The sequence below is a fragment of the Plecotus auritus genome, assembly GCF_963455305.1.
Source record: "Plecotus auritus genome assembly, chromosome: 6".
Taxonomy (NCBI): Eukaryota; Metazoa; Chordata; class Mammalia; order Chiroptera; family Vespertilionidae; genus Plecotus; species Plecotus auritus.
The window spans coordinates 15131697-15203785 of NC_137773.1; the positions used below are offsets into that span (position 1 = coordinate 15131697).

At 42.7% G+C, this 72089-nt stretch overlaps 1 protein-coding gene across 2 annotated transcripts; it reads left to right on the forward strand.

Moving 5' to 3' along the window:
- Nucleotides 1-24574: 24574 nt before the first annotated feature.
- LOC308252300 (calponin-2-like) lies at nt 24575-25504 on the forward strand (the record flags this gene model as incomplete). Of its 2 annotated transcripts, XM_080676680.1 has the most annotated exons (2): nt 24575-24964; nt 25082-25504. In XM_080676680.1, 2 exons carry the CDS (start codon nt 24575-24577, stop codon nt 25502-25504), a joined length of 813 nt encoding a protein of 270 aa, XP_080532806.1. The 2 variants fall into 2 exon arrangements, with proteins under 2 accessions (XP_080532806.1, XP_080532805.1); XM_080676679.1 differs by having other exon boundaries at nt 24575-25504.
- Nucleotides 25505-72089: the final 46585 nt, after the last annotated feature.

Sequence of the window (72089 nt, forward strand, 5' to 3'; positions counted from 1 at the left end):
GGCTCCCATTCTTAATCCCTAAATTATGCTGCTCCCACAATTTAGTGACTGAGCTTCAGAAGTCAGGCCAGGCTTGATGCTTTTAGTATGCAGTATATTGAAGGTACATCAATTAAAGATGTTCAGTTCACCTGTCTTGGCCTGTTCTCAGTACCAGAGATTGCTATATGCTACAAGCAAATAGCCTGAGGAGCTGGAAACCCCAACCTAATCTGTGTCTTCTTTTTTTAATTCTAATTCTCTTTATAACTACTATTTCAGGCTTGAGCCATTATCATCCAAAAGCCATGGCAGAAGAGAATTATGGGAAAATGAAAGAGAAGACAAGAAAAGGGCACCTGCTGGTTGCCACGGTGAACTGTTCAAAGAAAGCAAGAGACAGCCATTAGCATTCAGTTTAATGGTGTGTTTAGCCCCATCCATAACTGGAAGTGTGTTTACTGTTTCATATTTCCTTTGTGAGAAGAAGTCACAAATCTCATTCTCTGTATTGAGAGCCAGTTAATGGTTCTAATTATACATCGGCTCACAGTTTCTCAACCAAAAGGTGGGGCAATCAGAGCTCCTCGGTTACCCCAGGCTGTGCTAGCAGATACCCTGGCCCCATGGCACTGACCACTTGCTTCCCAGTGGTTGTGGATAACCCAGGATTGCTAGGAATGTGGCCTAGAGCACCTCCAGAATGAAAATGAAATGAGGTCATTTCAAAGCCCCAGGAACTCTTCGTCCCAATGCTTCCCATTTAAATGACACTTTACGAGAAGAAACCAAGATGGCAGCATAGGTAAACACCTGAACTGCTGCTTCGAACAACCATTTCAAAACTACAACTAAAAGACAAAACGGAAATCATCCAGAACCACAGGAAGGCTGGCTGAGTGAAAATTCTACAACTAAAAGGAAAGAGAAAAGCACACTGAGACTCACAGGAGCTGCGGAAGTGCAGAGATACAGAGGCGCACACGTGGAGAGGGCTAACAACTGAGCACACGGCTGGCTTTTTCAAGCCGGAGGGAGACAAAAGCTCCAGACTGCTCTGAACTCCAGTTCCTGGCAAGACTCTGGGGACCCAGACTCATACAGGGAGAAACTGGAATGTCTAGCAGCAGGCGAACATCAAGGGCGGATTTCTATCAGAGGTGCTTGCAGCAATTACCGGGGGACACCTAGACCTAGGGGCCTCTTAGGGCAGGGCTGACGGAAAGCCATTGCTGTTTGCTCTGCCATGAGATCCTGCCCCATCCAAGCTGAATGTGGAGGCTTTTGCATATGAATGGCCTGGTCCTTTGAATTCTAAACTTACCTAACAAACTGCAGCTGAGTCAGTGCGACCCAGAATATCCAAAGAAGGCCCAAGGCCCCACAGCAGCTTGCATTACTTCACAGCTGGGCCTCATCTGGGCACCTCCAAAACCCAAACAAAGAAGAGGAATCTGCAGATCTCTCTGTAGCTCCTGCTGGGTGGCCTCAGGCAGAGGCTAAATAGGCACCTCCTTGGAGATCCAAGAGCCAGTGTACCCAGGGGTCAGAGTGGGACCATCCAGATTACAACTCCTCAGATCCATAAGGGACACACTCAGAGGGCAGAATCAGTGAGCACCAAAGCCCCACTGAAGCAAGTCTTGCTTCATAAGGGTGTCTCCAGCACAGAAGTTCTCCCATCGTAGACACAGCTAACCCTCACAGGCAATTGGTGTGGAGGTCAATTCCTCCCAGTGATACCAACAACAATCAAGACTTAACTACAACAAGGCTGTGCACACAGCCCACAAAGGGGTGCACCAAGAGTGTCCACCTCAGGTAACTGGGGAGGCTGAGCCACTGGGCCCTATAGGACACCTAGCACACAAAGCCACTCTATCAACACAGGGAAGCAGAGAAAATGCGGAGACAAAGAAACAGGTCACAAATGAAAGAAATGGAGGAAAGCAAATGACTGGATATAGAGTTCAAAACCATGGTTATAAGGTTTTTCAAGAATTTTCTAGAAACCGCCGATAAATTTAGCGAGACCCTCAAGGATATGCAAAAGGACCAACTAGAAATTAAGCATACACTTGACTGAAATAAAAGTTAATATACAGAGATCCAACAGCAGACTAGAGGACTGCAAGAATCAAGTCAAAGATTTGAAATACAAAGAAGCAAAAAACACCCAACCAGAAAAGAAAAAAGCAAAAAGAATCAAAAAATTTGAAGGTAGTGTAAAGAGCCTCTGGGACAACCTCAAGCATATCAACATCCGAATTATGGGGGTGCCAGAAGAAGAGAAAGAGCAAGATACTGAAAACCTATTTGAAGAAATAATGACAGAAAACTTCCCCCACCTGGTGAAAGAAATAGACTTACAAGTCCAGGAAGCACAGAGAACCCCAAACAAAAGGAACCCAAAGAGGATCACACCAAGACACATCATAATTAAAATGCCAAGAGCAAAAGACAAAGAGAGAATATTAAAAGCAGCAAGAGAAAAACAGTTAGTTACCTACAAGGGAGCACCCATACGATTGTCAGCTGATTTCTCAACAGAAACTATGCAGGCCAGACGGGAGTGGCAATAAATATTCAAAGTGATGAATAGCAAGAACCTACAACCAAGATTACCCAGCAAAGCTATCATTCAGAATTGAAGGTCAGATAAAGAGCTTCACAGATAAGAAAAAGCTAAACGAGTTCATCACCACCAAACCAGTACTATATGAAATGCTGAAAGGTATTCTTTAAGAAGAGGAAGAAGAAGAAAGAGGTAAAGATAAAAATTATGAACAACAAATACATATCTATCAACAAGTGAATCTAAAAATCAAGTGAATAAAAAATGTGATGAACAGAATAAACAGATGAATATAATAGAATCAGGGCATAGAAAGGGAGAGGACTGACAATTCTCGGGGGGAAAGGGGTGTGAGGGGTGCGGGAAGAGACTGGACAAAAATCGTACACCTACGGATGAGGAAAGTGGGGTGGAGGTGAGGGTAGAGGGTGGGGTGGGAACCAGGTGGAGGGGAGCTATGGGGGGGGGGGGAAGAGGAACAATTGTAATAATCTGAACAATAAAGATTTATTATTTAAAAATAAATAAATAAATAAATAAATAAATAAATAACACTTACAAGCTATTTATCCACCCAACACCCTGCCATGTTTTCAAGCTCCATTGTCCACACACTGCAAAGGGGATACTGAGATAAAGGTACACCACATAGAATGCAAATCAGCCACTTCTGAGGAGGGGATGGAAATGTTCCCAAACACAGGAGGGATTTGCTAAATCCCTCCTGACCTTCTACTGCTCCACAGTGGTCCTCAAGCCTGGAAGCCTGTCAGAATCACCTGGAAGCTCTGGCTCCATCCTAACTCAAGAGCATCAAAATCTCTGGGATGGGGGAGGAGGGACGGGGGAGCAGGCATCTCTAACTCATGAATGCTCTTCAGGTGACTGAGCTGTGCAGCAGAGAGTGAGAACCACAGCTCTGAGCCCTCCACACTCTCTCACAGCACCTGACTTATGCATCTGGCATTTCACTCATTCTGCCAAACAGACTTCCTCATTAAACCAGAGTTTCCAGTAGACAGTATGCCTCAATGGTAAGCATGGGGATGCTCAAGTCCTGCTGACCTGGGTTTGAATCCAAGCTCTGCCACTTTCTGGATATGGACAACTTAAACATACTGGGCTACAATCTCCTCATCTGCAAAGCAAAATGGGAATAGTAGTGCTTTATAGGGTTGTTGAGAGCATAAAATTCCTGGCACACTGTTAGTGCTCAATAAAGAGTAGCCACTACTACGGGTAAGTATGATCTGAGCTGTTTCTTTTTTAAAAATATATTTTATTGATTTCAGAGAGGAAGGAGAGGGATGAGAGAGAATCATTGGTCGGCTGCCTCGTGCATGTCCCCTACTGGGGATCGAGCCTACAACCCAGGCATGTGCCCTTGACTGGAATTGAACCCAGGACCCCTCTATCCACTGAGCCAAACCAGCTATGGGCTGAGCTGTTTCTTACAGAAGACAAGGGGGAGGGGAGCTGTCCTGGACCAGTGAGTTTCCATTATAGGCAAGTGGAACAATGCCCAGCTTTATATTCTCAACAGTTTTCCGTACACAGTGGGAGGATGGATTTTCCCCCTTGTTTAGTTAGAGAGAAACCTAACAGCAGCAACAAGGACCATAGACTGCCCTTTTCTTTTCTGTTTCTGAAAACTGAGGCTGGATATTCAAAATATTCACATATAAACTGGGGGGTGGAGGGGAGACAAAAATGAAAGAGCACCAAAAATGTGGTTTAGGGAAACATAGATAGATTCAGATAATTGCCCCGATTTTCCAGTTTCTACACATGCATATAGGATTGTTTTAAAAAAATAGTAAATAAAAACTCATTTGAAATGAAATAGGGACTAATCATTATGCTGTACACTAGAAACTAATATGCAATAATATTGAATAAATAAAAGCAATCTTTACTAAGAAAAATTAAGCTATTGTTAAAAAATAAAATGAAGTAGGGAAATCAGAAGGGAGAGCTCTCACACCCTACAGTTGGTGACAGCCCTCCAGATGGCCTCTTCCCCTCTACTAAAGAGTTTCCTCTCCTTTGTTCTGGAAGACTTGCATGTAGACTGCCATGGCTGCATGTTCCATATTGCAATTCTTTATTGTTCCTGAATACACCCATTTTGCTGGAGAAATATTTGCCTGACTTGTTGTTTAAGGTCAACAGGTTCCTCATAGATAATAACTCAAATTGTATGTAATGTTTATTGTATATCAAAGCCAAATTGTTTCCTTTCAAACAGAAGCTATTTTAAGTAAGCAACTAAGGCTCAAAGAAGTAAAAGAGCCTCTCCAAGATTACACACACAATAAGTTGCAAAATTGGAACCTAACCTCTACAAGAGCTGATCTTACCAATATATTGTACCACCTCCCAGGTTCCACTGGGCAGAGTGAATGCATGGTGATTATCCCATGGCCAGTGGGTTGCAAAGGCTTACCTGCAATGAGGTGCCAATGCCCAAAATCCACACTCCCTGTCTTTTCCTTGAAGGGCCTTTTGGAAATAATAGCAGTAACTTTGCACAAAAGCATTGGATTCCCACAGAAATATCAGGTAACCTGAAGACACACAATACACACACACACTGCCCACCATCATGAAGTCAGCTCAAGAAGCAGCAGCTCAACCTTTGCTAATTCCTACCTCTGATTGCATTCTATCAGCCAAACAAGTCTGTAGTGGATATGTTCCCATGGCAAAGAAGACACAAGTGCATCAAGAAGGGAAATCTAAGCAACTTTGGTCTATTCTGTGTGTGTGTGTGTGTGTGTGTGTGTGTGTGTGTGTGTGTGTGTTTCTCTATCTCTTCTTCATCTATACTACACATCATTAGGGAGGAAATATATATATTACAAGAATGCCAAATAGTACCATTTGACATCCTACCTTATGCTTTGTATGCATTACTAATTTATCTCAGCACTCTTTCCTCTAAGTCAAGAGATTGCCTCAATATTTTTCTACCTACGGGATTCCTGCCAACCAATTAATGCCGGCACTGCAGATAAAGCATATTTTATCCCTGGTATAGTGATTAAGAGCATATACTTTGGAATCTGTCAAACCTAGATTAGAATCCAAGCTCTGACTGTGTGACTGACCATGAATATGTTGCTTAACTAATCTGAGCTTAGAATTTTCTTATGAGTAAAATAACATTATCATATTCCCTTCACAGAATTCTCATGAAGACTAGAAATGCCTGTGTAACTTGGGGCTCCTCGCCGGACACACAGAGGGTCCTTGGTAAATGGTATGCATCCATCCCATTTCTTTTTTTTTTTAATTTAATAAATCTTTATTGTTCAGATTATTACAATTGTTCCTCTTTTCCCCCCCATAACTCCCCTCCACCCAGTTCCCACCCCACCCTCTGCCCTTACCACCCCCACTGTCGTCATCCATAGGTGTACTATTTTTGTCCAGTCTCTTCCCGCACCCCCCACACCCCTTTCCCCCCAAGAATTGTCATTCCACTCCCTTTCTATGCCCCTGATTCTATTATATTCACCAGTTTATTCTGTTCATCACATTTTTTATTCACTTGATTTTTAGATTCACTTGTTGATAGATATGTATTTGTTGTTCATAATTTTTATCTTTACCTTTTTCTTCTTCTTCCTCTTCTTAAAGAATACCTTTCAGCATTTCATATAGTACTGGTTTGGTGGTGATGAACTCGTTTAGCTTTTTCTTATCTGTGAAGCTCTTTATCTGACCTTCAATTCTGAATGATAGCTTTGCTGGGTAATCTTGGTTGTAGGTTCTTGCTATTCATCACTTTGAATATTTATTGCCACTCCCGTCTGGCCTGCATAGTTTCTGTTGAGAAATCAGCTGACAATCGTATGGGTGCTCCCTTGTAGGTAACTAACTGTTTTTCTCTTGCTGCTTTTAATATTCTCTCTTTGTCTTTTGCTCTTGGCATTTTAATTATGATGTGTCTTGGTGTGATCCTCTTTGGGTTCCTTTTGTTTGGGGTTCTCTGTGCTTCCTGGACTTGTAAGTCTATTTCTTTCACCAGGTGGGGGAAGTTTTCTGTCATTATTTCTTCAAATAGGTTTTCAGTATCTTGCTCTTTCTCTTCTTCTGGCACCCCCATAATTCGGATGTTGGTATGCTTGAGGTTGTCCCAGAGGATCCTTACACTATCTTCAAATTTTTGAAATCTTTTTGCTTTTCCGGTTGGGTGTTTTTTGCTTCTTTGTATTTCAAATCTTTGACTTGAATCTTGCGGTCCTCTAGTCTGCTGTTAGGTCTCTGTATAATATTTTTTATTTCAGTCAGTGTATGTTTAATTTCTAGTTGGTCCTTTTGCATATCCTCGAGGGTCTCACTAAATTTATTGGCCTTTTCTAGGAAATTCTTGAAAAACCTTATAACCGTGGTTTTGAACTCTATATCCAGTCATTTGCTTTCCTCCATTTCTTTCATTTGTGATCTGTTTCTTTGTCTCCGCATTTTCTTTGCTTCCCTGAGTTGGTAGAGTAGCTTTGTGTGCTAGGTGTCCTATAGGGCCCAGTGGCTCAGCCTCCCCAGTTACCTGAGGTGGACACTCTTGGTGCACCCCTTTGTGGACTGTGGGCACAGCCTTGTTGTAGTTAAGTCTTGATTGTTGTTGGTATCACTGGGAGGAATTGACCTCCAGGCCAATTGGCTGTGAGGTTCAGCTGTGTCTATGCTGGGAGAACTTCTGTGCTGGAGATACCTTTATGAGACAAGACTTGCAAAAATGCAAAAGCCTCTGTGCTCAGCTTGGATGGGGCGGAGTCTCAGGGCGGAGCAGACAGCCTTGGCTTCCTGTCAGCCCTGCCCTATGAGGCCCCTGGGTCTCAGTGTCCCACGGTAATAGCTGCAAGCACCTCTGAGAGAAAGCCACCCTCGAGTTTCCCCCACTGCCAGACAGTCCAGATTCTCCCCGAATGAGTGTGGGTTCCCAGAGTCTCGCCCGGAACTGGAGTTCAGCGCAGTCGGGGGCTTCCATCTCCCTTCCACTTGAGAAAGCCAGCCACGCACTCAGCAGTCCTCTCTGTGCACATGCCTCTGGACCTCTGCCTTCCACAGCTCCCGAGTATCAGTGTGCTTTTCTCTTTTCCTGACAGTCCAGATTCCCCCTGAATGAGTCTGGGTTCCCAGAGTCTCGCCCAGAACTGGAGTTCAGCACAGTCAGGGGCTTCTGTCTCCCTCCCGCTTGAGAAAGCCAGCCACGCACTCAGCCACCAGTCCTCTCCACACTCGCGTCTCCCTACCTCAGCCTTTTGCAGCTCCTCTGAGTCTCAATATGCTTTTTCTCTTTCCTTCTAGTTGTAGAATTTCCACTCATCCAGCTTTCCTGTGGTTCTGGATGATGTCCGTTTTGTCTTTTAGTTGTAGTTTTGAAATTGTTGTGCAAGGCAGCAGTTTAGGTGTTCACCTATGCCGCCATCTTGGTTTCTCCTTCCATCCCATTTCTTGATGAATGTTTTGTGAGCATCACCATGAACTGCTTCTCAGGGAGCTGGGACTATAAGAATGAGCAAGTGAGATAAGGTTCCTGATCTTATGGTGCATTCCAGTGGAGATGGCGTTATTTTGTAAGTAATTATTTGTCAAATAATTTCAGCGTGTGATAAATGGTATGAAAGAAAAGGACTGAGTGATGAGACAAAGAACACTAGGATGGGGTAGGTAGCAACATGGGGAGTCTTGGACACTACAGAAAGCTTCATCCCTGTCAAGTGTCAGCCCCTGAGTCCCTGGCAGAAGAAAAAACAAGTGGAAATGGGACCAGATGGTATTTAGAACCACTGCGATGATAAAGAAGGCAGGTTATTCATAGTGCTTCCCCCCTGGCCCTCTCCTGTTTGATTAACTCTGTCCCCAGGATGGAAGGGACTGAACACTCAGTGCTACAATGACAAGGCCCCTTTTAGGTCCCAGCTAATCTGCCGCAATCAGTCTGCAATCTATAGCACAGGCTCAGGTATCCCAGCCAATCAGCCCTGGACCCCTGGGGACCCATCCCGGCACACAGCTCCCTTCCTCTCTCATCTTCCTCCCCCATCCCTGTTCCCACCTGCACAAGTTCATCCCTCACTTTCTCTTACCCTCCTCCTCTATTTCCCCATGCCTGTAGGTACAGAGGCCTGATGCAGGGCTCTTCAGCCCTTTGACAACTGCTCCCTGCAGAATTGGATTTCACTCGCTGTGCATGGGCTCCATAGCCAGAGACAGACAAGAATCAATGACCAGGAAAGGGACATCTCTAGAGAAGTGCAGGTCTAGGGGCCACCAAAGGGCAACTCTAAGGACATGTGTGCATTCAAAGGAAGACAGACCCATATAATAATCACTTCCATGTATATGATGCTTGACAAATCATTTTCATAGTATCTCTTCTCCTCCGGCAACCTTGAGAGGCATTAGGCAGGTAGGGAAACTAAAGCTCTGTGGTACTAAGAATCTTTCCCAGGGCTGCTCAGCTGCTCAGTGGAAGAGCCGGGACTAAAACCTTGGTGTTTTTTAAACACACAAAGATCCAGAGTTTTCTCCCTCTGCATCAGTCTGGGTTCTCCAGAGAAAAAGAAGCAATAGGATATGTATACAGAGGGAGAGATTTATTTTAAATAATTAGTTCATACTATTGTGCGGCTGGCACGTCTGCAATCTGTAGGGCAGGCCAGCAGACTAGAAACTCAGGTAAGAGAGGGTGTTGCAGTCTTGAATTAGAAATCCATAAGGCAGGCCAGCAGGATGGAAACTCGGGCAGGATTTCAATGTTACAGTCTTGAGGCAGGATTCCTTCTTCTCTGGAAAACATCAGTGTTTGCTCGTAAGGATTCAGCTGATTGGCTGAGACGCACCCACATTATGGAGGGTAATCTGCTTTCCTCAAAGTCAACTGATTGTAAATGTGAATCACATCTGCAAAATACCTTCACAGCAACATCCAGACTAGTGTCTGACCAAACACCTGGGAACCATAGCCTAGTCAAGTTACCACATAAAATTAACCTTCGCACCTTTCTTGAGATATTTTATTCTGTCATCTCACTCAATCCTCACAATAACCTATGAGGTTATTTACATATGAGGAAACCAAGACTCAAAGAGGAAAAGTAACTTATCGGATCTCTCACAGCTCAGGTGGCAAGGCCAGGAGACCACCTCTCATTACAGAGACTTCACAGGGTCCCAATTCTATGGCTGGGAGATACTAATTTACTCCTAACGTCAGGTCACTATACAGTGAGGAGTTTGGCATGAACATATCAGAATTTAAACATAATACAGTAAAATGATCTTAAAAGCGCACCATTCAAACAGTGCTTCAGTTATTTATCAGTGCCTTTCTGGGCCTTCTTCAAAGCAGTTAAGTAATATGCATAGACTTTCTGGAAGAATACATGCAAAATCTGGAAAGAAAACTGGTGGCTGGGTGACCAGGACAGGAAAGGGATTTTTACCATTTATCTATTGTGCCCTTTAAAACTTGAACCATGTGACTGTCTGGGTTACTAAATTAATAAAATTAAAAATAAAATATATAAAACAAAAAACACATATATATGGGGCAACAGGTCTCTCAGCCTCACAACTGCATGATTGCACGTTGTTCCAGACAAAGAAGAATGGATGAGGCAGGCAGGCATGCCAGCCAACCTGTTTATCACCACTCAGCTCATAAGGACTCTCACTTCTTCCAAGAATTAAACCACTCTTAAAGAATGAGAATTTGTTGCCAGTGAGGATATGCAAATAATTTACTTCAATCTCTGAAAACAATTCCAAGAAGAGCTTGAAAATTCTTCTGAGCAAAGGTAGTATCATTGGAGAAAGTGTATTATCACCCCCAAGGTGATGCTTTGGATGAGAAGAATTCACTGAACTAAGTTCAAGTTTCTCCTTATTTAAAAAAAAAAAAAAATCTGTCATAGTACAGTCAGCAAGTACCTAATCAACTACCACATGAAAAAATTAGACCAGAAATTTCAAAATCAAAACCCTTCCCAGTCCAGACAGACAGCATAAACATCTAAAGCTCCCAGGGAGTTGTGGGGGCTACAAGGAAAGGTCTGTGCCTGGCCTTCCAAAGCACCCACATCCAACAGTATTTAAGACATTGTGCTGGGCAATGTTCTTATCTCAGGCCAGATTTGGCCATAGTCCACCAGTTTACCTCCACTTTCTGCTCCAATATTGGATCATGTGAACCAAGCCCCACTGTAATTTTATGCCCCTGGCCACGGTAATCGGTTCAGACATGGGCACATGACATAAGATTGTACAATCAGAATGAATATCAGACATAGAAAATGCGGACTGGGAGACGCTGGCAGCCTTTATGCCACCAGGTTGAGCCTGAGAATGAGGATTACATGATGGCCAGAGAGACTGGGTCTAGAAGCTCTGCATCAAACTTTCTCTGGATGTTTCTGTTATATAAGTTAATTAACTCCCTATTTTGCTAAAGTCATCTTGAGTTGGGTGTTCTGTTATTTATCACTAAAATAATTCTCACCAATACATTTGCCAGTAGCAATGTGTTCCTTTGGGTTTGAGAATTGAGAGAATTCTTAATCTGTCAAAATTCCCCATTAAAATGCAAATACTTCTGGGAGAAAGACTGATATGAGAAATAGAATCTAGGAATTATAAAGATGGCAGAGGCCTCAGAGATCTCCTCTCAGAAACCCCCAATGACTTTCAGGTTTTATTTCAGCAACAGAGCTCCTTTTCAAAGACAGTCACACAGAACCCTAATTTATAGCTTTTCCTGCCCATTCCACTCTGGTTGTACAAGTGCAATGAGAGTGCCATTAGGTCCATGCACATGCTGTTTCTACTACCTAAAGCATTCTTCCTACTCACCATTTCCCCCATGTGCCCTAAACTAGTTTGCTAAACAAATTACCAACCTCTGGCCAACTCAGTTTAAATGTCACTTCCGTTGAGATACTTTCTCTAAAGTCTGGGGTTGGATGCCCTGATAATGTGCTCCCACATCACCCTGACCTCTCACCAGGGCATATATAACACAGAGTTGCAATCACTCATGTCCTTATCTGCCTGCCCACCTGGAAGTCGGCTCTTAGGCTACAGACTGAGCCTTTATGCACTTCTGTGTATGACATAGATCGTGTCTGTAAGTATGTGTTGAATGAACACATGCATAAATGGATGAATGAATGCTATCTGTGCCCTGCTTCTTCAGATCAGAGTTCATTGTTTAACCTCAACTCAGAGGCTGAGTTATAAAAGGTACAATTAAGAGCTGTCTTTGCCACTTGCTCACAACCCACCCCACCCCCTTCCCTAGCCCTTCTCTGTTTTCAACAGTTCTACTTCGGCATTTTATTTCTTTGTTTAAGGGAGAGCAGTCACTTCTCCAAGTGCAAGCATCCTTTGGATGAGTAATATCAAATTCCGCTAAGATATAAGCTCCATGAAAGCAGGGTTTTCCCCCCTGTTTTGTACACTAATGTATTCTGTACACTGAACAGTGCCTACACGTAATAGTGGCTCTGTAAACATTTGTTAGATAAACAAATGAATCAGAGGGCATTCGAGTTGCAATGAAACTTAGAGAGCAGATTATTCAATGATTTCCAAAGGACTATGTCCTGAGGGACTAATCTTTTGAGAAAAGAAAAGTGTTATGTCCAAATAAGTGTGTAAACCACTACATATTATTTCCCAATTTTAATGATTCTCAATGTAGTTTAAAAGAAAAGACTCTAATAATTCCTGTGGTAAAGATGCCTGTTTAAGTTTGTTCAATACATTTGGCCAGAGAACACTTTATGTTTATTTGATGGTGCTAGTGTAATATCGATGGACATCCCATGGAACTAATGTTCCAAGAAATACATTTTGGGAAATGTTACTTTAGACCAATTTCCTCATTTTTCAGTGGAATCATAATGGTTTATATCTATACAATGTTTTCTATTTCAAGTGCTTGCTTTGTTACTATCTCCTTTAAGCCTCACAAAACTGAGACATCACCAAGATAGTATCCCTGTTTTGGAGATAAGAAAATAGAGGTCTGGATGGGTTAAGGGATTTGTTGAAGGTCAAAAAACTAATTAATGACAGATATGACAAAAGAATCCAAGTTTCATATTTATCCAGTTATCACCAATTAACACCTTAGCACGGGTCTATCCAATCTTTTTTCATACAAGGAAAGAAAGTAGAAAGCAGCATTTTCCTCAAAGAAAGATGAAATGGATCTTGGGGAAGACAGAAATATTCAAGAACATGAAGATTCTTGTTAAGAATTTGGGTTGAGTTTCCTCCTTGCTGATAACGTCAAAAGATTAAGTATGACCCCAGGTATTCTGCATGCTCTTACTGCCTGTCACAGGCAACCTTTGAGCCCAAAGGCAGCAGCACATGCATGGCACACATTACCATCATGGCCCCTCCCTTGACCATGAAAGACATGGGTAATTCATTACTAACCACTGAGGCCAGGCATGGCCTGAGATATGCTGAATCAAGCACTTCCAGCAGCCACTATTGACAGACCAGAGTTGGCCCAAAGTTGAAGTGTGTCAGGCATCTTTGATACTTCCTTCCACATTGCTCCCTCTGGCTAAGGGAATCTATAAATGTACCCCTCAAAGGGTCAAATAGGATTTCCTTTCTATTTGCATGGAGAATACATCTTTCAAACTTCAAAGAATTGATACCTATTTTTGTAACAATTCAGTGATACATATGTAAGTAAAAGAGCTTTGGAAGCAAAAAAATTGTACTATTAAAAAGGCATTATTATTGTCATAACTTCTTTTTTGCTTCATCTGTCTAAACTAGAGCCAGCATGCTTTATCTTCCTACTTTCTACTTCTAATTTAGGTCCGTTTGTTCTAACTATTGGATGTGTCATCCCAAGTGGCTCCACAGAATTCTTAGAAATCAAAACTAAATTGAGCTTCATTTTTTTTGTTGTTGTTAATTCTCACTCAAGGATATTTTTCCATTAATTTTCAGAAAAAATGGAAGGAAGGGAGGAGGAGAGAGAGAAACATCAATGCCAGAGAGGTAACATCAATTGGTTGCCTCCCACAGATGCCTCAACTGGTGCTGGGCAATAAATCTGAAACCCACGTACATGCTCTTGAATGGGAATCAAACCCGTGACCCTTTGGTGCATGGGCTGACACTGTACCCCTGAAACACACTGGCCAGGGCAAGCTTCATTTTAAATAGGCCCTAGTAGATTAGTGCAGTCTCAGGCATCATAACATTTATAAATGTTTTACTTAAAGGGTAACTAGACACAAGTTGAGGAGCAAATAACACTTCATTTCAACTATCACTGGATTTAGTACCTCCTTTAGACCTGGGCAAGAAGGACCCTACCCAGCTCCCTGCATTTTGGAGAGACATGTCTGCTCCCTCCTCTGACTACACCTCTCCCCATGGAGTGAGGACTCCCAGGGGCCCAAGAAACATGTCTACTCAAAGCCTGCACCCATCTCTTTTAAGTACCAAGCACCCTAGAATTTCCTTCTTCAATGGCCCTGACTTCACTTCTGGGACCATGTAGACCTCTTCCACAGGCTCTACCCTCCTGAGGTGGATGAGGTTGGGTGTGGGGCTGGGTGTGCACTCACCTGCAAAGCCCCTTGCGATGCAGAGAGCATAATGAAGGTCTTCTCAAGATAGGAGAATGAAATACATTTTATTTAATTATTGCCTGACTTGGTGTCCACATTTCAAATATTCATACATATGTAGGTGGGCCTCCATTTGTAGGTACTCTTACGCTGGGCCCTGCAAGTCTTAGATGTGGACCTGACTGTACCTTTTTGGAACTTTTAAGTCTCAAAACAGCCTTGCCTACTTGTTTTCTGTGATCTATCATTTAAGATCAATCTGATATGCAATCCTAATTCTAAAGGGAATGTGTGATGATGGCTCTGTGTCAACATTGTACTCAAATAGGCATTTATTTACTGAACACCAGAAAAGTCTTAAGCATTACGAGAGATCTACAATTTACTAGATGGTTCATCTTTTTCTCAAATAACATAATATAGCTAGAAATGTTTGTAAAGTGAAAGTTGCTATTCTAATGTAAGGGAATTTTATTTTCACATCTAAAAAAAAAAAGATCCTATAGAAATGAAGGGTTATGATTTCCTTCATCACTGTATGACTGGGGTTTCTAGGGATTGCATTTGTGATTCTAATCAGAAGCATGGGAAATGAATGACTTTTAAAATACTCTGGTTTTCCCACATTCTTTTCATAAATGTATGTTTGTGTTCGCAATCATTGAAGATATACACCTGCTTAAGGTAATTTTAATTTCATGTCCCTCAGGAGGATGTGTAGAAAAGTCACAAACAATACTAGCAAATGCATAGCCTTTGCACATTTCCACCTTTCTAGTGGGTCTGCAAACATCTGGGCAGGCGCTCAACTTTCCCTGAAGCCTGGAGGCATGTCAAGGCTAAAGAGAGCACATCACTGCCAAGCAAATCCATCAAAACCGACTGAGAGCTCATGTGAGTTCCCCGGAGGCAGACTTTATGGATTAGGAAAGCCCAAAATGAAAGGAAAGTTACTTTGCTAAAGAGTTGCTTCCCAATTATGCAAGTGGTAAAGCATAGGAATGATAGAAACCCCTTTCAGAATGGCTGATGGAAATAAACCAGGTGATGTAATAAGCTGTGGCTGGAGGGGGTACTGTATGAGCCTAGGTGCTTAGAGAAGGCATCTTTGAGGATGTAACATTTGAACCAAATGGATAAAAGGAGAAGCCCTGGTGGTGAGCCCTTTCAGAATGGCTGAAACCTGGCTACCCTCCATTGTTATGACTTAGCCTCTGGGTAGACATCTGCCCTACAAATGATACAAGAATTGATGCTCTCTTTGCTACCCTCTGTCCTGGCTCCACTATCACTGGCAGTTCCAACCAGCCTCCAGCCTTGGTAGTCTTCTGGGCAAGAGGATGTATCCCTCATACCTCCAGATATTCATTTTTAGGGCTCTCTTATTTGTCTCTTATTAGTGGTAGGTCAGGGGAATTTAGTATTCTTTCCTCCTAAAGCATCCCTTCATTTAATTCCACCTTCTTGAATGTCTGGTATTCCTCTTATATAGGCTGGAGGTAAGTGAGGACCATTTTTTGCTGACTCTCAGTAACTCTTCATGGATGTGTCTAATATCTATCACTTTTTTTTCCCAGAGGTATGGGTACTGATCACTCATAGCCCTCAAATCTGGAGACTCAGTTAAGCCTCTGAGAATACAATGAAAGTCAATTTAACATCCTGGTACATTAGTTCATGAACTTTAAAGCACTCAATTTTATTTAATCAATTCTACCCAAGAAGTAGCAGCACCTCCTTTCTTCTCCAGGACAGGTGACTTCCCATAAAGACAAGCTGGTTGACACCTTTGGGCAAGAAGAGTGATTAGGTCCTTCCTTGGATGTTGACTAGTCATCTCAGCAGGAAAGAATGCCGTCTCCCATTAGTGATGTCTTCTTGGGTTTGGGAGGAAGGGCTGAGGCACAAGTGCTATCCCTGGACTAGGGTCTAATAGCTGGAAAGACCTGATATAGAAAGAATCTCGGTATATGTGAACCTCTTGCTGGATCATAATGAACTTTCTTCCAGACCAGTGTGAGAATTATGAACCACTCCATCACTGTATCTCTTTATGCATTATTCACATTAATGAGATTTATTTAAATTAGACAAATATAAATGTGTATATCTTTTCAGACTTTCTCTAGGGGAAATATGTTCGGGGGCATTTTATCTACAGAATTGGATAGAATCCAATACTGGGCCTTGCCAGGTATATACTTAGGGAAAATTGAAAACCATTCTCTGCTATATAAACTTTTCAATGAGCTTGACATTCCTTCACAACCAGAGAGGTCACCACTGCCTGCCGCTCTGTGAATGTGCATCATCGCCTTGGACCAGAGGCCACATGGCCACGAGAGCATCCAACCAATCAAAGCTCAGCATCAACCTGGCCACCTGCCAAGCACAGACACCCAGTGATGGTTGTTCATGCCAGTGATCCAAAATCAGGACTTAGCTCTAGTCCTCATCAATGTAATACTTAATAAGCCACATAAGCCAAGCAAATCAATTTTAAAAGGTGATTTGACTAACCCATGGTTAATGACAACAATAAAATAATACAGTATAACCCATTGCATAAGTATTTACAAGTAGGACAAAACTTGACAGGGATAGAATATTAGAATCAAATTATGCAAACAGAAAAAAAAGTTACTTTTTGGGGAAGAATTCAGCTTGCCTTATGCCTGATTTTGGTTCAAGTCTTGCTAGCCTTAGAGAAGCCTCTGAACCCGAGAGCAAGGGGGAAAGACATGTTTATTCACTGGGTTATTTCCTACCTGACAACAAAGTGAAAGTCATAGTTTGATCACTACTCTCATTTTAAGAAAGGATGATGTTGAAAAATTCAAAGTAAGTAATCCTAGGATCTTCAGCTCTCAGAAGGGGAAGTCTCCTTAAGATCTTGTGGCCTGTCCCCAGGTAAAATCCAGAAAGGTGGAGTAACTTCTCCAAGGCCACACAGCTGTTGATGGCAAAGCAGGACCAGCATTCTAGGGCCCAGACTCCTCATCAAATGCTCCTTCCTGGATCCATGCACACTCTCTTGATGGAAGACCAGGAGTTAATGGATGGTTGTCTTGAATTACTTCTATGGCTTTCTGAAAGGACCTGCTTTTGGAGATGTGCTCTGCCCCTATTTTCCGGAGGTCTGAGAGAGAATGCCCAATACGGCAACAGTGAGAGCTACACAACAAAGGAGGGTGAGCACTCTCCCGAGAACCTCACCTGCAGAATTCAAGACTCTACTATTTCAGATGCACTTGCTGCCTGGTAAATACTTCCTTTCCAGAATGGAAACAGAAACAGCTTCTCTACAGCTTATTCAAAGAAGCAGCCCTTGAATTAATCAAACTAATGGGGAAGAAAATCAATAAAGATAACTATCACAAATAAGCTCAAGAAAATAAACAACTTATTTACTGAATCGTTTGCTTTGCCACGAGGTGCTTTGACTTCACAGAAGTGTAATTTAAATGAGTACAGGCTACACAGATGAGCCTGGGCTAGAAAGGAGTGGACAGGAAGATCTCTAAAAATGTTAATGCCTCACAGGGGACATAGAAACAGGCCCACTCCAAGAGCGAGCTTAAATTGATGCAACTTCTCAGAAAAGTAATTTGAACACGTGTATAAAGAGACCAGAAAATGTTCATACTCTTTTATTGAGAAATTCTATTTCTAGGGAATTTATCTTAAGGAGATAATCAGAGAGATGCTCAAAAATTGTGTAGAAGAACGTGCAACAGTTTTATAATACAAGGGAAAGGGGACAAAAAATGGAAACACCTAGGCATCTAACAATAGGACGGTAGCAAATATTCCTAGGGTTTTCTGCTAGCCTTATCCTAACACTCTTCCTGTTTGGGGGAAGGCCCATTGTGAGTCTTGGTTGGAGTCAGGGCCCTACTTCTCACTGTCTGTCCCCTTGTAGATAGGGTGGGACACACTTTTCAGCTTGGCCAGCAAGATGGCTTCTTCCCAGAACAGGGAAACTTACGTAAATGCAAAAATGCTAAAGACAAATTGTCTCTGTGGTCAACCCTAAATAGGGTTCCCACTGCTCAGTCTATCTTGACATCTGCCCTTTTTCTTAGTCTATTTTTCATCTCTTCCATAGGTGCTATGACTACCTAATATTATGCCAGTAAACTCCTCTTCCACTTAATTTTGCCAGAGTTGGTAGAAAACAAAAACTCTGATGGACACAAAGAGAATGATTAAATGATTTCATTCTCTTATGAAATATCTAGTCAGTGTAGTGTTATTCATCTACCAAAACTATGTTTTCAACACATATTTAATGGCATGGAAAAGACAGTATTAAAAGATAAATAGAGATTATGACCACAGTTCTATAAATCTATGCACATCTATATAAACATTATTAAGATATCTATATCTATCTGTCTGAATGTGTATATCGAAAAATATACACATAAATGTTAACAGTTCTTTTTTTTCTGAGAAGGATTACAGGTGATATAGGATGCTTCCTCTACCACTCAAGCCATTTATCTTCAGAACTAGTTTATCTGTCACCTCCTCCAGAAAGCTTTCCTGAACCTGGGTTGGGCCCCCCTCCTTTGTGCTTCGAGAGCACCTAATACATCTTGTATCACAATGAATTATAATAGCCTCTTTAATTTACCTGTCTCCCTGGCCATTTTTATTGCCCACTCTCTATCCCTTATGCTCACATAGTGCCTGCTCCCAGTAGAAATGCAATAAAATTCATAGAATTCAATAAAATGTATACATGCAAGAATTACTGTTATAATAAGAAAAAAATGATGTTATTAAAAAGAAAGGGCTAGGAACATAAGATATTCTGGTCAGTAAAGAGAGACAGAAAACTGTTACTTTGAGTAAATTCGATGTGACCAAGAATTGACTATTTTGGACCCAATGAAATGGACACATATTGTGTTGTCTAGTATATTAGATTGGTGTGGACAGATAAACTGTGGCCTTTTTCTTGGTCTAAATTACTGCTGTAACTGCCTCCCCTCTCAATTTTTACTGTGCTCCCAGAGATATTGCCTGTTCATCCAGCGGCTTCTATCCTCTGAGTATATCTGCTGAGATTACCATCAGCTAAATATTACATAGTCTTTGGACGATTTTCCTACATTGCAACTCCACACACTGTCAATGCTTTTTTCTAGTTCCAGACAAGCTACAGACTGTTAATTTAACTTGCCTTTGCCTTGCCCAAGGAAATTGAAAATAAACTTTAATTTCCTAGTCGAGGGTTATGAATGCTTTGGGTGCATTCAGAGAAAAAGGAATGATTATTGTTTGATGGAATTAGGGTATATGAAGAGAGAAGTTACACAGTAATTGGTCACTTGTCTACATATTTAGAGTTCATTCCAATGAGCAGAGGTTTTTGTCAACATCTGGGGTCTGTTCGATGCCTGGCCTCAATCTGTCAATCACTTCAGTAACTATATTCATAGACTTCAGATCTGAATTTTGAATTCCATCAAAAGCTTTCAAAAAAAAAAAAAGCTTTCAACTGGCCTTTGAGATGCTGTTAAGCCATTCTCCTAGTGAGTTAGTTACCTATCTGATTACACAAAGTGAAAGAAAAACATTCTTTGGGACAAACCAACAATCTCTGGAAGGATACTTCCAGAACTTCAGAAGCCCAAGTCTGAGTTTCTGGAAGCAAAGGATGAGCAGATACGTCTTATTTGGAAAGTGTGGTGGCCTGTAGGAACTTAATGAAAGTTTGGTTGAAGTCCTAGAATGAGCTAAAGTGTGATGTGGAGCCCACTGGAAAAGGCACAACAACTTACTTCTAGTGGGCAAAACAAAGACACTAACTTTTGGTGACTTAGATTTTTTTGTTTTGTTTTAGCTTTAATTCCTTCTTTGGAGATCTATTTTTATTGTAAAATACATAAAGCTGGCATTAAAATAGTGAACAAGAGTTTAATGTGTATCTACCATATGATAAGACCTGGGTTCCATACACTGGTGAACATGAAAGAAATGGCCCTTACATGCACACAAGTGTGTATCATGTCTTTTCTTTATCTAGTTGCAATCATTACAGTATATGTGTTTTCTTTTTCCTCATCATTATGTCACACATTTCCTCATGTTTCTACATGGTCCTCATGGTCAACAATTTAATTATAATAAGTAACCATTCCTCTTCTATAAGAAAAATTGCTGCTATAGTAAGTAAGACCAAGGAGAACACTTTTTTGGTATGTAGCATTTTTTCTTCCATTGTAATTGTTCCAGGGATAAATCCTCAGGAATTAGATTCTTGAGTCCTTGATGAAGACAAATGTGGTAGATGTATACTACCATGCTTCATTTCTATGGTACCGGAATGCTTCACTGTATCCATTATAGCACTGCTCCTGGCTAAGCCTAGATGCTGCTTCAGAATCCTTCTTAGCACAATACTCCAAGGACCCTCTATCATTCAGCCTCATTAGCCATTCCTGGTCAACAAGTTTATAATTTTGATATATACTGCCAAACCAAAATATTACCTTGAAGATATGTCAGGGGGAAATGCCTCTTTCATTTACTCCCTTTTCCCAGGAAATCAGCATATTTTCCTTTTAGCTGACCTAATCTTCCCTGTGACTTCCTGGGTCACTTTTGTGTGTCTAAATATTCAATAGCCTCATCCATATCCATGGTGTTCCATCAAAGCTCACTATACCATGATGCAAACTGCCTTTCTGGATGCAGTGAGATTTCATCAGGGCTTAAACAAAAACACTAGGTTTCCTTTAGCTAAATTCTCAGGCTTCCTGACAGTTCAGTGGCTACCAGCAATGGCAAAGAACCCTCCCAAAGCAGTGAGAAGGAGGTCCAGACATCTTTGTTATTTAAACTAGAGAAAATAAGCTTAAACCAAGAGGCCACCAAAGATCAGTATCCTGGTCCCTCCAACCAGGCAGATGGCTGACTTTCACATGTGTGGCTGGCTCTTGCTGACACAATTCCAACAATGTCAGGACCTGGCATATGCCTTTAACAGCTTCCTCTCTAGCCACACCTGAAGCCTCCAGCACCATGAAAAAATCTTCTGAAGGTATTTCCATCTACTCCAGAATTGCTCCAAGTTCTGCTTCTTTTTATTCAAGACTTATTGCTCTTGCCTGGCCGGCATGGCTCAGTGGTTGAACATTGACCTATGAACCAGGAGGTCATAGTTAGATTCCAGGTCAGAATACATGCCCGGGTTGCGCACTCGATCCCCAGTGGTGGGTGTGCCGGAGGCAGCCGATCAATGATTCTCTCTCATCATTTATGATTCTCTCCCTCTCTGAAATCAATAATTTTTTTAAAAAAAGAAAACAGGATAAACAAGATTGATGAACCTCTAGCCAGGCTCACCAAGAAGCAAAGAGAGAGGACCCAAATAAACAAAATCAGAAATGAAAGAGGAGAAATAACAACAGACCCCACAGAAATACAAAGGATTATTAAAAAAAGTTCTATGAACAACTCTATTCTAACAAACTAGACAACCTAGAGGAAATGGACACATTCCTAGAAAAATACAACCTTCCAAAACTTACTCAGGAAGATACTAAAAATCTCAATAGGCTGATAACTATGGAAGAAATTGAATCAGTCATCAAAAAACTTGCAGCAAACAAAAGCCGCGGGCCAGATGGCTTCACAGGGGAGTTTTAGCAAACATTCAAGGAAGAACTAAAACCTATCCTCCTAAGACTATTCCAGAAAATTCAAGAGGAAGGAACACTTCCAAGCTCCTTCTATGAAGCCAGCATCACCCTAATACCAAAACCAGATAAAGATAACACAATGAAAGAGAATTATAGACCAATATCCCTCATGAACACAGATGCCAACATACTCAACAAAATTCTAGCAAATCGGATCCAGCAGTACATCAGAAAGATCATACAGCATGACCAAGTAGGATTTATCCCGGGGATGCAAGGATGGTACAATATTTGCAAATCAATAAACGTGATACATCACATAAACAAATTTAGAGATAAAAATCACAGTCATGTCAACTGATGCAGAAAAAGCATTTGACAAAATCCAACACCCTTTCTTGATAAAAACTCTCAGAAAGGTGGGAAGAGAAGGATCATACCTCAACATAATAAAAGCCATATATGACAAACCCATAGCCAACATCATACTCAATGGGCAAAAACTAAAACCATTTCCCCTAAGAACAGGAACAAGACAGGGATGCCCACTCTCACCACTCCTGTTGAACATAGTGCTAGAAGTACTAGCCATTGCAATCAGACAAGAAGAAGAAATAAAAGGCATCCAAATTGGAAAAGAAGAAGTAAAACTGTCCTTATTTGCAGATGACTGTACATAGAAAACCCTAAAGACTCCATCAAAAAAATTATTAGACTTAATAAATGAATTTAGCAATGTAGCAGGATACAAAATTAACGCCAAGAAATCTATGGCATTTCTATACACCAATAGTGAACTTACACAAAGAGAGACTAAAAAAGCAATCCCATTTACCATTGCACTAAAAAAATTAAGATACCTAGGAATAAACTTAACTAAGGAGGTAAAAAACCTATACACGGAAAACTACATGACACTGAAAAAAGAGATAGAGGAAGACATAAACAGATGGAAGAACATAACGTGTTCATGGATTGGTAGAATCAACATCATTAAAATGACCATACTGCCCAAAGCAATCTATAGATTCAATGCACTTCCCATTAACATACCAACGACATATTTCACAGACCTAGAACGAACTTTCCAAAAATTCATCTGGAATAAAAAAAGACCCTGAATAGCTACAGCAATCCTGAGAAAGAAGAACAAAGCACATGAGATCTCAATAGCAGATATCAAGCTGTATTACAAAGCCACTGTTCTCAAAACTGCCTGGTATTGGCACAAGAACAGACATATAGATCAATGGAATAGAATAGAGAACCCAGAAATCGACCCACATCACTATCTCAATTGATATTTGACAAAGGAGGCATGAACATACAATAGAGTCAAGACAGTCTCTTCAATAAATGGTGTTGAGAAAATTGGACAGATACATGCAAAAAAATGAAACTAGACCACCAACTTACACCATACACACAAATAAACTCAAAATGGATCAAAAACTTAAACATATGACGGGAAACCATAAAAATACTAGAGGAATCCATAAGCAGAAAAATCTCTGACATATGCCAAAGCAATTTCTTCACTGATACTGCTCCTAGGGCAATGGAAACTAAAGAGAAAATAAACAAATGGGACTACATCAAAATAAAAAGCTTTTGCACAGCAAAGGAAACCATCAATAAAACAACAAGAAAGCCCATTGGAGGGAGAAAAATGGCGGCAAAATAGACAGACATGTTCCGAGCCTTCTCCTGGAGCAGAAAGAAAGAACAGCTGAGGGTCGCACGAGGAGTGTTTCTTGGCAAGTTAAGGGACAGCTAAACTCCAGGAGAAGGTAGGGGACTGCTAGACAGGGTTCCCCTGACCAGGCAGCCCCCACTGCGGCTGGGTCCCCTCCCAGAACTACGGGCTCTGACGCGGTAAGACTGCGCCATCTTGAAAGGGAAAGTGGAGCTTATCGGACACCTGAAAATCCACAACTGCGGCACCCACCGAACAGCTGCGAACCCCAGAACACCAGTCCCCAATTGTTGCAAACATGCGGATTCAGAAGAGCTCTACACTCCACCATGGAAAGGAGAGAGAGAACTACATAACCAGACATCTGGAGAAGAGAGACCATGGGGAGACAAAGAAACAGCCTGCATATGAAATAAAAGCAGGCATCACCAGAAAAGGAAATAAACGAAATGGAGGCAAGCAACCTTCCAGAGAAAGAATTCAGAGAAATGGTCATAAGGTGGCTAAAAAGAATGGAAGACAAATTCGACAATATGAGTAAGAACCAAGAGGAAATGAAGAAACAAAAACAAATGAAAAATGACATCGCTGCTGTAAAGAACTCAATAGAAAGCATCAAGAGTAGACTAGAAGAAGCAGAGGACCGCATCAGTGAGCTAGAAGACAAGATGGGGGAAAATACCCAAGTAGAGCAGCTTCTAGGAAAAAAAATTAAAAAGCAGGAGGAGAGCCTAAGGGAACTTTGGGACAACACGAAACAAAACAACATCCGCATAATAGGGGTTCCAGAAGGGAAGGAAACTGAGCAAGGAATAGAAAACCTGTTTGAAGAAATAATGACAGAAAACTTCCCTGATATAGGGAAGAAAAAACCCACACAAATCCAAGAAGCTCACAGAGTCCCAAGCAAAATGAACACCAAAAGACCGCACATTATAATTAAATTGGCAAACACCAACGACTAAGTAAGAATCTTAAAAGCGGCAAGAGAGAGACAGAAAGTTACATACAAAGGAACCCCCATCAGGGTCCCGCCATCGCCGTCGCTGCCGCCATGAGCACCACGCAGTTCAACAAGGGACCCTCGTACAGGCTTTCGGCTGAGGTCAAGAACCGGCTTCTGTCCAAGTATGACCCTCAGAAGGAGGCAGAACTCCGAAACTGGATCGAGGGACTCACAGGCCTGTCTATTGGTCCCAACTTCCAGAAGGGTCTGAAGGATGGAATTATCCTGTGCACACTCATGAATAAGCTGCAGCCTGGCTCAGTCCCCAAGATCAACTGCTCCATGCAAAACTGGCACCAGCTAGAAAACCTCTCCAACTTCATCAAGGCCATGGTCAGCTATGGCATGAACTCTGTGGACCTGTTCGAGGCCAATGACCTGTTTGAGAATGGAAACATGACACAGGTGCAGGTGTCTCTTCTGGCTCTGGCAGGGAAGGCCAAGACTAAGGGGCTGCAGAGTGGCGTGGACATTGGCATCAAGTACTCAGAGAAGCAGGAGCGGAACTTCGATGACGCCACCATGAAGGCGGGCCAGTGTGTCATCGGGCCCCAGATGGGTACCAACAAGTGTGCCAGCCAGTCAGGCATGACGGCCTATGGTACAAAAAGGCATCTGTACGACCCCAAGAACCATATCCTGCCATCCATGGACCACTCAACCATCAGCCTGCAAATGGGCACCAACAAGTGTGCTAGCCAGGTGGGCATGACGGCTCCTGGGATCCGGCAGCACATCTATGACACCAAGCTGGGGACTGACAAGTGTGACAATTCCTCCATGTCTCTGCAAATGGGCTATACACAGGGTGCCAACCAGAGCGGCCAGGTCTTTGGCCTGGGCGGGCAGATATATGACCCCAAGTACTGTCCACAAGGCCCAATGGCTGATGGGGCTCCAGGGTCAGTTGGCGACTGCCCAAGCCCAGGGAAGGCCCCGGAGTACCCTCCATACTACCAAGAGGAGGCAGGCTACTGAGGCCCCATCCTTGCAGAGTGTCTCTTCACGTCATTGTCCCATCAGGAATTTGGGGTTTTTCTACGTTTTCATCTTATTTTTCTATGTGTTTAAGTTGAGGGTCTGTGAAAGCCAGATCCAGATGCATATAGGGTGGGGGTCCCTGCTAGGGCACACCCAGGTAGCAAATTTCCCAGCAGGCTTAGGGCCAAGTGGGGGCAGGGGGTGTGGGGGGACAGGGAGAAACCTGTGCATGGAGGGAAACTGGCCCCAAATGCTTCCGGTTGCTTCTGCCCCTCTTCTCTTTTCTCTGCTGATCAGTTTGTGGTTTCTGTACCAACAGAAGTTTCAGGCAGTTTTAACAAAAGTAATTTTTTGGGGGGGTGGGGGGTGGGGGGTGGGAAGGAAGGAAGTTCCTTGGGAGAGGCCTGGACCATAGTCCCTAGATATTTTAGGCATGGTGAGGGATTGCATTTCCCCAGGACCCTCAAAGGGCACCAGTGAGGAAACAGGCAGACAGGACAATAGAGTTCTGAGTGGTTGAGGCAAAGCCGGACCCCCACCTCTTCCATGCTTGTCCCCTCTCCCCCACCAAGTACTGCACAGGGAACCCCACTAGGAGGCCCTCCCTGGGACCAGCACCACCCAGGAGCCCTGGGACCAAGTGATAATGTGAAATACCAACTGTGGACCAAAGGCAATAAAAACCTCTTTTTAAAACGAAAAAAAAAAAAAAAAAAAAAAAAAAAAAAAAAAAAAGGAACCCCCATCAAACTAGCAACTGATTTCTCAACAGAAAACTCATCAGGCCAGAAGGGAATGGAATGAAATATAAAGTCATGCAAAGGAAGGTTCTGAATCCAAGAATACTGTACCCAGCAAGGCTATCAATCAAAATTGAAGGTGAAATCAGGAGCTTCACAGACAAAAAAGGACTAAGGGAATTTATTACCACCAAACCAGCAATACAAGAAATGCTAAAGGGTCTGCTGTAAAAAAAGAAATAGGAAGTGAAGAAGGAACACAGGAGTAAAGAATAAAAATAGCGACAAATAAGTACCTATCAATAACTTTAAATGTAAATGGATTAAATGCCCCAATAAAAAGACACAGGGTAACAGATTGGATAAGAAAACAAGACCCATATATCTGCTGTCTACAAGAAACCCACCTCAGAAAAAAAGACGCACACAGACTGAGGGTTAAGAGATGAAAAAAGGTTTTTCAGGCGAATGGAAATGAAAAAAAAGCTGGGGTAGCAATACTTATATCTGACAAATTAGATCTCAAAGTGAAGGACATAACAAGAGATAAGAAAGGCCACTTCATAATACTAAAGGGAGCAATGCAACAAGAAGAAATAACTCTGGTAAACATATATGCACCCAATACAGGAGCACCCAAATAGATAAAAAAACTCCTGGAAGATATCAAGGGAGAGATTGACAGCAATACAATCATAGTAGGAGACTTTAATACCCCACTATCACCATTGGACAAATCCTCTAAACAAAAAATCAGCAAAGAAACACCAATCCTAAATGACTCACTAGACCAGATGGAATTAATTGACATCTTCAGAACATTTCACCCCAAAGCCAAAGAATACACATTCTTCTCAAGTGCACATGGGTCATTTTCAAAGATAGAACATATGTTGGGACATAGGCAAAGTCTCTTCAATTCAAGAAGATTGAAATCATATCAAGCATCTTCTCAGACCACCACCGTAGCATAAAACTGGAAATCAACTACAATAAAAACAACCCAAAGAAATCAAACACATGGAGACTAAACAGCATACTATTAAACAATGACTGGGTTACCAGAGAGATCAAGGAAGAAATAAAAAACATCATGGCAACAAATGACAATGAAAACACAACAATCCAAAACCTATGGGACACAGCGAAAGCAGTCTTGAGAGGGAAGTTCATAGCTCTACAAGCCTACTGCAAAAAACAAGAAACAATGGTAATAAATTACCTAACCCTACAACTCAAAGAGTTAGAAAGAGAGCAAGAATGAAAACCCAGTGTAAGCAGAAGGAAGGAAATAATAAAGATCAGAGGGGAGATAAATGACATAGAGACCAAAGAAACAATACAAAAGATCAACAAAACCAAGAGCTGGTTCTTTGAAAGGATAAACAAGATTGATGAGCCTCCAGCCAGGCTCACCAAGAAGCAAAGAGAAAGGACCCAAATAAACAAAATCAGAAATGAAAGAGGTGAAATAACAACAGATCCTGCCGAAACACAAAGGATTGTTAAAAAATACTACGAACAGGAAGGGGGAATAATGGCGGCGGAATAGACAGACGTGTTCTGAGCCTTGTCCCGGAGCAGAAAGAAAGAACAGCTGAGGGTCGCACAAGGAGTGTTTGTTGGCTGGTTGGGAGACAGCTGAATTCCAGAAGGAGGCGGGGGACTGCTGAACGGGGTTCCCCTGACCTGGCAGCACCCACTGCGGCTGGGTCCCCTCCCGGAGCTGCGGGCTTGGACGCGGAGTCTGCGCCATCTTGATCCGGAAAGTGGAGCTTATCTGAAGCCTGAGAATCCACAACTGCGGCACCCCAGGAACAGCTGCGAGCCCCAGAACAACGCTCCCCAACTGGCGCAAGCACACGGGTTCAGAGGAGCTCTACACTCCACCACGGAAAGGTCAGATTTCGCCTGGGATAAGGTGAGGTCTCTGGTCCCGGCGGGAGAGAGGAACGCGCGTTTTGCGGGAGCTGGAGGACCAGGGAAGTCTGTGCCTAGAAAAATCCGTGGCTGTAGGGGCTGGCGTGATCTGTGATTGTGGAAAGGGGTCCTCAGAGCTGCTAAGAGAAGGGCACTCTAAAAAGCAACCCATTTTGATCTGAAGTGCAGGGACACCCTAAGAATTTCAGGCAGTCCAGACTTACGCGCAGCCCCTGCGTTCCCTGGGTGCCTGGGTTTACGCGCAGCCACGGAGTGCGCACACTTGGGCTTTTTCCTCTTGAAATTCTGGCTTCTGACTACTAAGCCCAATACATAGGATCACCCAGTTGGGGACACCCTGGGAGACTGCAGGGGAAGGTTGTTTTTCTGGAACCCGGGGATCGGAGCGGGGAGTGAACATCAGAGAGTCAGCTCTGAGGCAGAACACTCCCACAGGCCGGTGGGAAAGAGTGCCACAGAGAAAGAAGGCTCTAACACTGCCTAGAGAGGCCATAGATAGACCCGGAAGTCAATCCAGAAACACTGCCACCCAGGGGCTGAATCACAAATTGACTCTTGTGTAATCAAAAATAAAGGAATACGAGAAATTAAGACACACCGCCTGCTTAAAATCAGGACTGGCTTACAACACCGAAGAGCAGTGGATCGCAGGGAACTGCAATACTGTCTGGACTGAGAAACAGGCGTGCCAAACAGAAAAACAGAGGAAGTGAATGACCTTAACTACTTCACATTTTATTTTTACCTTTTATTTTTTTATTTTTTTTATTTTTTTTTATTTTCATTTTTTGCATCTTTTAATCAAGAAACTTTTTTTTTCTTTTTTCATCACTTGATTTTACCTTTTTAATTATTACATTTTTATTTTCAATCCGTATTATTACTACTGCTATTTTATTTTATTTTATTTTATTTTTTTAAGTGTCATTTTACTTTCTCTTCATTTTATTTTGGGATTAGGGTTCTACATTCTATTTTTATCTTTCCTTTAGCATCGTTTTACTCTATCTCAACTCTACCTTTAGGCCATCACTCTCTTCCTAACCTCCCCCTTTTCAGTGTCCTGTTTATCTTACCCTTTTACTGCTTTAGATTTTCCCTATTCTTTCTGTTTACCCCTTGTTAAAATTTCACCCTACTTACATATCTAATCTCCAATCCCCTGCTCCAAGTCCACATACACCTCTCCCTTCACTGTCTGAGCTATCCATAAACTTGTCCTTCTCTCTGTCCTTTTGTTGTTGTTTGCTTGAATGTAGATTATACCCAATTTTTATGCTTTTTTGTGAGATTGTTTTGCTTATTCTTCTTTTGTTTATTTTTTTGTTTGTTTTTTGCTTCAGCTTTCCCTTGCCTCACTCCGTATTAGTTGGTGTTGTAGTTTGTACTAATCCCCAGGCACTTGTTGCTGGCATTTGCTGGGATTAGTGATTGTTCTATTGGAGTTTTATCCCCAATATATATAGTCTGTTCCCCATTCTCTCTTAGTCACTTTCTTGTCTCTCTTACTTTTTTTTTTTTCTTTTTCTCTTTACTTTCCCTTTTCCCAATTTCATTTTCACACTCCTTTTTTCTTTTTTTCTTTCTTTCTTTCTTTTTTCCTCTTCTTCTTTCTCTCCTATCACCTAATTTGCCTTTCTCTGGTGGTCACCTTTATTGGAGGTTATTAATATCGTGAATACATTCCTGTTCAGTGCCTTGTGAGTTGTACCTGGTAGTGCTGTATTTTGTGCCTTTAAATCAACCCAGGAGAGAGAGAACTACATAACCAGACACCCAGAGAAGAGAGACCATGGGGAGACAAAGACACAGCCCGCATATGAAAGAAAAGCAGGCATCACCAGAAAAGGAAGTAAACGAAATGGAGGCAAGCAACCTTCCAGAAAAAGAATTCAGAGAAATGGTCATAAGGTGGCTGAAAAGAATGGAAGACAAATTCGACAATATGAGCAAGAACCAAGAGGAAATGAAGAAGAACCAAGAAGAAATGAAAAATGACATCGCTGCTGTAAAGAACTCAATAGAAAGCATCAAGAGTAGACTAGAAGAAGCAGAGGACCGTATCAGTGAGCTAGAAGACAAGATGGAAAAAAATACCCAAGAAAAGCAACTTCTAGAAAAAAAAATTAAAAGGCAGGAGGAGAGTCTAAGGGAACTTTGGGACAACACGAAACAAAACAACATCCGCATAATAGGGGTTCCAGAAGGAAAGGAAGCTGAGCAAGGAATAGAAAACCTCTTTGAAGAAATAATGACAGAAAATTTCCCAGATATAGGGAAGAAAAAACCCACACAAATCCAAGAAGCTCACAGAGTCCCAAGCAAAATGAACCCCAAAAGACCGACGCCAAGGCACATTATAATTAAATTGGCAAACACCAACGACAAAGTAAGAATCTTAAAAGCAGCAAGAGAGAGACAGAAAGTTACATACAAAGGAACCCCCATCAGACTAGCAACTGATTTCTCAACAGAAACTCATCAGGCCAGAAGGGAATGGAATGAAATATACAAAGTCATGCAAAGGAAGGGGCTGAATCCAAGAATACTGTACCCAGCAAGGCTGTCAATCAAAATTGAAGGTGAAATCAGGAGCTTCACAGACAAAAAAGGACTAAGGGAATTTATTACCACCAAACCAGCAATGCAAGAAATGCTAAAGGGTCTGCTGTAAAAAAAAAAAGAAAGAAAGAAACAGGAAGCGAAGAAATAACACAGGGGTAAAGAATAGGAATGGCGACAAATAAGTACCTATCAATAATAACTTTAAATGTAAATGGATTAAATGCCCCAATCAAAAGACATAGGGTAACGGATTGGATAAGAAAACACGACCCATATATCTGCTGTCTACAAGAAACCCACCTCAGGAAAAAAGACGCACACAGACTGAGGGTGAAGGGATGGAAAAAGGTTTTCCAGGCAAATGGAACTGAAAAAAAAGCTGGGGTAGCAATACTTATTTCTGACAAATTAGATCTCAAACTGAAGGACATAACAAGAGATAAGGAAGGCCATTTCATAATACTAAAGGGAGCAATCCAACAAGAAGAAATAACTCTGGTAAACATATATGCACCCAATACAGGAGCACCCAAATACATAAAAAAACTCCTGGAGGATATCAAGGGAGAGATTGACAGCAATACAATCATAGTAGGAGACTTTAATACCCCACTATCACCACTGGACAAATCCTCTAAACAAAACATCAGCAAAGAAACATCAATCCTAAATGACTCACTAGACCAGATGGAATTAATTGACATCTTCAGAACATTTCACCCCAAAGCCACAGAATATACATTCTTCTCAAGTGCACATGGGTCATTTTCAAAGATAGACCATATGTTGGGACATAGGCAAAGTCTCTTCAAATTCAAGAAGATAGAAATCATATCAAGCATCTTCTCAGACCACAGTGGCATAAAACTGGAAATCAACTACAATAAAAACAACCCAAAGAAATCAAACACATGGAGACTAAACAGCATGCTATTAAACCATGACTGGGTTACCAGAGAGATCAAAGAAGAAATAAAAAACATCGTGACAACAAATGACAATGAAAACACTACAATCCAAAATCTATGGGACACAGCGAAAGCAGTCTTGAGAGGGAAGTTCATAGCTCTACAAGCCTACTGCAAAAAACAAGAAACAGGGGTAATAAATTACCTAACCCAACAACTCAAAGAGTTAGAAAAAGAGCAACAAGAAAAGCCCAGTGTAAGCAGAAGGAAGGAAATAATAAAGATCAGAGCACAGATAAATGACATAGAGACCAAAGAAACAATACAAAAGATCAACAAAACCAAGAGCTGGTTCTTTGAAAGGATAAACAAGATTGATGAACCTCTAGCCAGGCTCACCAAGAAGCAAAGAGAGAGGACCCAAATAAACAAGATCAGAAATGAAAGAGGTGAAATAACAACAGATCCCGCCGAAATACAAAGGATTGTTAAAAAATACTACGAACAACTCTATTCCAACAAACTGGACAACCTGGAGGAAATGGACATATTCCTAGAAAAATATAACCTTCCAAAACTCAATCAGGAAGAATCTAAACAGCTCAACATGCCAGTAACTATGGAAGAAATTGAAGCAGTCATCAAAGAGCTTCCGGCAAACAAAAGCCCGGGGCCAGACGGCTTCACAGGAGAGTTCTACCAAACATTCAAGGAAGAACTAAAACCTATCCTCCTCAGACTATTCCAAAAAATTCAAGAAGAAGGAACACTTCCAAGCTCCTTCTAGGAAGCCAGCCATCACCCTAATACCAAAACCAGATAAAGACAACACAATGAAAGATAACTGCTGGCCTATATCCCTCATGAACGTAGATGCCAAAATCCTCAACAAAATTCTAGCAAAATGGATCCAGCAGTACATCAGAAAGATCATACATCATGACCATGTAGGATTTATCCCAGGAATGCAAGGATGGTACAATATCCACAAATCAATAAACGTGATACATCACATAAGCAAATTGAGAGATAAAAATCACACAGTCATATCAATTGATGAAGAAAGAGCATTTGACAAAATCCAACACCCTTTCTTGATAAAAACTCTCAACAAGGTGGGAATAGAAGGATCATACCTCAACATAATAAAAGATACATATGATAAACCCACAGCTAACATCATACTCAATGGGCAAAAACTAAAACCATTTCCCCTAAGAACAAGAACAAGACAGGGATGCCCACTCTCACCACTCCTGTTTGACATAGTACTGGAAGTATTAGCCATTACAATTAGACAAGAAGAAGAAATAAAAGGCATCCAAATTGGAAAAGAAGAAGTAAAGCTGTCCTTATTTGCAGATGACATGATATTGTTCATAAAAAACCCGAAAGACTCCACCAAAAAACTAACAGACTTAATGAATTCGGCAATGTAGCAGGATACAAAATTAACGCCAAGAAATCTATGGCATTTCTATACACCAATAGTGAACTTACACAAAGAGAGACTAAAAAAGCAATCCCATTTACCATCGCGCGCCAAAAAAATTAAGATACCTAGGAATAAACTTAACCAAGGAGGTAAAAGACCTATACACGGAAAACTACAGGACACTGAAAAAAAGAGATAGAGGAAGACGTAAACAGATGGAAGAACATACCATGTTCATGGATTGGTAGAATCAACATCATCAAAATGTCCATACTACCCAAAGCAATCTATAGATTCAATGCACTCCCGATTAAAATACCAACGGCATATTTTACAGACCTAGAAAGAACTCTCCAAAAATTCATCTGGAATAAAAAAAGACCCCAAATAGCCACAGCAATCCTGAGAAAGAAGAATAAAGTAGGAGGGATCTCAATACCAGATTTCAAGCTATATTTCAAAGCCACTGTTCTCAAAACTGCCTGGTACTGGCACAAGAACAGACATATAGATCAATGGAATAGAATAGAGAATCCAGATATCGACCCAAACCACTATGCTCAACTAATATTTGACAAAGGAGGCATGAACATACAATGGAGTCAAGACAGTCTCTTCAACAAATGGTGTTGGGAAAATTGGACAGATACATGAAAAAAAATGAAACTAGACCACCAACTTACACCATACACAAAAATAAACTCAAAATGGATACAGGACTTAAACATAAGACGGGAGACCATAAAAATACTAGAGGAATCCACAGGCAGCAAAATCTCAGACATATGCCAAAAGAACTTCTTCACTGATACTGCCCCTAGGGCAATGGAAGCCAAAGAGAAAATAAACAAATGGGACTACAACAAAATTAAAAGCTTTTTTACAGCAAAAGAAACCATCAACAAAACAACAAGAAACCCCACTGTATGGGAGAACGTATTTGCAAATGTTATCACTGATAAAGGTTTAATCTCCAACATCTACAAGCAGCTTATACAACTTAATAAAAGGAAGATAAATGATCCAATAAAAAAATGAGCAACGGACCTAAATAGAAACTTTTCGAAAGAAGACAGAAGGAAGGCCAAGAGACACATGAAAACATGCTCAAAGTCACTAATTATCCGAGAGATGCAAATCAAAACGACAATGCGATACCATCTCACACCTGTCAGAATGGCTATCATCAACAAATCAACAAACGACAAGTGTTGGCGAGGATGTGGAGAAAAAGAACCCTCGTGCACTGCTGGTGGGAATGCAGACTGGTGCAGCCACTGTGGAGAACAGTATGGAGTTTCCTCAAAAAACTGATAATGGAACTCCCATTTGACCCAGTAATCCCACTCCTAGGAATATATCCTAAGAAACTAGAAACACCAATCAGAAAGGATACATGCACCCCTATGTTCATAGCAGCACAATTTACAATAGCTAAGATTTGGAAACAGCCTAGGTGCCCGTCAGCAGATGACTGGATCAGAAAACTATGGTACATCTACAAAATAGAATGCTATGCTGCCATAAAAAAGAAGGAATTCTTACTATTTGTAGCAACCTGGATAGAACTGGAGAACATTATGCTAAGTGAAATAAGCCAGTCAATGAAAGAAAAATACCACATGATCTCACTCATTTGTGGATAATAAAAAACATTATAAACTGATGAACAAAAAGATAGATACAGAGGCAGTAAAGCATCAAACAGACTGTCAAATTACAGCGGGAAGGTTAGGGAGAGGTGGGTGAAATAAGAGATCAACAGAAGGACTTATATGCATGCATATAAGAGTAACCAATGGATGCAAAACATTGGGGGGGGGTGAGGGCATGTATGGGAATTGGGGGGGGCAATAGTAAGATATGTACACATATAATACCTTAATATTAATAAAAAAGAAAGCCCATTACATGGGAGAACATATTTGCCGATGATATCAACGATAAGGGTTTAATCTCCAACATTTACAGGGAACTCATGCAGCTTAACAAAAAGAAGATAAACAACCCCATCAAAAAATGGGCAACTGATCTAAATCGATACTTTTCGAAAGAAGACAGAAGGAAGGCCAAGAGACATAAGAAAACCTGCTCAAAGTCACTAATCATCAGAGAGATGCAAATCAAAACAACAATGCGGTACCATCTCACACCTGTCAGAATGGCTATTATCAATAAGTCAAGAAATGACAAGTGCTGGCGAGGATGTGGAGAAAAAGGAACCCTCGTGCACTGCTGGTGGGAATGCAGACTGGTGCAGCCACTGTGGAGAACAGTATGGAGTTTCCTCAAAAAACTAAAAATGGAACTCCCATTTGACCCAGTGATCCCACTCCTAGGAATATATCCCAAGAAACCAGAAATATGAATCAGAAAGGATATATGCACCCCTATGTTCATAGCAGCACAATTCACCATAGCTAAGATTTGGAAACAGCCTAAGTGCCCATCAGCAGATGAGTGAGTGGATTAAAAAACTGTGGTACATCTACACAATGGAATACTACGCTGCGGTAAAAAACAAGGAGTTCTTACCATTTGCAACAACATGGATGGAGATGGAGAGCATTATGCTAAGTGAAATAAGCCAAGCAGGAAAGATAAATAACACATGATCTCACTCATTTGTGAAATATAATGGACAACATAAACTGATGAACAAAAATAGATCCAGAGACAGAGAAACATCAATCAGAACGTCAAACCTCAGGGAAGGTAGGGGACAGTGGGGGCAAGGGGGAGAGATCAACCAAAGGACTTATATGCATGCATATAAGCCTAATCAATGGACACAGACCACAGGGGTGTGGGGGCATGAATGGGAGGTGGGGGGTAATGGGGAAATAAGGACACATATGTAATGCCTTATTCAATAAAGAAATTATTAAAAAAAAAAAAAGAAGACATATTGCTCTTATTTTCTCCCCATGGTGTGGGCAGGCACATCTGCTATTTTGCTTTATATCATCTCTCTCTCTCCTCTGGTTACTGGATAACAGGTTCCCCTGTACGTACTTTCATTTATGACATCGCTGCTCCCGCATTATGCTTTCAATGTGAGTCTGATGGGACTGCCAATTTCCATTTCCTGCCCATTCCTCTGAAAAACATTAGTATGTGGCCCATCCTCATCCCTCTGGCTCTAGAGATTGGTTCAAAGAGTGGGGGTGGGAGGGTGGGTGGAGAAACAACCCAAGACAGTAATCAGTCTTTTCCAAAGCTCTAAGTCTTCTGAAATACAGTATCCCCAAAAATGTATACACACTTTGAATAATTATTCATTCCATGGCTTAAATATGAAAAGAAAGTAACATCAATTGAGTTATCAAAAAGAAAAGTGTGTATACATTTTTTGGGATACCCTATAGGTTGGGGTGGGGGGTCTGTTTTTCTCCCAAGGTTGTGAGGCTTGGTTACTATGGCCTTGGATATGATGGTGGCCATGCCCTTTGGCCTTCTGCCACATGGTGGCAGCTCAGCCACAGCAGAAGAAAAGGAGGCCTGCCTACAGAGATGGGGACAAGAATGGGTGGGTCCTGTTGACAAATTTGAGGCTCTACAGCTAGTTTGGCCAATGGAAGGAGAGAGATTCTAAGGATGCCTTTTATTCCAAAGCACCCAGAGTCTGCCCCCTGCCCCACCAACAAAAGTATGAGGTTGGTATGACCACTCTGAGAAAGAACTTTGTCGGTGATATAGGGTTGTTGACTAGGCAGTGTGAGAAGGGCATGGTCTGAGGTAAGCCAACTGGTCTACTCAGTGTTGGCTTAACGGAGACTTGAACCGCGTGAGTTAGCCCCAGTGTTGTTTCTCACAGACATACAGGGGGACCATTTGTTGGGAGTTCACAGATTTGGTCACCCACACATTTTATTAAATTCTTGTTAATAACGTTCTTGTTAATAACCTTCTTCCTCTAAAAAGGCAGTTTCTCTGGGAGACTAGAGTTGAATGCTTCCTTCTGACAGAGAAGCAGAGTGATTAATGAGCAGATTAACTAATCAGCCAAATGGGTGTGCTCACCATCCCCTGAACGTTTCTTGCACAGCCCTCCTGCATACACAATGCTGTCATCCCAGTGTTCTTCCTCCTTTCTGCCATTGATTGGGAAGACATTTAAATTTTTTAATTGTGCCACCTGTCATCCAATATCCATGCATGGGTGTGGGCTGGCTGCAGGGGTGATTTTTCGATAAGCATGGTGGGTTGAGAGGCCCCACTTTAGTATAGGGCTTTTGGATATGAATCAGTTAATCGAGTTATATGGAAGCTTTATTGAGATTTATTTTTCCTATGTCAGTAATGCCTCAGAAGGCCCAAGTTCTATGAGGTAATTTTAGTGGAATGAAATTTAAGGACTTTTAGATCATATTGTTTATTTATATACAACCTTAATGACAATTACTAATTGATCCACAAGTTCCAGCCAACACCCAACAGAAGTGATGACAGGTAATTAAGTTCCCTGGCTACAGAGCTTGGTGTGTTTGTTAGCTATAAGGGAAGCATTTTTTTAAAAATATTTTTTTATTTATTTCAGAGAGGAAGAGAGAGGGAGAAAGAGAAATATCAATGATGACAGAGAATCATTTGCTGCCTCCTGCACGCCCCCTACTGGGGATCAAGCCCTCAACCCAGGCATGTACTCTTGACCAGAATCGAACCCGGGACCCTTCAGTCCACAGACTGATGCTCTATCCACTGAGCAAAACTGGCTAGGGCCTCATGGAAGCATTTTAATTACAAAACCTCAGATGAGCTTAGCCCTAGACTCAGACCACAAATGGAGTAGATGACTATGAGTGCCCCCTCTTCCATGAAGCCTTCTCTGAGCTCCTTTGCCTTTTGTGTTCCTCATTAGCTTCTGATCACTGGCTGCTTCTCATTAACAAACATTTATTGAGCAGCCATGAAGTGCAAGACACTCTGTTACGTACTGTGGTGAAACTTTCCCTCTTCTCCCCCTGGAATGACATACTTTCATCCCTCTATCTGTCTCTTACCCACTCCTCCACATGGAGGGAGGGCTAATCTGATTGATCACCCCTTGACATTTTATCCTGAGCAGTGTGACGCCTGCTGGTCCTGCTGGCCCATCCAGGCTGGATGGTTCAGGCAAATCTGCCATCCTTGCCATAGGATGAACATTTTCAAGATCTTACATATCTGAAAGTGCCTTTTTTTTTTTTTTCAATCGTTACACTTGATTCATAGGTTATCTAGGAAACCAATTCTAGAATGGATGTCCTTTTTCCTCAACAATGTAAAGGCACCTTCACCAATTTCCAGTTTCCAATGTGGCTATTAAGGAGCCCCATGCCATTCTGATTTCTCTCCTTTGTATCCACCCGTTTCTTCTCCCTGGAAGCTGTAAGATCTCCATTTCTGGCATTCTGGAATTTCACAATGATGTGCTTTGTGAGGGTCCTTTTACTGTCATTGTTTGAAGCACTTTGGTGGACATTTTGCATTTAGAAGCTCAGGTACTTCGATTATAGGAAATATTATTTCTGATATTATCTTCTCCTTTAGTTCCTTTATCCCCTTTTTCTAGCATTCCTATTAACTGAAGGTTGAACCTCCTAGATAGGACCTCTATTTTCCCCCTGTCTCCTGCTTTCCTCTTTTCCACCTACTTTCAGGGAGATTTCCTCTGCTTTCTCATGTAGCCTTTTAATGAAACTTTTATTCCTTTACCATATTTTTAACCATTAAAAATCTGAGTACTTTTTTTTACAAAATCCAATTCTTGTCTCACAGATATAATTTCTTAGTTCTCTGAAGATAATACTAATAAAGTGTTTTTTAAACCTTTCTTTTTATCACTGCATTGTTTTGTTTGCCCTGTAAATTCATTTTGGAATCTGTGTTTCAAGTTAGAAGTTATCTTCAGTATCTGGCTACATTGAGAGGAGGCTGCTATGGTCTGAATGATTATATCTCCCCCAAATTCATATGTTGAAACCCTAGTGCATAATATCATGGTATTAGAAGGTGAAACGTTTGGGAGATAATCAGGTCATGAGAGTGTAGCCCCCATGAAGAGGATGAGAGCTACCTGGCCTGTGTGATGACACAGGAAGAAGGTGTCCTGGAAGACAGCTCTCACCTAACCCTGCCAGCACCTTTATCTTGGACTGTCGCACCTCCAGAACTGTGAGAAATAAATCTCTATTGTATATAAGCTACCCAATCTGTGGTGCTGTGCTACAGAAGTTCACATGGACTAAGACTGAGGCTTTGGCTATTCATGCACAAGGGAAGCACTGAGCAGGAAGGACTCAGTAGCTGTGGAATTCTTGTGTGTTGGTCCAGTTCCCCTGAGAACAACCATCCAGCCTACCTGTGGAGGGGTGAGACCAGCTGCTTCATTCTGAGAACTGAGTGGTGGACGGAAGCTGGGACCTCCACATTCAACATAGAGCCTTTCAGATAATCCCTGTTTTTAATAAAGGAAATCACCCCCATGCTCAGCTGTGTCCCAAGCCCAGAACCTCTCTGCTTCACGTCTATATAAAGGAGAGACCATCTTTCTTCAGCTGGGATGAGGATGAGAGTTCCCCAGCTGCCAAACTGGGAAAGGATCTAACTGCTCCTTGATCAAACTTTCACCCATTATCCTGGGGTCAGATACCTGCACTAGAGGAGTCCAGTGCCTCAATCCCCAAACCTCTAGACATTCTGTGGGGTGAGTCACCATGCTCTTTACAGCGCCCCACCTGACAGGCTTCTGGATTTCAGCATCCCTGGCTCTTTAAGAAGACCCTCTCATTCCTTCTTCCCATCGTCTACTCCATTGATTTCTCTCATTTTCCCTCTTTCTTTGTTTTCATGGATTTTAACATCTTCACTTGATTAATGTCATTTTATCAGGGGGTGGGATTAATAGAGCTGTTTACTGTACCACATTTAAATGAAAGTTTTCAGGGCATCTTTATATTTTATGTTAAAGTATCTTTTTCTGTTATTTATTTTATGTTCAAATATATTTTATTCATTTCCTATAATAATAAGAAAATAATAAAATTTTAGAGAGCTTTTCTGAAATCTTACCAGCTTTGGCCATATATTGTCTTCAAAAAAAATAATAATAATAACCAAGCAGAGGTGACACTAAAATACCACCTCTGATTGTGTGACAGCTTTTTACATGAAAACCTCTAGCCAGGCCTTAGAAAGGAGAGGAATTTCCTGGTCTTTAGAGCCAACTCAGGTTGGAGGAAGAGAAAGAGCTGAGCATGAGGAACAGCATAAGGAAAATGCAAAGAGAAGAGGGCTTGGAGGGGAGTGGAGGGGATGTGACCCACACAGACTCCACAGCCATCCCTCCCAGGGTCAGGCCCTGCCCAGGAGAACAAATACTATCATAATGAAACTCTCCAAAACAAAAAGGGTTTGAAAGCCCAGAGGATGTCAAGCTCCACAGAAATCAATACCACAAAATTCCACCAGAACTCAAGAATTAGGGCAGCCCCTGTGGTGATGGGCTGTGACCCGGCCATGTGCCTGATGTGGCTGGTAGAGAGGGCTGGCACATGGACCTGGGCCAAGAAAGGCATGGTCGTCTCACCTCCCTCCCCCACCTCACCTTCTCTGAGGAAATTTAATTTTCTTTTTTGAGTTCTGTTCCGACAGTATCCATTATTCTTGGCGAGGCCACGAAAAACTTCACCTCATTTCTTTTTGCTTAGATTTCCTGTGTTTATGTGCTTCGGTGGAAGCTGCATCTGAAATCCAGTTACCATTATTCATCTGACTATTGTTTGAAAAGGCATATAGGTTCTGAACTCTATTATGTCTCATCTTTGTCTCCTCCAGCCTCAGGTCTGCCGGAATGCACTGTATCACCCTTGCAGGATGGCTTCCTATTAATATTTACCAGATGCCGTTTCGCTCTCTAATCCTCTTACCCGGCGCGTTTCAGCCACATGCTGCAGCATAAATAAACACACACACACACACACACACACACACACACAAAATGCCATGGTAGCTATGTACTTAAGAGCCTGTGTTCATGGCCCTTGATTCAGAACCAGGAAAGGAAACCAAATAATGATCAACTCATAAAATGAAATGTTCAAATTACATTTTGTTCTTCCTGAGGCCCGGCCCCCAAGATTATGGTGACTAATGCAGCAAATGGAGTGAAGCACAGAGATTTTAGGCCCTGGAGGAGAGCTCAGGCTTGCTACAACTCAGATGGTCAAAACCCAGGCAGGGGGTCTGCCAGCAGCATTTCTGCACTGAGATAGCCACATGGGGTTGCCTGGAATGCGTTAAAGTGGTTCTCTCATCCAATTCTATCTGAAAACCCCTGGAGGAAAGCCCTGATAATGTGGGTTTTTAGCCTATACTTGCTTCTAGAAATGGTGGGTGCCTACCTATGGTGTTGAACGTGATGCAGCCCCAGCTTAAAACCTAGCAGAGGCCCTGTCCGGGCAGCTCAGTTGGTTAGAGCATCACCCTGATACACCAAGGTTGTGGGTTTGATTCTAGTCAGGGCACATATAAGAGTTAACCAATGAATGCAAAAACAAGTGGAACAACAAATCAATGTCTCTTACTCTCTCACTCTTTCTCTCCCCCATCCCCTTCCCCTCTCTCTCTCTCAAATAAATAAAAATTAAAAAAACAAAAACCTACTAGAACTCAAGGTAGGGGCTACCATGGCCAGAATGAGCTTGAGAGGCCGCTTCTGGAGTACTGGAGGGTATGTTTCTTGATTTAGGTGCTACTGGTTTTGCAAGCCCAGAAATCTGTATACCTATAATATGTAGACTCATCTATATGTATGTTATTCTTCAATAAAGTATATTAAAAACACATCAGTGACTTTTACCTTCCTGGAGTCACAGAGCCCTATGAGAATCTGATAAAGGATGAGGACCCTCTCTCCAGGAAAACTTGCAAACACCCAAAATTTTCATCTAATCTTGTGAGTTTTGTTGACTACCTGAGTCATGGACAGATAAGAACCCCCAGTTAAGATCCTTTGCCTTTCAGATTTCTCTGTTCCCTCCCTCATTTTTACCCCAATTTCTTCTCATTTGCTGAGTTCCAGCCACTGTTCCTGCAGACAGGCTGCCTGCTTTCCGTTTCCACACTGCCAGCCTGGCCCATCTCTAACCTTCATTGTCCCTAATCCATCCCAGGCACCAATGATTTCATCATGAAAGGTTTCCACTCAAAAACCTGCACTGCATTCTCTTGTCTAACTGTAACAAATAGACACATTTTATCTGAGATTTGCAGAACTTCCATCAGCTGCCCCTTTCTTACCTACCCAATCCCATCTCATACTCTTCTCCACTGTAACCTAAAATTTCAGTGACATTCATAGTATGTCAATTAATTCCTGCCTTTGAACATTTCACTTCTCTCAGCCAGAAATCCCTCCCCTTTTGATCAGCTCATAAAATCTTACAGCCACAACCCTGCCTTCCCTAAGAATGCTTTCTTGACTATACCTAAAGACCTCTCCCTCTTTTAAACTCTATGGCACTTTCTCTCTACCCCTGGTTTTAATACTTGGTTCTGTATCATTCATTCATTAATTCTCTATAAAGAATATCTGTTATATATTTTTTGAACTCCATTGGTTCTCTATTGCTGCTATAACTAATAGGCACAAATTTAGAGGCTTAAAACAACACATATTTATTATCTTACAATTCTGTAGGCCAGAAGTCCAAAATGAATCTCACTGGGCTAAATCAAGTTATCAGCAGGGATACCTTCCTTACTGGAGGCTTTATGAGAGAATCTATGTTCTTGCCTTTTCCAGCTTTCAGAGGATGACTACATTCCTTGGTTCATGGTCCTCTTGCTCCATCTTTAAGTCAGCAACAGTGGGTGGACTCCTTTTCATGTCACATCACTCTGACATTTTCTTCTGCCTCTGTCTTCCACTGTAAAGTACCTTTGTGAATACATTGGGCCCACCCAGACAACCCAGGATAATTTTCTTATTTTAAGATCAGCTGATTAGCAACCTTAATTTCATATGCCAACCTCAATTCCCCTTTGCCATGCAAGGCAACATATTCACAGGTTTCGGGGATTATCAGGTGGACATCTTTGGGGAGCCATTAGTTTGCTCTACCACAAATTTTATAGCACCTTCTTCACTATACCTGATTTTATTACTTGGTCCTGTATCATTTATTCATTTATCTATTCATTCATTTTATAATGAACATATGTTTTGTGATCCAGCATCTACTACCCACTTCTAATATAGTATCCCAAATTTTCCCTTGGGAATCACTCCCTCTCTCTCAGCCCATGTGCTCCAGATGAGGAAAACTCCACCCCAACTCCTCCCCTGGCCACAACGATTCTTTCAGCGAGGGACATGTGCCAATCAGAATTTTGTGGGACTACTGGGAAATAATATATCCTTTGCCACTGGGCTGGAATTGGAAGGATGAGAATCTGGAGGTGCCAAGGAATACCATGGAAAGCCTGGAAATGAAGCCAGTGCTAAGAAAAGCAGAGCTGAGAGAGGAAAAGAAACTGAATATTAATGCTGGATCGAGCCAAACCTCTGGGCTTTTCAGTTATGAAGGCTGTATGATTCTCTTTTGATTAAACATAGTCAGATTGGGTTTTTCTGACATTTACACTTCTTTATTTAATATTAGAGGCCCAGTGCACGAAATTCATGCACTGGGGGAGGGGTGTCCCTCAGTCCAGCCTGCACCCTCTCCAATCTGGGACCCCTCGGGGAATGTCAGACTGCCGGTTTAAACCAGCGGTCTAACCTCCCTCTCACAACCCGGTACTGCTGGCTCCCAACCGCTCACCTGCCTGCCTGCCTGATCGCCTCTAACCACTCCCTTGCCAGCCTGATCGACACCTAACTACTCCCCTGCCAGCCCAACTGCCCCCAACTACCCTCCCATGCCAGCCTAGTCGTCCCCAACTGCCCTCCCCTGCTGATCCAGTCACCTCCAACTGCCCTCCCCTGCCAGCCTGGTTGCCCCTAACTGCCCTCCACTGCAGGCCTGGTCCCCCCCAACTGCTCTCCTCTGCCAGCCCAGTTAACCTTAACTGCCCTCCCCTGCAGGCCTGGTTGCCACTAACTGCCCTCCCCTGCCGGCCTGGTAACCCCCAACTACCCTCCCCTGCAGGCTTGGTCACCCCCAACTGCCCTCCACTGCAGGCCTGGTCCCCCACAACTGCCCTCCCCTGCAGGCCCGGTCGCCCCCAACTGCCCTCCCCTGCCAGCCATCTTGTGGTGGCCATCTTTGACCACATGGGGGCGGCCATCTTGTGTGAGGGTGTGAGGGTCAATTTGCTTATTACATCTTTATTATATAGGAAGTTTACACTGCAAACCTACTTTGTGTTATGCACTAGAAATTGCAATATAATATTGCTATTGTGATGGAGATTATGAAAGTATCTGCAACTAAGCTGACACAGTAGGGTGAATAGGAGTTTGCCAGGCTGAGGTGGGGTTGAGGTAAAGAAAAACACTGTTCCAGACAGAAGAAAGAGCATATGCAAAGGCTAAGATAAGAAGCTCTATACTTGTTTCCAAGTGTAAGTCTTGCCTCTACTACCATAGGCTCCTTAGTATATTACCTACATTTAGGGTGACTTTACAACTATGATAGCTACTAGAACAAGAACAATATCAATAAATGCTAACACTTTTTGAAACTTATGTATCAGTAACTAGTCTTTTTGCATGTATTGTTTAATCCTAAAAAAAACAATGGAGATACTTACTATTATTGCCACTTTATTTTTTTTATTTCTTTATTGATTAAGGTATTACATATGAGTCCTTCCCCCCCCCCCCCATTGCCCCTCCCACCCACCCGCACTCATGCCCTCACCCCGATGTTGTCTATGTCCATTGGTTAGGCTTACATGCATGTATAAAAGTCCTTTGGTTGATCTCTCCCCCTTATCCCCACCTTCCCCTACCTTCCCTGAGGTTTGACGCTCTGAGCAATGCTTCTCTGTCTCTAGATATGTTTTTTTACATGTATCTGTCCGGTTTTCCCAACACCATTTGTTGAAGAGACTGTCTTGACTCCATTGTATGTTCATGCCTCCTTTGTCAAATATTAATTGAGCATAGTGGTTTGGCTCGATATCTGGATTCTCTATTCTATTCCATTGATCTATATGTCTGTTCTTGTGCCAGTACCAGGCTGTTTTGAGAACAGTGGCTTTGAAATACAGCTTGAAATCTGGTATTGAGATCCCTCCTACTTTATTCTTCTTTCTCAGGATTGCTGTGGCTATTCGGGGTCTTTTTTTATTCCAGATGAATTTTTGGAGAGTTCTTTCTAGGTCTGTGAAATATGCTGTTGGTATTTTAACGGGGAGTGCATTGAATCTATAGATTGCTTTGGGTAGTATGGACATTTTAATGATGTTGATTCTACCAATCCATGAACATGGTATGTTCTTCCATCTATTTATATCTTCCTCTATCTCTTTTTTTCAGTGTCCTGTAGTTTTCCACGTATAGGTCTTTTACCTCCTTGGTTAAGTTTATTCCTAGGTATCTTAATTTTTTTGGTGCGATGGTAAATGGGATTGCTTTTTTAGTCTCTCTTTGTGTAAGTTCACTATTGGTGTATAGAAATGCCATAGATTTCTTGAAGTTAATTTTGTATCCTGCTACATTGCCGAATTCATTTATTAAGTCTGTTAGTTTTTTGGTGGAGTCTTTCGGGTTTTTTATGAACAATATCATGTCATCTGCAAATAAGGACAGCTTTACTTCTTCTTTTCCAATTTGGATGCCTTTTATTTCTTCTTCTTATCTAATTGCAATGGCTAATACTTCCAGTACTATGTCAAACAGGAGTGGTGAGAATGGGCATCCCTGTATTGTTCCTGTTCTTAGGGGAAATGGTTTTAGTTTTTGCCCATTGAGTATGATGTTAGCTGTGGGTTTATCATATATAGCTTTTATTATGTTGAGGTATGACCCTTCTATTCCCACCTTGTTGAGAGTTTTTATCAAGAAAGGGTGTTGGATTTTGTCAAATGCTTTTTCTTCATCAATTGATATGACTGTGTGATTTTTATCTCTCAATTTGTTTATGTGATGTATCACGTTTATTGATTTGTGGATATTGTACCATCCTTACATCCCCGGGATAAATTCTACTTGGTCATGGTGTATGATCTTTCTGATGTACTGCTGGATCGATTTGCTAGAATTTTGTTGAGGATTTTGGCATCTATGTTCATGAGTGATATTGGCCTGTAATTCTCTTTCATTGTGTTGTCTTTATCTGGTTTTGGTATTAGGGTGATGCTGGCTTCATAGAATGAGCTTGGAAGTGTTCCTTCCTCTTAAATTTTTTGGAATACTCAGGAGAATAGGTTTTAGTTCTTCTTTGATGTTTGGTAAAACTCCCCTGTGTCAAATTACAGTGGGAAGGCTGGGGCGTTTTGGGGAGGGAGGGAAATAGATCAACCAAAGGACTTGTATGCATGCATATAAGCACACCAAATGGACACAAGACACTGGGGGGGTGGGATGAGGGCATGTGACAGGGGGTACGGGAGGCTGGGGGAAGGTCAATGGGGAAAAAAAGGATATATATGTACTAATATATGTAATACTTTAAACAAAAACAAAACAAAAAAACACGAAAAAAAGCACAGAGTAGAAGGTATGGGACATAAGTAAATGCAAATGTGGTCCCAGAGGAGATTCAAGTTTGGATAAACAGCATTATGCCCGTTTTGGAGACAATTGTATAATGTAAATATGGTTTATTATCAGATGAGATAAAATGTGTTGAAATGAAAAAGTGGAGATCGTTTGACTAGAAATGGAAAAAAAAAGCAGGTAAAAGTAAAAAATAAATAAATAAATAAATAAATAAATAAATAAATAAATAAATTTCCCTTTTTAAGAGAAAAAACAAAACAAAACAAAACAAAAAACTCCCCTGTGAAGCCGTCTGGCTCCAGGCTTTTGTTTGCTGGAAGCTTTTTGATGACTGCTTCAATTTCTTCCAGTTATTGGCCTATTGAGATTTTTAGATTCTTCCTGATTGAGTTTTGGAAGGGCGTATTTTTCTAGGAATATGTCCATTTCCTCCAGGTTGTCTAGTTTGTTGGAATAGAGTTGTTCATAGTACTTTTTAACAATCCTTTGTATTTCTGTGGGGTCTGTTGTTATTTCACCTCTTTCATTTCTGATTTTGTTTATTTGGGTCCTCTCTCTTTGCTTCTTAGTGAGCCTGGCTAGAGGTTCATCAATTTTGTTTATCCTTTCAAAGAACCAGCTCTTGATTTCATTGATCTTTTGTTTGTTTTTTTTGTTTTTTTGGTGTCTATGTCATTTATTTCTGACCTGATCTTTATTATCTCCTTCCTTCTGTTCACTCTGGGCTTTACTTGTTGCTCTCTTTCTAATTCTCTAAGTTGTAGAGTTAGATGATTTACTACCATTTTTTCTTGTTTTTTGAAGTAGGCCTGTAGAGCTATAAACTTCCCTCTCAGGACTGCTTTCATTGTGTCCCATAGATTTTAGATTGTTGTGTTTTTATTGTCATTAGTTTTCAGGATGTTTTTAATTTCTCCTTTTATCCCAATCATTCTTTAATAGCATGCTATTCAGCTTCCAAAGTGTTTGAATTTTTGGATTGTTTTTATTGTAGTTTATTTCTAATATTATGCCATTGTGATCTGAGAAGATGCTTGATATGATTTCAATCTTCTTGAATTTGGGGAGACTTTGCTTGTGACCCAATATGTGGTCTATTTTTGAAAATGTCCCATGTGCACTTGAGAAGAACGTATATTCCGTGGCTTTGGGGCGAGATGTTCTGAAGATGTCAATTAAGTCCATCTACTCCAGTGAGTCATTTAGAATCAATGTTTCTTTGCTGATTTTTTGTCTAGAGGATTTATCCAGCGATGTCAGTGGTGTATTGAAATCCCCTACTATGACTGTATTGTTGTCTATCTCTCCCTTGATATCTTCCAGGAATTTTTTATGTATTTGGGTGCTCCTGCATTAAGTGTATATATGTTTATCAGGGTTATATCCTCTTGTTGTATCGATCCCTTTAGTATTATGAAATGGCCTTCCTTATCTCGTTATGGCCTTCACTTTCAGGTCTATTTTGTCAGATATAAGTATTGCTACCCCAGCTTTTTTCTTATTTTTTTTTCAGTTCCATTTGCCTGAAAGATATTTTTCAATCCCTTCACTTTCAGTCTGTGTGAGTCCCTTGGTCTGAGGTGGGTCTCTTGTAGACAGCATATATATGGGTCATGTTTTTTTTTTTATCCATTCAGCACTCATTGTTTTTTGATTGGATCATTAATCCATTTACATTTAAAGTTATTATTGATAGGTACTTATTTGTAGCCATTTTTATTTTTTGTGCCTGTGTTCCTTCTTACTTTTTTATTTCTTCTTTTTACATCAGTCCCTTTAGCATTTCTTCCATTGCTGGCTTGGTAGTGATAAACTCCCTTAGCCTTTTTTTTGTCTATGAAGCTCCTTATTTCCCCTTCAATTTTGAATGATAGCCTTGCTGAATAGAGTATTCTTAGATTCAATCACTTGCTTTGCATCACTTTGTAAATTTCCTTCCATTCTTTTCTGGCCTGATATGTTTCTATTGAGAAATCATTTGATAATCTAATGGGAGATTCCTTGTACATAACTTTCTGTCTCTCTCTTGCAGACTTTAAGATTCTCTCTTTGTCCTGAACATTTGCCATCGTAATTATGATGTGTCTTGGTGTGGGTCTTTTCGGGTTTGGGACTCTCTGTGCTTGTATGACCTTTTTCTTCCCCACATCAGGGAAGTTTTCTGACATTATTTCTTCAAATAAGTTTTCTAACCCTTGTTCCTTTTCCTGTTGTTCTGGCACCCCTATTATTGACATGTTGCTGCATTTCATGTTGTCCCTGAGGCTCTCCTCCTGTCTTTTTTTTCTCCAATTGCAGTTCAGTTTGGGTGTGTTTTGCTTCCCTGTCTTCTAATTCACTAATTCAGTTCTCTGCTTCTCCTAGTCTGCTGTTGAAACTTTCCATGGTGTTTTTTATTGCAGCTATATCACTCTTTATTTCTTCTTGATTCTTATATAAGTTGTTGATTTTTTTCCTCCATCTGGTTTATGAACTGTATGACCCTTATTCTGAATTCTTTTTCTGACATATTGCATATTGCATGCCTCTGTTTCACTTAGCTGCTTTTCTGGCGATTGCTCCTTTTCTTTCCTTTGGGGGTTTGCCTACCCATTTTTTATCTCACCAACGGATCTAGATGTCGAGTCATGCAGGGGCTGCTCCTTGGGTGGCAGTGGCTCCTCAGGCTGCAGTTGCTCCTCAAACAGGGGTGGGATGATCACGAGACTGCTGCTCCTTGGATGGGGGTGGGCTGTGCGCAGCTGCTGCTCCTCAGATGGTGGCAGGCTGCTCGTGTGGCTGCTGCTCCTCGGACAGGGGTGGACTGCTCACGTGGCTACTGCTCCTTCGATGGGGGCTGGCTGTGCGCGGCTGCTGCTCCTAGGATGGGGTGAGCTGCTATTGAGGCTGCTGCTCCTTGGACAGGGGCAGATTGCTCGCAAGGCTGCTGCTCCTTGTACAGGGGTCAGCTGCTCATGCAGCTGCTGCTCCTCAGACAGGGGTGGGCTGCTCATGCGGCGGCTGCTCTTCAAATGGGGGATGGGCTGCTTGCACGGCTGCCGCTCCTCGGACAGGAGTGAGCTTCACGTGCAGCTGCTGCTCCTCGGATGGGGGTGGGCTGCTCATGCAGCTGCTGCTCCTCAGACGGGGGCAGGTTGCTCACGCAGCTGCTGCTCTTCAGACAGGTACAGGGTGCGGACTGTGTGAAGCTGCTGCTCCTCAAATGGGGGTGGGCGGCATGGGGCTGCTGCTCCTCAGTTGTGGGCAGGCTGCTTGTGTGGCTGCTGCTCCTTGGATGGGGCAGGCTGTTTGCATGGTTGCTTTTCCTCAGACAGGGGAGCGGGCTGCTCATACAGCTGCTGCTCCTTGGACAGGTGCAGGTGACATGAGGCTGCTGCTCTTCGGCCTGGGGCGGGCTGCTCACAGGGCTGCTGCTCCTTTGACAGGAGCAAGCTGCTCACGTGTCTGCTGCTCACATGGTCGCAGTGCCCTGGGCTTTCTCCAGGGGTCCTCTGCCCTTCCCAGCTGCAAATTATCTCACCAGCTGAGTCTCCTTCGCCAATTCAGGGTGGATCTTATTTGTTTCAGCTGCTCATTCTATATGCTCTTGGACAAGGCTCAGGACATGTCCATCTATTCCACCGCCATTTTGTCCTCCTCTAAAGTTGGGTTTCTAATCTATTATTGCTACTTTACACGAGGATACTGAGGCAAAGAAAAGATAAGCTACTTGCCAAATGTGGCAGACACTTCTGGTTCACTACCCAACTATCATTCCTCTGATTCTCCCTTGTTAGCAGAACCTCAATTTTGTCCAGGGGATCATGTCCAGATGTTTTTATACCACACGTAACTCTTGTACATTCATAGAAATATATATACAGGGTGTCCAAAAAAACATACACACACTTTAACAGCTGAGAGCTCAATTTTGAAAATGAAATATATTTTAATAAAGACTGCCTTTATAATTATTCAGAGTGTGTGTATACATTTTGGGGGAACATATGTATATAGGAAGTAAATCAGTCAAGGTATTCCTAAATATATTTCACATTGAGAGTCTAACTCTCCTGAATCACTTTTCCACTAAGAGTCATCAGTGTTCAAGTTTTTCTGCATATGATTATTCTCCATGCCATCAAGAGCTTTGGTGATGCAGTGTTTCCCAAAAGGGTTCCTTCCCCTCTTCAACCTCCGAGTGTGGTTTCCAAAATGTCATCACCATTCTGTAAGGTTGACGCATGAGCACAGGCCAGGCTTAGCAACAGCAATTACATGACATACCCAATATCTGAATGTCAAATATAGAAAATATGTGTGTTCTGTGCCCGCCCATACCTGTACATCTCAGGTTAATCACCAGTATAATTTGAAACTCGTCATTTTTGCTGCAGACTAGGCTACTGATCACTATGCTAAACTACTTTTGTGTTTTAGCTAAAATGACAGGTCTGATTTATTGATAACAACTTCCTGGAGTGTGGTGTAGAGGGGACTCTGAGGCCATGGTCTGTTATCTATGGCTGCCATGGAACCATGAGTGGTGACTTATATTGTGCACGCCACATGTTCACTTTTCCTAGATATTCATCTCAACTTTCAACTTTTATTCAAAGCCATGAATCCCTACCACTGGAATAGAATGATGCTCGACCTAAACACTTCAGGACAAAGAGGCAGGACTGCCACAAACTGCCATGCGATTGTGTATTGTGCAACAACAGAGTCCTATTCACATAGATTAGGGTGTAACTGACAGCCCCTGGTTTTGTGCCGTACACAACCTGCACAAGTGTACCTCTTCAAATAATAATTCTCTATTTAAAAACCATGGATATAACCTTCATAGCTAATTGCAATCATTTATTCTGGAATTTGATACCCAATATGAAGGTCAAGTTATTTTTATGACTAATTAAATTTCTCCCATTTAAATTAAATTCTCTTCCTGGATGACACAGACTTAAGAATACTACAAAGTCTGGCTTGGTAGAGGCTCAGTATTCATCCCACATAAGTTAATCATTAAAAACCCTTCATATATTTGAAGACAATAATTAAGTCTCCTCATTAGCTTCTTTAAGCTAAACAAACCCAATTCACTTAACAATTTACTTGCTATGTGCCAGAAACTATGCTAAGCACTCTAATTCATTATGTCATTTCATACTCACTGGAACTCTGTGTGATAGATAGGTTTGTCAGTATTCCCATTTTACAGATGGCGATTATAGTGGTTGGGATTGTAGGACCTGAAGTTAGTCAGCCTAGATCCCTGTGACCTTGGATAAATCACCTAGTCCCTCTGTGCTCCAATTCCCTCAACTGTAAAATGGAGATAATGACCATGCCTACTTATAGGATTGCCCCAATATTTAGCATAGTATCTGCAATTAATAAATAATCAACATTCTTTTGCTGCCATTGTTCTTATAATTCCAACACCTCCTCTCCCCCTTTGCAGAGGAGGGACTGAGCAGGGAATTGAACTCCAGGATGTCTTCTCCTATCCCTCTCCCGCCCAACTCTGCCTCTCTAACTCTATCACTGTTTTTAAAAGGAGCTTAGAGACCATGTCATCACCTCCTCATTTTACAGACAAGGGACCAGAGCCTGCTGAGGATCACTATGACCCACCTTAACTCACCCAGGAGAATTTGGCTCTCAGAATGGCCACTCTCCTCTCTGCCATTCTGCTACCTACCTTCATACTCTGAGCCTGATGACATGGGCTGAGGCTTCCCCCTCCCATTGGGATGAATGAAGAAACCTTTGAGAAAAAAAATAGTACACTTACAAGGGACTACTTAGACACATGTTCTATTTCATGGCAAGAGAAGAGATTGTCCAAACACAATGCCAGGCTGATGGAGGTCCAAGGAATTCCCAGGCCTGACACCTCTGTGGAGACCTGGTACCTGGGCTAGCCCAGGAGCCAGCACATGCTTGGACACTCCAAAGACCCGTGGCAATTACAGGGCACCATTCACTTAGCCCAGGGATTTCTTGTGTGAATTAGTGTCTCCTATTAAAAATGAAATCCAAGATAATAAATTGTCCTAAAGGACTCAGACGTCTTTAATCGTGGTTTTATCTTCTCCCCCAGGCCTGGTAATTTCTAATGAGTTCCAGCTCACATCCTGGATGAATTATTGTTGGAGGAGTGTGTGTACTCAGTGAAAATAAACTAACAGTGAGACTCATGTTTACTCTTTAATTCACTCTATCCAAAAAATAGTTTGCTTTTTTTAAAGAATGTTTTTTAAATAGAAGAGTGACTGCTGATTAGCCCCTTATGCTTCGTAACAAAAAAAAAAAGAGACACACCCACACACCACAGGTGAATTTATGACTTTTGATTTATGGAGTAATGTGTAATGTGAATGTAATTTACGATATCTGACAAGTTTCTTCCCACTCTGGGCATCAGTTTACTCACCTACAAAATGGGAATAATTATCTACATCTCTGGACTATTGTGAGGATTCATGTAAGTAATCCTCATTTCAGCACATAGTAGTAATTTCTTAGGTTTTTGCAAAAGCTAATATTTTATAATGCTATCCAAGGCTCCTAAAAATTGAATTTAGAAAGTCCATCCTGTTTTCCCATTGATTTAGATAATTTCAGAGGTCCTTTATCTTTTTCCTTCACTCCTCCTGGATCTATAGCAGACCATGACTCCTAATTGTTTTTCTGTTTCCCTCTGTCTTACATTAAATACCCATGATCTGCAAGCAAATTCTTAAATGTTCTAGAGGACTACTGCTTAAAGAAATACTATGCTGAAACAAAGCAGTTGCCTACAAACTGAATAATTACCTTTTAATTGATGTGGTTTGTAAGTTGTTATATTGAATTCCTGTAAATTGAAACCATACTGTGGGGATGGCTGTATTTTTATTTCCTCTGCAACCTTATCTGGTGAGAAAGAAATGATACACCAAGGAAAGGAGGGATCCAGCTGCCCCCAACTCTCTGCAGAGTATGGGTTTTTGTTATTGTTTTTCTTTTCTATAATTCCTTCCTCTTTCTGCCTTTGGAAGAGGAAAGGGCCTCCAGGCAGGATCAGTCCTAGCCAGGGCAGTGAGGGACAGTTTAGTGTGTGAATCGAAGAGGGGGTATTTGAGAAAGAAGTTAAACTTCTGAACTGGACCCTGAGTATGGGTAAAGACCAAAAGAACCCCTTGTCCCAAATAGCAGCCACTTCTCTTCCCAGTACCTCCTGCCCCTGCCTTTTCTCATGCACTCCTCCCAAGGGCCATCTCCGCCTAGAAGAAACCAAAAGCTAAAGGGGCTTTAGTCAAGGGCATCATGACTTCCCCCTCTGCTCTGAGGGTGAATCATCCTCTGGTTTCCTCATCACTTGAAAGATGAAAATGAATATGTGCTTCCTCAGGGCAACTGTAGAGTCTACAAATGAGGCTTCAGTCATTATTCATAGGATTGATATCTACCTTGGTCCTGGCAGATTATGAAGAGACTCTGAGAAGAAAGTCAAGAGTAGAAGATTAAAATATAAGGTATTTTTACCTAAACTTCTCTTGTGAATATATAATTCAGTCACGATTCTGGAACCACTATTTCTGAGAATGGTGAAAAAAACTCACTCTTTCTACATCATTATAATGCCATCACCTCTCTGGTTAAAGCATATCTCTTTGGGGTAATTTATTCTATTTAATAGAAAGTTTTCCACCCAGATGGCCTGGATCAGTGGCTGAGCACCAACCTATGAACCAGGAGGTCACGGTTCGATTCCCAGTCAGGGCACACGCCCAGGTTGTGGGCTCGATCCCTAGTGTGGGGCATGCAGAAGGCAGCCAATCAATGATTCTCTCTCATCATTGATGTTTTTATCTCCTTTTTCCTCTCCCTTCCTCTCTGAAATAAATAAAAATATATTTAGGAAGAAAGAAAGGAAGGAGGGAAGGAAGGAAAGAGGGAGGGAGGGAGGGAGGGAGGGAGGGAGGGAGGAAGCTTTCCCCTTCCCTTCTCCTTGTCTCCCCAGGGGAGAAGCTAAGTTCCCAGAAGGCTTTTTCTTACCCTCCTGACCTCATGAGAAGGTCATCTGTTCCAAATAACACCTGTCATCCTGGCAGGTCCAGGTACCACCCAATGTTCATACTGGCCTCTACTGAGACATGTCATCCCTCTGGGCTTGGGTATTGGCTTCTCCCCTTGAGATACCCACTTCTGAAGAGTTCACAACTCACGTTTCAATGGCACAGCAAATGCAGGTTGTCCTCCCTATGACTCAGCATTTCATTGGCTCTGTTGATAACGTGACTCATCTGTGTCCTCTCTCTGGGCCCCAACTTTGGCTCATCCATACTAAAGATTCTGCTATGATGTCCCCTAAAACCACATCACAGTGACCCTATGGCATGGGACACCTTGACCAACAAGTAGATTCTTCCCAGAATATCAGATACTGTTTTTAGGTCTCCAACTGTCCCCCTCCTTCATGGATTCAACACAAACCAGGAGGTTGGGAGAGGTAAAGGATAATTACTCTACCTGCCTGAGAGTGTTGATGTAAATCCTCAGAGGATCCAAGGAGAAAATGCATGTAAGGCATTAAGCATGGGGCTTAGCATATAGAAAGTGCCCCTATCAGTCTTACAAAAATAAAGCTATCCCATTAACTAGCACAGTCTAATCAAATAACTCATCAGTTACTTAACTGATTTGATATCTTTGTGTTCCTTATTACCCATGTCAGTGCACAGTACCAAATACAACAGGGCTCAGAAATTTGCTTAATTCATTCATTTTAAAGGATAAAATCCAATTTTGCTTGAAGATAAATCGTATACTTTCCACTGGGTTGGGAGAGAGATGGGTATTGGTAGCTCATTTGGGGTCCAGAACATGAGCTGGCTAGAAAAGGGACAGGTACGTATGGGGCTTTTCTACCCACAATAGTCCTACTTCATGTTCTTCTTTCTTAATTATTTGTCAAGGCTCCCCTCAAAAGCCAAGTGGCTGAGTTGAGTTTAGGAAATGGTTTTGAAATTGATGGGCCCAGGAAAGTCCCTTTGAGTTAAAACCTGAAGAAAGTAAGTATTGCTGAGCAAATGAGCTTATCTTGCCTCAAGATGGGAAGAAATTGTGGAAAGTGGAGCAGGAACAAGAGTCCATACTCAGTACTGTGCCTAGCACACAACAGGTGTTCAGTGGGTGAAATGAATGAATACTTGATTCCAGCTAGATGTTCTAAACCTCACTTTTTACTCCCCTTGTTCAGACAGTGTTCACACCTTGGCTCTCTGAGCTCTGAAAACCAATGTAAGCAGAACAGCAAATGTGCAAAGTTGTTATTTAGTATTGCACACATATGAGCAAATTCCTGGCATATCACATCCCCAGTCCTATCAGCAACTTAAAAACTGGCTACCTCAGAATACCCTATAGTCTATTCAATGTGTGCATCTGTAAGAACTAGTAATAAGAACTTGGAGGAAGACATGTAGAGGGAAAAAACATAATTCCTGCCCTCAAGAAATGTATAGTTAAAAGAAAAAAATAAATATACAAAAATAGATTTAGTCATACTAGGAAATATATGTTAAGTTGCATTTGAATGATATACTCATATTGGTCTACAGGTTTTCAAAAGAGCAGGTAATACCTTTGGGGATCAGAGAAGTGAGGGAGAGACTTTCTGGAGTTGCTGAGATCTTTGAGTCAGATTCAGACAGGCAGTGGCAAGGGGAGTCCTAAAACAGTGAGGAGGCCAAGTCTCCAATGGCCACCTCTCTGGAGCCTCCTCGGAGAAGACATTGGGAAGAGTCTAGTCAATAATAATAGGGACCAGCTCTAATTGGTTTGGCTCAGTGGATAAAGCGTCGGCCAGCAGACTGAAGGGTCCCTGGTTCAATTCCGGTCAAGGGCACATAACTGAGTTGTGGGCTGGATCCCCAGTCAGTGGGGCAGGGGCCGTGCAGGAGGCAGCCAGTCAATGATTCTCTCTCATCATTGATGTTTCTCTCTCTCTCCCTTCCTCTCTGAAATCAATAATAATAGCCCTGACTGGTTTGGCTCAGTGGATAGAGCGTCGGCCTGCTGACTCAAGGGTCCCAGGTTCGATTCCGGTCAAGGGCATGTACCTTGGTTGCGGGCACATCCCCAGTGGGAGTGTGCAGGAGGCAGCTGATCGATGTTTCTCGCTCATCGATGTTTCTAACTCTCTATCCCTCTCCCTTCCTCTCTGTGAAAAATCAATAAAATATATATTTAAAAAAAAAAAAGAAATCAATAATAATAATAATAATAATAATAATAATAATAAGGACCACATGGGCAGACTTTGGGCCAAGAGTTTAACATGAACTATCTCAGGGAATCTTTTCAACAACTTCCTCAAGATAGTGTGGCAGATACTGGGGTCTCTTCTTCCTCACAGGACCTCAGTTTTGAGGTGCCAATATGTCCCAGCTTCCTTTGCAGGTAGGGCGGGTCATCCTGTCATAGTCATAGCCAATGACATACAAGATGGAGTAACTAAGTGGGGCTCTCCAGAAAGTGAGACAGGTGCAACTGATTTCTTGTTACTTTGTCTCAAATTGCAATAGACACCTTGTGGCCCCTTGTGCACACTTGGGCAGCAAAGAGGAAGGAGCCTGGGTCCTAAGTGAGTCCCTCGAAAAACAGTATCAAACCTGGATTGCCCACCTCTGAACTACTTGTTCCAAGAGAAAATTAGGTCCTATTTGGTTGAGCCACTGCCATCTGACCTTTGTTGTTTGAAGCCAAACACAATTTTAACATACCCAGGGAGATTATAGTAATATTCTGTTTATAGGCCAGGAAACCAAGCTCAGAAAGTGTCACTACTCTTAAGTAGCAACACAATAGTTACATCCAGATGATGCAGAACAAGGCTGGTTGACTCCAAAACTACACCGAGGATATGTGAATCTGGTGTAGAATCACATAACAAGTAGTTAGAGAAATAAAACTTTAGCAATTCTTTTTTTAAAAATAAATCTTTATTGTTCAGATTATTACAATTGTTCCTCTTTTTTCCCCCCATAGCTCCCCTCAACCCGGTTCCCACCCCACCCTCTGCCCTTACCGCCCCCACTGTCGTCATCCATAGGTGTACGATTTTTGTCCAGTCTCTTCCCGCACCCCCCATACCCCTTTCCCCCCGAGAATTGTCAGTCCACTCCCTTTCTATGCCCCTGATTCTATTATATTCACCAGTTTATTCTGTTCATCAGATTTTTTATTCACTTGATTTTTAGATCCACTTGTTGATAGATATGTATTTGTTGTTCATAATTTTTATCTTTACCTTTTTCTTCATCTTCCTCTTCTTAAAGAATACCTTTCAGCATTTCATATAATACTGGTTTGGTGGTGATGAACTCCTTTAGCTTTTTCTGATCTGTGAAGCTCTTTATCTGACCTTCAATTCTGAATGATAGCTTTGCTAGGTAGAGTAATCTTGGTTGTAGGTTCTTGCTATTCATCACTTTGAATATTTATTGCCACTCCCATCTGGCCTGCATAGTTTCTGTTGAGAAATCAGCTGACTATCGTATGGGTGCTCCCTTGTAGGTAACTAACTGTTTTTCTCTTGCTGCTTTTAATATTCTCTCCTTGTCTTTTGCTCTTGGCATTTTAATTATGATGTGTCTTGGTGTGGTCCTCTTTGGATTCCTTTTGTTTGGGGTTCTCTGCACTTCCTGGACTTGTAAGTCTATTTCTTTCACCAGGTGGGGGAAGTTTTCTGTCATTATTTCTTCAAACAGGTTTTCAGTATCTTGCTCTCTCTCTCCTTCTGGCACCCCCATAATTTGGATGTTGGTAAGCTTGAAGTTGTCCCAGAGGCTCCTTACACTGTCTTCATATTTTTGGATTCTTTTTTCTTGTTGCTTTTCCAGTTGGGTGTTTTTTGCTTCTTTGTATTTCAAATCTTTGACTTGATTCTTGCGATCCTCTAGTCTGCTGTTGGATCTCTGTATATTATCTTTTATTTCAGTCAAGTGTATGCTTAATTTCTAGTTGGTCCTTTTTCATATCCTTGAGGGTCTCACTAAATTTATCGGCGGTTTCTAGAAAATTCTTGAAAAACCTTATAACCATGGTTTTGAACTCTATATCCCGTCGTTTGCTTTCCTCCATTTCTTTCATTTGTGACCTGTTTCTTTGTCTCCGCATTTTGGCTGCTTCCCTGAGTTGATAGAGTGGCTTTGTGTGCTAGGTGTCCTATAGGGCCAAGTGGCTCAGCCTCCCCAGTTACCTGAGGTGGACACTCTTGGTGCACCCCTTTGTGGGCTGTGTCACAGTCTTGTAGTTAAGCCTTGATTGTTGTTGGTATCACTGGGAGGAATTGACCTCCAGGCCAATTGGCTGTGAGGGTCAGCTGTGTCTATAGATGGGAGAACTTCTGTGCTGGAGACACCCTTATGAGACAAGACTTGCTTCAGTGGGGCCTTGGTGCTCACTGAGTCTGCCCTCTGAGTGTGTCCCTTATGGATCTGAGGAGTTGTAATCTGGATGGTCCCACTCTGACCCCTGGGTACACTGGCTCTTGGATCTCCAAGGAGGTGCTAATTTAGCCTCTGCCTGAGGCCACCCAGCAGGAGCTACAGAGAGATCTGCAGATTCCTCTTCTTTGTTTGGGTTTTGGAGGTGCCCAGATGAGGCCCAGCTGTGAAGCAATGCAAGCTGCTGTGGGGCCTTGGGCCTTCTTTTGGATGTTCTGGGTCTCACTGACTCAGCTGCAGTTTGTTAGGTAAGTTTAAAATTCAAAGGATCAGGCCATTCACATGCAAAAGCCGCTGTGCACAGCTTGGGTGGGGAGGGGTCTCAGGACGGAGCAAACAGCAATGGCTTCCTGTCAGCCCTGCCCTAAGAGGCCCCTGGGTCTGTGTCCCTCGGTAATCGCTACAAGCACCTCTGAGAGAAAGCCGCCCTCGATTTCCGCCCGATGCCAGACAGTCCAGTTTCTCCCTGTATGAGTTTGGGTTCCCAGAGTCTCGCCAGGAACTGGAGTTCAGAGCAGTTGGGAGCTTGTGTCTCCCTGAGGATTGAGAAAGCCAGCCATGTACTCACTTGCCAGCCCTCTCTCCGCGCGTGCCTCAGTACTTCTGCCTCCTGCAGCTCCTCTGAGTCTCTGTGTGCTTTTCTCTCTCCTTCTAGTTGTAGAATTTTCACTCAGCCAGCTTTCCTGTGGTTCTGGATGATGTCCGTTTTGTCTTTTAGTTGTAATTTTGAAATTGTTGTGTGAGGAAGCAGTTTAGGTGTTTACCTATGCCGCCATCTTGGTTTCTTCTCTACTCTTTGTTGATGGTTCCTAGTATGGTTCTCTGCATAGCTCCTGGGCAATATGGGAGAACAGTGCTGACTCAAGTGGCTGAGCTACCTCCAGACGCCTTTCTACCTTGGCCTTGGATTCTCCAAATTGTGTCCTAAATGACCCCCATTCCCTACCCCCACCCCAACTTACTCCCTAGCCTAGGGACACCTTTTCATTCTGGGAAGAGGAAGCTTCACTTTGTATTATCTCCAACGTGTTGCTTATGCATGAGCCCTTTTTATTCACCAGAACCTATGCTTTTGAGGCTCAAAAGTTAATCGTTAACTTTCTCTCTTCTGCTTTCTTTTATGTTATCTCATCCTGGAGGGAAGGGATGCAGACTGCCAGGCTGAACAAAAAAAAAGGGGGGGACAGACACAGGGGTATAAGGAAATGCTAGAATAAAAGAGCATATTGGTTAATAGTTTAGAAATGTTATCCCACTATACAAGTAAGAGAAACTTGCTCAAGCTAGCCTAAGCGAATGAGGGGGATTTATCAAAAGAATGCAGTTAAGAAGAGGCAGGGGTAGAAGTAGCAAGCGGTCAGAAAGGACAGGACAAGGAGTGGGGCAGTCTCAGGAGAGTGGAGGGAGCTGCCGTCACCATTGCTCACTGTGTGGGGGCCGCAGTCTCTCAGCTCTGTCTTTGTCGTCTCTGGACTGGCTTTCTTAGCTTTGGTGGGTATATGACATATAGAAATGCAGTCAGGCTTCTAGCCAAGTGGTGCCTTTGTACCAATTAGAAAGGCTGCCTGTTCTCAGAAATCCTTTACTACCATCTGCCATGAGACTGTATTATTACACACAGATAAGTGAGGACCACAAATGTAAATATCGCCCCTGCCACCACCACCCAGAGTTGTGCAGGGAAGCACTATTCATTTGTCTGTTGTGGCTGCAAAGATGTCTGGAACTCTGGCCTCTACTTATCCTCAGAAGCAGCCAGCGAGAAGAACCAACATTCTTGGGTCCCAGTCCCCAAAGAGGAAGAAAGTTCATTTTGAGCCAGGTGTTAGCCTGTCTGAGCTTCATTCTGCAGGGGCCAGGCCCACGAGTACTAACGTGTCTCCAGAGAAGTTGTTGTGTAGGTTGGGCAGGCATCACAAATGCTCTTGTACAGGGGTTCATCACATTCATGTTAGGGTGTTTCTTTGGCAAATCTCCCAAATTTAACATATCATTTAACATAATGAATAAAGCTAAGGATAAAAGTTCTGTAGCAGCACCAACCTGGTAATGCCTTTGGGAATGAATCACTCTGCAGGTCACCTAATATATTATTGTCTGGCATTGCTGCTTAAAATGGTATGTGTCAGCCCTGGCCAGTTTGGCTCGGTCGTTGGAGCATCAGCACGTGGATGTCGATTCCGGTCAGGGGTGTGTACCTTGGTTGCAGGCTTGACCTCTGGCCCTGGTTGGGGCACATGTAGGAAGCAACCAATCAATGCATCTCTCTCACATCAATGTTTCTCTCTGTCTCTGTCTCTCACCCTCTCTTCCACTCTCTCTAAAAATCAATGGAAAGAATATCCTCGGGTAAGGATTAACAACAACAAAAAAATGGTATGTGTCAGCTTAAATGTCACTTCCTTTGGTAAATTTTACTTGACCCTATGTAGGGAACAGTGTTACCTTCACTCAGCAGGGTTTTTTTGAAGGTGTGGGCAGAAGTAAGGGACTCCACCAAGGGAATATGATGCACCCCTGGAGCTAGCAAGAGCTGGGAGCCCTTCCCTCTGCTGCACCTGAGTGGGAAGGGCAGGGAGCAGTTACTGGAGGCAGGAGAAAGTGGTAGCAGTTGTAGGAATTGTAGGAGAGGGCACCTGGCAGGACCTGTAGCCTTAGGTAGAGGGAGGCAGCTAACCACCACGGGGGAAGCTGTGAAAATAAACATCGCAACCTCATTTTCTCCTCCTCTCCAGTCTCCTGCTAGTGCCTCCAATGGCTGAACCTAACTGGAAGCCAGAGGACAACAGATCCTGTTGAAACAGTCCATACATGTTAGCCTCTTGGAGACACAGAGAAGGAAGGAAATAGGTGGAAAGTGGATCTGGAGGAGCAAATTTCTAGCATATCCCAAATGAAGTTTCTCTGCTATTTGCCTCCCCAAATCTCTGCACTCCCCCATCATAAGGCCCATTCCTAATGTATTGTAGCTACTGGGAGAATAAGCATGTAGTAAAGACTATCTGACTATTTTTTTATCACTCTATTCCGGTGATTCCCACTCTGCCTGGTTTGCAGTGATGGGCAACAGAGCTTGGAAAATAAGTGGGTGGTTATGTTTGGTTTCCCCAAATGGAAGCAGTGTATCTCCCAGCACACTGCTTGCACAGAAAAGAGACAATTTGGTCAATGAGTGACTGGATGAATCCTAAGGGCAGGGCACCTTGAGAAGCTCCTGGTGCCATGTTTATATCAGGATTCAACCCTGAAATCATTTAATTTCTCTAAGGCATGGTAGCATATACATCAATCATTTTCTTCTGCTCTGTATCCACACCACCTGGGGCTGGAAACATCCCCTCTATTTTATCACCAGCAGACTGGGGATGGTCAGCTGAGGTCTCCTGCTTGACCCTAGTTGAGGGGGTGAGCTGTGACCAAGGCAAAGAAAACTTTGCCTTTCAAATACATTGATAATGGGAAGTATGCCTCTCCTCTTCCTCCACTTTTTTTTTTTTTTTTTTTAAGGCTGATTAGAAGTAGTGTGTGCTGCTTGCATTATAGACTTATCAGGTCTTACGGTGACATTAAGGATTTGGGTTTTTCAGCTTTACTGCCTCGATTTGTATCTTAGCTCTGCCACTTCTTAATTGTGTGACCTTAGGGAAGTTACTTATCTTCTCTTTGCCTCAGTTTTCTGATCTTCAAAATGGTAGAATTCAATGAGTTAACGCATGCAAACACTTTCAACACAGTGCCTGGCACATGGTTAGCCCTCAGTAAATATCATGGAGTCTCAACCACCCAAGTAAATTAAGAAAAAAATTTGATAGAGTAACACTTCTTTCAACAATGGAAAGAAGACATCTACAATCATTGGAATAATTTAGATGTTCCTCAAGGGCTACTTGTGTCTTCCCACCCACTCTGAGGTGGGGTAGGCATAGAGAGGAAAGGATTTGGAGCTGTTTCTAAAAGGGGCATTCAAAAGTGAGCTGGTGCCTTTTAATTTTTCAAAAAAATCCAGAGGCCAGTGACTGTAGCTGGTATTCTCTCTTCCTTTTCTGGGAAAGTTCATGGGTTCTTGGCACAAATAAGCTTAGTTCTCTGCAGCTTCCCACAAGGAAATTAAAATTTCAATTCCTGCCCAAAAGTTTAGTTATTGCTAATATAATCATTGGTGCTGTCACTGTATGCCAGGAGCCAGGACTGGGGTGAGGCGAGGATGGGATTTGACAGCTATGAGAAAATATTCTTCCTCTGGCCCTCTCTCCCAGACCCCAGTCATGTATATGTGTGTGTGCATATGCACCTAATCACATACACACGTGCACATAATGTGACACGTTCCTTCAAGCACACACCAGCACAACCACACACATTTGTACACAAAAGAATGGGCTTCCTCAGGGCAGTTTTTATCCCAACTTAGCATTCTGATGTTTTAAAAGTCAACCAACATTTTGGGGGAGCCTACCTAGCCTGAGCTAAGCACTGGCTGGGAATATGGGGGTGCTACAGTCATGATTATGTCTTATCCTGCCTTCTAGCAGTATACAGGGGAGAGAGAAACACTTACCAACATCTAATAAAAGGTAGATTCTGATAAGTGCTATGTGAGGGGTTAAAGAATTGCTAAAGTTTGGGAGAAACCAAGATGGTGGCATAGGTAAACACCTGAATTTGCTGCCTCGCACAACCACTTCAAAACTACAACTAAAAGACAAAACAGACATCATCCAGAACCACAGGAAGGCTGGCAGAGTGGAAACTCTACAACTAGAAGGAAAGAGAAAAGCACACTGAGACTCAGAGGAGGTGCAGAAGTAAAGTGCAGAGGTACGGAGGCACGCGCACGGAAAGGGCTGGCAAGTGAGTACACGGCTGGCTTTCTCAATCCTCAGGGAGACACAAGCTCCCAACTGCTCTGAACTCCAGTTCCTGGCGAGACTCTGGGAACCCAAACTCATACAGGGAGAAACTGGACTGTCTGGCATCGGGCGGAAATCGAGGGCGGCTTTCTCTCAGAGGTGCTTGTAGCGATTACCGAGGGACACAGACCCAGGGGCCTCTTAGGGCAGGGCTGACAGGAAGCCATTGCTGTTTGCTCCGCCCTGAGACCCCTCCCCACCCAAGCTGTGCACAGCGGCTTTTGCATGTGAATGGCCTGATCCTTTGAATTTTAAACTTACCTAACAAACTGCAGCTGAGTCAGTGAGACCCAGAACATCCAAAAGAAGGCCCAAGGCCCCACAGCAGCTTGCATTGCTTCACAGCTGGGCCTCATCTGGGCACCTCCAAAACCCAAACAAAGAAGAGGAATCTGCAGATCTCTCTGTAGCTCCTGCTGGGTGGCCTCAGGCAGAGGCTAAATTAGCACCTCCTTGGAGATCCAAGAGCCAGTGTACCCAGGGGTCAGAGTGGGACCATCCAGATTACAACTCCTCAGATCCATAAGGGACACACTCAGAGGGCAGACTCAGTGAGCACCAAGGCCCCACTGAAGCAAGTCTTGTCTCATAAGGGTGTCTCCAGCACAGAAGTTCTCCCATCTATAGACACAGCTGACCCTCACAGCCAATTGGCCTGGAGGTCAATTCCTCCCAGTGATACCAACAACAATCAAGGCTTAACTACAAGACTGTGACACAGCCCACAAAGGGGTGCACCAAGAGTGTCCACCTCAGGTAACTGGGGAGGCTGAGCCACTTGGCCCTATAGGACACCTAGCACACAAAGCCACTCTATCAACTCAGGGAAGCAGCCAAAATGCGGAGACAAAGAAACAGGTCACAAATGAAAGAAATGGAGGAAAGCAAACGACGGGATATAGAGTTCAAAACCATGGTTATAAGGTTTTTCAAGAATTTTCTAGAAACCGCCGATAAATTTAGTGAGACCCTCAAGGATATGAAAAAGGACCAACTAGAAATTAAGCATACACTTGACTGAAATAAAAGATAATATACAGAGATCCAACAGCAGACTAGAGGATCGCAAGAATCAAGTCAAAGATTTGAAATACAAAGAAGCAAAAAACACCCAACTGGAAAAGCAACAAGAAAAAAGAATCCAAAAATATGAAGACAGTGTAAGGAGCCTCTGGGACAACTTCAAGCTTACCAACATCCAAATTATGGGGGTGCCAGAAGGAGAGAGAGAGCAAGATACTGAAAACCTGTTTGAAGAAATAATGACAGAAAACTTCCCCCGGTCAATGGGGGAAAAAAAGGAGACATATGTACTACTATTTGTAATACTTCAAACAATTTAAAAAAATAAAAAATTTAAAAAAAGAAAGAAAAAAAAAAGAAAGAAAACTTCCCCCACCTGGTGAAAGAAATAAAATAGACTTACAAGTCCAGGAAGTGCAGAGAACCCCAAACAAAAGGAATCCAAAGAGGACCACACCAAGACACATCATAATTAAAATGCCAAGAGCAAAAGACAAGGAGAGAATATTAAAAGCAGCAAGAGAAAAACAGTTAGTTACCTACAAGGGAGCACCCATACGATAGTCAGCTGATTTCTCAACAGAAACTATGCAGGCCAGATGGGAGTGGCAATAAATATTCAAAGTGATGAATAGCAAGAACCTACAACCAAGATTACTCTACCTAGCAAAGCTATCATTCAGAATTGAAGGTCAGATAAAGAGCTTCACAGATCAGAAAAAGCTAAAGGAGTTCATCACCACCAAACCAGTATTATATGAAATGCTGAAAGGTATTCTTTAAGAAGAGGAAGATGAAGAAAAAGGTAAAGATAAAAATTATGAACAACAAAAATTATGAACAACAAATACATATCTATCAACAAGTGGATCTAAAAATCAAGTGAATAAAAAATCTGATGAACAGAATAAACTGGTGAATATAATAGAATCAGGGGCATAGAAAGGGAGTGGACTGACAATTCTCGGGGGGAAAGGGGTATGAGGGGTGCGGGAAGAGACTGGACAAAAATCATACACCTATGGATGAGGACAGTGGAGGGGGTGGGGTAAGGGCAGAGGGTGGGTTGGGAACCGGGTGGAGGGGAGCTATGGGGGGGGAAAAGAGGAACAATTGTAATAATCTGAACAATAAAGATTTATTAAAAAAATAAAAGAACCATCAACATACCAGTGCCCATCTGCCTGAGCGCCATATGTCACCTGGGCTAAGGGAACTTGGTAAAAATGCCCTTAGCCCAGGGCAGAAGCCAGCTCCTCACTGCTGACTGTAGATATGATGCCCATCGGGCCCCGGGACTGGGTTTAGTACACTCTCTGCGGGGCTCAGAGACCACCCAATGGTCATCTCAGCAAGCAGCATGCACAGTATTGCTAGGCTAGTAGGATCAAGCGACGTGGCCATTTAGAGAATTTGCAGTCAGCAAGAAATTAGACATGACAAAAACATCATTTTATCCTTGTGGGAAAGCTGGGAAAATGTGGCTTACATGGCAATACACATTTAGGGAGATTGGGAGCCATCTGAACAACCAACATGCTAAAAGCCTGAATAATGATGCCAGTATCCTCTCAGAACACAGTCTCTGTCCTCAGCTCTGTCCTATTCAGGGGGCAGCTGCTCAAAGTGGAGGTCATATCCAGAGCAGGCTCAGAAGTGGCACATGGCATAAGCTCCCATTTGCTTTCTCTGTACTCTGCCATGACACCCACGCCACATCCTCTTTCTTCCTACCTGTGGCACCCAGATGCCAGTCCATGGTTTACTTTTGTGGCAAGTAACAGCAAACCACTCAGACTAACTTAAGAAAAAACGAAGGGTACATTAGAAGCATGGGATGTCTCTAGGACCTAGGGAGGAGGAGCTCACCTGCTTCTCTCTTGGGCAAGCTACAACAAATGAGCAAAATCTAACAAGCTACACGATTCTGTAGTCAATTTTTTTAAATTTCCAACTGCACCAATCCTAGGTGGGATAGAATGCACAGCTGAGGCGAGCATATGTGGTAAGAACACTTAGGATGTGGACTGCTGGCTCAAGATGAGTCAACAGTGTGATGTGACTGCCAAAAAGCCAATGTAATCTTGAGCTGAATTAATAAAAGAGGCAGTAGTGGTGCCCTCAGTTCAGGGAATCGTGTATTCAAGGCATGGTGGCCAGGGAGGACTCAAAATCATGTTCTAGGAGGAATGGTGATGGTACCTGGAATATTACTGTCTGGACTCCTTTTTGGGGGATTGGTGGAAATTTCCAGGCGTTGGGCTCACCAGTGTGGAGTCTGGGGTTAGATTACCTGATTTAAACCCCAAATTTAGTCACTTCCTAGCTATTTCCTACCTGCCAGTAATGTCCTAAATACCTCACATAAAGTGTCTGATTTAATCACAACCTTCTGAAAGAGTATCATCTTTATCCCTATTTTACAGATGAGAAAACTGAGGCACAGAGAGGTTAAAGAGCTTACCTAACATCACAGAGCAAGCAAGTCGAAGAGCTAAGCTTTGAAGGCAAGGGGAGGGTACTTTCTTTGCTCTGCCCTAACCAGCTATATGTCCTTGAATATTGTCACCTCTCCTCACTGCGCCTCAGTTTGCCCAGCTGGAGTGTAAGGTGAGTGATCCCTGTCCTATGGCTAAAATATTATTGATAAGGAAGTGTTGGAGAAAGATTAAAATGATATAACAAAAGATGTACTATTACCTTAGCCTACAGAGGCCTCACGGAGAAAGATATGGGAGGAACCCTCTTCCTACACAGCCACATATGGGGGTTTCATCCTGGTTGTCCTCACTTGCACAGTTCCAAACCCTCTGTCTCAGACTATGCAGTTAGCCTTCATAGCCACTCATTAGCTCCCCAAACAGCTAATAAGACTTGACACACTTTTTGGATTTCCCAGGACAAAAGTTTATTCTACCTCTGGATAGCATCCTCCTGATACAAGCTCACTCCTGGAATTAGTGACAATGCACATCCAGGCAGAAGTAATATCATCAAAAGCCATTTATTGAGCATCATTCTCATTATCTAGTGCTGCATAACAAACCATCCTCAAATAGAAGCTCAGCACGAAAACATTTATTTAGCTCATAAATCTGCAATATGGGCAGGGCTCGATGGGGACAGCTCATCTCTACTCAACCAAAGGTGGGGCTGTTAGCCTCCCTCACTGTGCCTGATGCCCGGGGTGAAAAGACTCAAACAGCTGGGGCTGGCACAGCTGGGGCTCCCCAGGTATTGCTCTATCTCCTCAGCATCTCCCCACCTGCTCTCTCCAGTATGGTGACCACAGACAACTTATATGTTGGCTTATGGCTCCCGGGGCACATGTCCCGAGACAGAGTGAGAGATCTAAGCAGATGATTTTATGGCCTAGTCTCTGAAGCCACACAGTATTTCTTTCATCATCCTCTGTTGGCCAAGGAAATGACAAAGGTGCATCCGGTTCAAGAGGAGGAAGTCAAAGATGACATGGCCATCTTCGGGGAATACCACCTGCCACAGATACTGACAATGTTCCAGGGATGGAGCTAAGCACTTCATGGCCATTAGGTGTCATTATCCTTAAACTTGCCCCTAAAAATCCTGTTTGGCACTCATCTCATTTTACAGAAGATGGAAGACTGAGATGCAGGGAGGCAGGCAAGGCCAGCCTGTGAGGAGGGGGACCTGAGAATGAGCCCAGGAGTGTTTGACTGTGAGGCCAGAGAAAGGCCAGCATGAGGCAAAGATCTGGTTTCCATGATGGAATACACTCGGTGGTAGGCATTTGGCACAGGGATCAACGGAGGGAGCCCTGACATTGGCCTGCTGGGGTTCACAGCCAGACCTCTCCACGTATGAACTGCACAACTTTCGCAAGCGTCTTCCCTTCGAGCCTTGGGGTCTTCATTAGTAAAATGGGAACAACCACAGTGCCTGCCTGTGAGGGTGAATTGAGACCCAGAGAAAAAGCTTTGCACGTTGTCTGGAATCTAGTGAGGACTTTATAAATGTCAGTGGTTATTATTTAAAAAGTGGTCCAAGAAACATATCTTAAAAATACAAATCTGCTACCACTACCAAGATTATGCGTCATGCACCCTCAAGCCCAGCAAATGCTTTGTTTGTCTGCGTCATTACTTAACCTCAGGTAGACAAGATGTTGATGCTGATGCCCCTTTCCCTCACAGTCCCTCTGATAAACAAGGCGATGAGGCTGTCTACAAGAGCTCCTGCTGTGTTGTTCCCAGAAGGAGTACCTGGCTGACTCAGCCGGGAGGGCAGGGCGTTCAGTGACTCATTACCAATCAAAAACTGATTAATCACCCTCAGGCCTTGGGAAGGGAGCTAACATCCAGGAGACCAAAGGTTCTCTCCCCATCCCAGGCACCCAGTGGTTCCTCAGACAGGAGAACAAGGGCATGAAAATTAACTGAGTTTCCACATCAGCAAGGTGTTAGTCATTCTGGGCACACACATCTCCAGTTTTAATAAGAAGAGTTTTCATCTCACTTCTGAATATTCAAACTCATCCAACCACCCCTCCCTCACCCATCCCCATGGCTTTAATTACCATCCAGAGCTAGTCCCAAATCCATGTCTCCACCCAGATTTTTTTTCATAGCCACTCAGCATGCCCCCCACCGTGGTCAGCTGCTTTTCCCCTCCCAGACCAGGCCCTCCTCCAGAATCCTCAGTAATTATTTCCATGGTGCAGAAGCCCAAACCAGAACTCCAGCTCACCCTGACACTCCCCTGCCCTGCCCCCCACAAGTGACCCACAACAGGTCCTGCTGTTTCTACCTCCTGAGTTTCTCCCTCTGCCAGATCCTCTCAAGAGAGCATCCCTACCACTTCTGAAGCCATCTATGTCCTTCTCCAAGTCTTCCCCATCGCTGCTAGGACAGCTCGGTAAAATGCACACAAGAGCACTTTGCAAGGACGCCCCCTTGCCTTCAGATAGAGCCCACACTTCTTAACACGGTTCCAGGGCCTTGCTTGATCCAACCACCACCCATCTGTTATTGGCTGAATTGTGTCCACCGCAAAATTCATGTTGAAGCCCCAACCCCCAGTACCTTCGAATGTGACCGTATGGCAAAGGAAAGCCATTCTCTCATAAGTCTGTATTTCTTGAGTCTCCAGATAGACTGTTGAAGTAGGGGATAGCTGTGGGCGCTATCCCCTAAAAAGCAGGTGGCTGATGCAGGTTCAATCACTGCAACCCCCCCTTAACATGTAACAACATGATGAGCTCAGAGACACACTTAGAGTTTAAAGCTTTATGTCAGAGAAACCCGGCCCCAGAATTCCCGCCATGATAGTGCCCAGTAACCTTCACAACATCCAGCAAGAAGCCCTCTGCCTCTCCAGGGCAGCCATGCCACCAGGACACAGATTCATTCTGGTCTTGACCACTGAGATCCTGCTGTTCCCATCCCCACCATTCCAGGAAGGAACCGGGTTCCTGGACACAGCCCCATGCACCCCATCAGCTCAGCATGCACTGGCCCTGTGTGAAGTGGAAAGTAACCCCACCCTTCTGCCTCTATTAGGCTCTGATCCCCTGCTAAGTATTTGGACTTGCCTGCATTTTACCTATATGGAGTGAATCTGGTTCCCTGCATAATGACCTGCTTGTTTAGAAGAAAGAAAACAAAACCTAGTCTAGCTACATCTGGAACTTAGAATGAAGGACCATATGCTGACAGATTCCACCCCACCGGCCCTCTCTACCCTCTTCCCTGGTTTGTTCTCATTCGTGTCACTTGTCACCATCATCTAACTTACTGTGCATTTGATTTGTTTGCTCATTGTCTGTCCACCCCCACTCCCCTGGTCCTCGCACCCCCATCATCACAGTAGAATGGAGGGCACTCTGAGGGCAAGGATTTTGCCATTCCTCAGAATAGGTGCTCAATGTGTATATGGACTGATTAGAGGAATAACTGAACAAAGGAACGGATGCACACACTCCCTTCTTCCCTCCCCCATGAACACACAGAGGTGATTCCCCCGCTCTCACCATACCTTGGAGATTCCCCTAAATACACTGTGGGAATCCCCTCCAGCACCCCTCACACCTTACCTTCCTCTACTTGAGATTTCTGTTTGTGTGTTAAAAGAGTCACTATTCTATCTGTGGACACTGCCCTGACCCCACCAATGTCCCTCAGGCCAAGGTGGTTTCTGTTCACAGATGTGAAAGGGGCCAGGGACCCATGGATCCCAGCAAACAGATCTACCAGTGCCTGAGGCTCCTGCCCCTATAGACAGGCAAGAGTGTGAGGCCAGGACCTCAGCTGGACTGGTGCAGGGGACACTAGGGGTCCATCAGCACTGCTGCCTCAGGACAGACAGGAGGAAGTGTTGGTGGCCTGGGGACTCTGAGTGAGGGAGGAAGGGCAGGTGGCAGCAGAAAGAGCACTGAACCAGAGGTCAGGATCCGGCCTCCCCTCACCAACTATGAGCTCTGGCAAGCCCTTCAGAGCCCTGGAAAGCCCTTCAGACTTCCTGAACCTCAGGGGGCCTTTCTGGGACTGTTAAGAGAAGCAGGTTGAGAAACTCGAGAGAGAGGAACCAGTAGTGAGAAGTACAGGCTGACATTGCTAGTGATGAGACCTCGGACAGGTTTCTACACTGACCTCAGGCCTCACTGTTTCAGGGTCAGGCACATGGTCAAAAAGCTACTGAAGATAAAAGAATGCAAAAGAGCCGAAACCGGTTTGGCTCAGTGGTAGAGCGTCAGCCTGCGGACTGAAGGGTCCCAGGTTCGATTCCGGTCAAGGGCACGTACCTTGGTTGCGGGCATGACCCCAGTAGGGGGTGTGCAGGAGGCAGCTGATCGATGTTTCTCTCTCATCGATGTTTCTGGCTCTCTATCCCTCTCCCTTCCTCTCTGTAAAAAATCAATAAAATATATTTAAAAAAAAAAAAAAGAAT